General features: G+C 29.2%; 4 protein-coding genes across 4 annotated transcripts in view; all 4 read right to left on the bottom strand.

Moving 5' to 3' along the window:
* LOC124941460 (CTP synthase 2-like) overlaps window positions 1-1,804 on the bottom strand; it is a 4,123-nt gene extending 2,319 nt beyond the window's left edge. Inside the window, exons 1-9 of the mRNA XM_047481793.1 lie at window positions 1,681-1,804; window positions 1,236-1,460; window positions 1,078-1,157; window positions 899-985; window positions 752-802; window positions 538-655; window positions 385-441; window positions 230-294; window positions 57-140 (exon numbers count right to left, since the gene is read on the bottom strand). Coding sequence (XP_047337749.1) covers window positions 57-140; window positions 230-294; window positions 385-441; window positions 538-655; window positions 752-802; window positions 899-985; window positions 1,078-1,157; window positions 1,236-1,353 — 660 coding nt within the window. The 5' untranslated portion in view covers window positions 1,354-1,460; window positions 1,681-1,804. The remainder of the gene's footprint in view (window positions 1-56; window positions 141-229; window positions 295-384; window positions 442-537; window positions 656-751; window positions 803-898; window positions 986-1,077; window positions 1,158-1,235; window positions 1,461-1,680) is intronic.
* Window positions 1,805-20,948: 19,144 nt separating this feature from the next.
* On the bottom strand, window positions 20,949-25,039 carry LOC124941968. The gene is made up of 6 exons (XM_047482360.1): window positions 24,817-25,039; window positions 23,746-24,054; window positions 22,784-23,438; window positions 22,516-22,715; window positions 21,869-22,113; window positions 20,949-21,768 (listed from the first exon to the last, which is right to left on the bottom strand). The coding sequence occupies exons 2-6, from the start codon at window positions 24,027-24,029 to the stop codon at window positions 20,972-20,974; spliced, it is 2,181 nt and encodes a 726-aa protein (XP_047338316.1). The 5' UTR covers window positions 24,030-24,054; window positions 24,817-25,039; the 3' UTR covers window positions 20,949-20,971.
* A 5,872-nt stretch (window positions 25,040-30,911) lies between these two features.
* On the bottom strand, window positions 30,912-33,676 carry LOC124941444 (allantoate deiminase 2). Its single transcript, XM_047481774.1, has 12 exons — window positions 33,435-33,676; window positions 33,204-33,292; window positions 33,020-33,123; window positions 32,841-32,925; window positions 32,636-32,752; window positions 32,450-32,559; window positions 32,258-32,363; window positions 32,104-32,190; window positions 31,717-31,959; window positions 31,515-31,640; window positions 31,277-31,438; window positions 30,912-31,195 (listed from the first exon to the last, which is right to left on the bottom strand). Exons 1-12 carry the CDS (start codon window positions 33,589-33,591, stop codon window positions 31,073-31,075), a joined length of 1,509 nt encoding a protein of 502 aa, XP_047337730.1. The 5' UTR covers window positions 33,592-33,676; the 3' UTR covers window positions 30,912-31,072.
* A 23,676-nt stretch (window positions 33,677-57,352) lies between these two features.
* LOC124943167 lies at window positions 57,353-57,743 on the bottom strand. Its single transcript, XM_047483717.1, has 2 exons — window positions 57,575-57,743; window positions 57,353-57,498 (listed from the first exon to the last, which is right to left on the bottom strand). Exons 1-2 carry the CDS (start codon window positions 57,741-57,743, stop codon window positions 57,353-57,355), a joined length of 315 nt encoding a protein of 104 aa, XP_047339673.1.
* Between the last annotated feature and the right edge of the window lie 14,346 nt (window positions 57,744-72,089).

The raw sequence follows: 72,089 nt of genomic DNA, 5'->3' as shown, positions 1-72,089 counted from the left end.
GAATTCAAAACTAAGTGAGCAGATAAACACTTATGCATAAGGAGAGGAGAGGAGACCATTGTGCTGCGACAAGCTAATATGTTAGGCATCAACCCGAGGCTTCTAAGTCCTTTAACACAATGCTGAGTAGGTTTTGTTTTCTGAACATGGTAAAGAAAATGTATGTATGTCATTTCACTAATACTGAAATTTGTTAAATGACAATTATGATAATCATTTAGAATAGAACCTGTTCACCAACGACATTTAGAACAGGGACAAGGCTGACATGAATCAAGCAAAAGTTACCAGAACCTGCAGATTGTAAAAAAAATGAGTAATTAAAAGACATTCTAAATGAATTGATTGATTGATTTCTATGAAGAATAATGTAAACAATCTTACCAACACGATATGCAAATTGTCCTAAAGCCTCGATGAAAGGCATCGATTCTATGTCACCTGCAATGTGAGGAAATATTGTTTCAAAATTCAAGCAGTTCGATAAGGTGGAAAGAAATCCTCTAATGGAATATATAAGATTGAATTAGGTTTTACCTATTGTACCACCCAATTCAATGACACAAACATCGGCATGGCCTTCTTTTCCATCTACAGGAATCATCGCAGCACGTTCAATCCAATCTTGAATGGCGTCTGTTATGTGAGGAACAACCTGACCAAGTGAATATTATTATTATTAGTAATGGAATTAAGAAACTTAGAAGAATGAATGCTTTTTAAAGTTTTAACCTAAAGATGAAAAAATTACCTGAACAGTTTTTCCTAGATAGTCTCCCTTTCTTTCCCTATCAATCACAGACTATTATAAGAGAAACAAAAACAAGAAGACTATCAGTTATTCAGTTCAATCAATAAGTACAGTATCATACTATCTATCATGTTAGTTAGAACTTACCTGATAGATTTTTCCAGTTGTGATGTTGTTATCACGAGTCAATTTGATGTCTAAGAACCTCTCGTAGTTTCCAAGATCCAAATCCACCTACAAGTATACAATAAATCCTCTCATATAAACACACATGCCGAGATTGAAGAAATCTTCACATCAATGAGGCGGATACATAAACAATTTACCTCTCCTCCATCATCTAAAACAAACACCTCTCCGTGTTCAAAAGGCGACATAGTTCCAGCATCAGTGTTCAAATAGGGATCTGAAATCAAATTAACTCTGAGCAATGAATCACAACTACGAAGAAGAAGAAGAGTGATCAAAGAGAGAGATTACAGACCAATCTTAATCGAAGTAACTCGAAGACCGCATGCCTGTAGAAGAACGCCAACGCTACTAGCGGTTACTCCTTTTCCTAGACCACTCACTACTCCTCCAGTCACCAAAACATACTTCATTTTCCTCCGCGATAACAACTGAGATGCGCGAGAATGTTGAATGAAGATTCTCTCCCTCGCCGAAACAAACTCAAGATTAGCAGAACCAGCAGCAGAAGAAGAAGAATCTGCTTTATAAATCAAGCAAAATAAACAACTCTAATCATGAGCAATCGTTTACAATCGTTTACAATGCCGGATTCATATATATAAACTAGGTTTTATGCAGCGGTTACAATGATTCCATAACAAACCTCTATAAGATATCAAACATGCAACTAAGAACGGAAATGAAATCAATGCAAACAGTTATAGAACTCTAATTGAAGAATCGTCTTGAAATCTCACCGGCGTCAAACCTCGCCGCCGTTCTCAGTCGCCGGTGGAAGAAGATCGGAGAAGAAAGGTTAACTGATATTGTAGAGAGAGAGAAGTCTAAGAAGAGAGGAGAAGCAAGGGTGGTTTTTATACTGCAAAATCACAAAAAGCATGACGAAAAAGATGGATGCTATAATAAATATTTATATTTTAATAATAATAATAATAGTATAATATTCAATAATTCATTTTATATATATATATATATATTAGTAAATAAAATAATAATAATAATAATAAATAATTAAAATATTAAAATTCTAAAACCTTAGGTCCAAATCCAATGCCCCACGTGGCACGTTAAACCCTCGACTTCACCGCAAAGTGTCTACTAGATATTATTATTTATTCAATTTTAAATTATAATTATTTATTTTGATTTATATTCAATACTTTATTATTATTATAATATATTATTATTATAATATATTATAGTAGGTAAATTCAACTTTAACTTTATCATTTAATAAATTACTATAAATCTTTATTGTTTATTTTAATCTTATTTTATAATTTTTTAAATTATTTTAGATAAAGATTATTTTTTAGATAGGGATCTTTATATATAATCAATTATTATCTTTTAGAAGTCTTACTATAAAATAAAATTAGTTAGAAAAAAGTATTTTTAATTTTTCTAGCTTTTTCAAAATTCCAAATAATTTTTTACTTTTAGGCTTAAAAGTATATTTGAGTAATGAATTGAAGTATATTTGAGTAATGAATTGAGTAATGTGATTGATGAGGGGAATAAAATTAATGGTGTTCAATATTTGGTAATATCCGGTCAAAGTTGAATTCACTGAATTTGAATTTTATTTTCAGTTTTTTAATCAAATTTTAAACGAATTTGAATTCAAATTTGATTTTCGATTTTGTTTTCGAGTTGGGGTTTCAACTCGAAAATCGAATTCATTTTTTATTATTTATTTTAATTATATATTTTACTATATTTTATATAATTTATTATATATTAATTTAGGTCAGCCGCTAGTCCTCATAATCTCTAATATTCGAATCTCTCACTTCTTCCGTTCACTCTTACTCTTGATCTATCTCTCATTCTTGATAGTCAAAAATACTCACCACCATCACAAACACCTCTCTAACATCATATTTGGTCATCGTCAACACTATTTTAATTTTACTTTTATCGTTCGACTGCCGAACATTGACGGTCAATCACTAAGCATAGTTTGGGCGATTTATACTATTTTTTTATAATCTATATATATATATAATGATGCTTAATTTTTAAAGTGTCTGGATTGCCGGGTCGAGAGCTGTGGTTAATTTAGATATATATGTGAGAGTAAATGGATACTTGAGTCGGATTGTGGGTTGACCCGCCCAAAAACTTATAACAGCCCTTTAACCAACTAGGCTAATAACATTTTATATTTTAAATTCAACACCAAATTTGATAAACGTGTTGGTTCATCAATAGTTTTTAATAAGACATAATTCTCTTTTGAATATGCGCTATATATTTCACTATTATTAGTGAGCAATAATGGAAAATTTTCGTCATATTTATAGAGATATGGGTCATAATTCATATGGATATAGTAAATCTCGCGTGGGCTACTTTAATGGTAGTCTTTACATTTATCTTTTCACCCGTAATATGGGAAAGAAGTGGACTCTAGAGGTCAAACTAATTGAGTTGAGGAATCAAACTGTATCAATTGTTTTAAAGATCGTTCTGCAATGTGAGAATAAATTGATACTTAGGTCGGAATGTGGGTGGACCCGTCACTCGCCCATAAACTCAAAACGATTAAAAATAAAATTAAAAATGATATCACATTTTTACCGTAATATTATTTTCACGATTTTTTATATTATTACTCTTGCAAATGCACAGGATACATGCTAGTTTTAGTAGATAAGATTTATAATAACTTGTTTATTCTGATAACTCTCTTAAGAAAACTTCTTACCTCTTTATGGGGTTCATTATTTGATCTGAATTGAATATCTGACTGAATTCAAATTTATTCAAATTGGTTCGGTTTTCGAATTTGTTTAAAAAATAAAAAAATCGATGAACCCAAATCGAAAACTCGAATAACTCGAAAACTGAACCGATAAACACTCTTAAGTGAAATGATGTTCGAGTGGTTTGAGTTATTTAAATAACTCAAATAACTCAAACCGAGTAGCCTAAAAAAGTAATTAATAGAAAACTCAATAATATAGTTGTTTAAGAAGGTTAAACTCTGACCTTATAGAATTATATTAAAATTGAATTAATTTTTTATTGAGAAATTATATTTCATAAGTGAAATGTGGTAGGACTTGTTATTTATCAAAAGAATATTATAATAGAGTATAATAACAGTTAAAAGTTTAGTTAGTAAAATGTGTTTATTTCTTTTTATAAATGACTAGTATCATTTTTACTTTTTAGTTTAACTATGTGGATGTGGAGTTTTATCCATAGAAATAATAATTATTAAATTTAATAATTGATGATTAAGAATTTTTTAATAGATATGTAATTAACCATAAAATTTATAATAATTTAATAAAAAAATAGAGAGTAAATTCATAATTTTAATATAACTATAATATAGACTAAACTTTTGTATGAGAAATACATATTATATAATTAACTTTAATATTAAATTATAATAATATTTTGTCAATTGAATTTAATTATCATACTTTAATTTTAACAGAAGAATAACAAGCTTGACTGACTTAGAAATCAGAATAGAAGAAAGAATTAACTCGGCAAGAAAGTTCTTAATGTTTTTTAAATGTATTTTCAAGAGTAAATCTTAATGTATTTTTATTATTCTAAACAAAATTTCATTAGTACATTTTTAAATTTTCTATTTTTCACAACACCCTCAAATCTTTTGTTAATTATTAATTTTTCTATCACTAATATTTTTTCTCAAATAGGAATGTAACCACATATGCATAGAGAAAATTAAATTTGTACACATATATTAAAGACTCCTTTATCTAATTTAATTTGGGATAACTTAACTTTAGAATAATTTTTAATGTTATCTGCAACCCGGGAAATCTTTAATTCATAGCTTAACTCGTGTCGGATGACTCGTGGCAATACGAGATCTGTGGTAGCTCGAGTTTCGATAGTTTCAATATTGGTTTGCGTGTCAGATATCTTTTAAAATAAAACATTTATTTTTAAAGATTTTGACAGTACCTCACAGTTTTTTAAATAAATTATGTAAAAATAATTAATTTTATTTAAATTTTTAATAATTTAGAGATTTGTTATAAGCAAATGACAAGTTGATTTGAAATCCAGTTTAAATTAATCAAATATAATTAATTTAAGAAAATATTATTTGTTTGAAAATATAGTCGCCAAATGATCTTAGAAAAAATCAGTAAAATGTACGTGTATAAACGTACTTTATACCGGAGTTTTTATAAGGGTTTGTTATTTGCTTACGATCGGGAAAGAGTTTTCGCGCAATGTCCTCCGCGCCCGTTAAAAACGGTTTTATTTTTTAAAAGTCTGGCTATCAAAAGATTTATTTATAACATTTATTTCCTTTAAATAGTAGTCTCATGGTCCTAAACAAAGATAAGTTTAAATGACGTAAATAATTGTACAAAATTATTTAGAAGTGTGTACATGTTATTGCAGTTATGTAAGATTGAGTACATGACTTAAAAATATCAAAAAAGTATTAGAATTTAATAATAAATTCTAAACGGAGTCTTAGTCAAAATATTTGTTTGGAAAATATCCTAAAAATATTTTGAAATTATTTATGATCTCTCGCAATTATTTGAAAATAGATTAGGGTTCCAAAATTACAAAAATAATTTTGGGTTTTGAAAAGTGGAATCAAACAAGCCTTGGGACTGGAGTCCTAAGGGTTGGGTCAGGTTTATCGGTCTGGGACTAGAGAGACTCGGTCTAGATCGAGGAAACTTTTGATCGAGGTTCGGGATGCTCGATCGGAGGACCAGAGTCCCTAAGTTAGGGTGCCAAGGACTCCCGGTCCTTGGTTGAAATTACCGGTCTAAGTGTAATAATCTATAGATCCTGGACTAGCCTGGGGCTAGGTTCCTCAGTCGAGGATTTAGGAGACTCGTTCCTAAAGTTGGACTCCTCGGTCCTTGCTCAAGAACACCGGTCCTAGGGCTCGGTTATAGGTTAATTTTCTCAGTCCTTGGTCCTACAAGACTCGGTCCGAAAATTACAAATTTGTATCTTTTGATATAGATCATGAAAACATGATTTGTAAGTTGTTATCAACTCCATTGGATGTAGATATCATAACCCATAATCCTAAACCCGATCAATCGAACCTTAAGACGATTGATTTTTTCAAAATGATTTATAGGGCGAATTTTAGAAACTTTCGAATTAGGTCATTTAATGGTCTAATTCTTATTCCAACAGCTTCGAAATGATGTTTACAATCGAACACGACCAAAACAAGAACATTAAACAATCTATATAACAAACTTTCAAACTGAAATTTAAATTTTTGTTTTTAAAATTTTTAGTTCGAACAAACATGATCTGGATTTATATAATATCATTTGAAAATCATCCTAACATGTTTACAAACATGTTAGGCATCTATTTGAAATAAAATTCAAGCTCAAAAGTTTAAGAACACGAATTTCAAATTTTTTAGATTTTCAAATTAATTTTGGGGTTTTTATTGGGACTAAATTGATGAAATCTTTTTCAATAGAAAACTTGGACATCATCTATGGATTGATTTCAACTATAGAAAGCACGAAAATGAACCCTAAATAAGATCAACTCGATTGAACTTGAAATTTTTCAACTTTAAATTATAACTTGAATTACAGATAGTCTGGAAGCTTACTTGTGATTGGAGAACAGTCCTATGATCACAGGAAGCTTTCCAAAGCTCTGGATCGAAGCTTTATTTTACCAGAATGATTTCTTCAAAAACCAGTTGCCGGAGCTCCAATGGAAATCTTTAAGCAATACATGATCGGAAGAAGGAGACCTAAGGAGTATTTATACTCAAACTAGGTCGGTTTCAAAGTCGAATTCTTGCTCAATTTGGCTTATGAAACCTTATCCTTTGAATTATGTTTTGTCCTCGCAAGCCTAGTTCTATGGTAGGGTTTGAATTCTTATCATAGGGGAATTGAAAGCGATGGAGAGACGTGCACATGGACAAAATTTATAGGGATAAGGATGAGAAACGAAGAAGATCGGGTTTTTGGAAGATCTCTGACGTCCATCGTGTTTTTCCGGCATTCGTCTAGTCTTAGCGAAGAAGACGCTCAAAACGACGTCATTTCATTTAAATGAAACGCGTTGTTGCGTTCGGTTAGTGTCCTAGCTAACAGACAAATATTGATCTGTTGCGGCCCGAGTGCGCATTGTCTCTGTTATAACCGGCTACGCGGGCGTGTGTGGGTTGTTGGGATGAGTTTCCAATGTTCATCAGATGGCCCAATTTTCGGTTGTATCTTATTTTCCCGGTTTCGACTACACTAGATCATCTGTTTTTGTTTTTATTGAAAGGGTTATTTGAAATCGAATTTTTAATTCTTTCTTACATTTTTCTTCACCAAATTAATGCACAATTTTTTTTTAGAATAATAAAAATGATGTTCATTTATTTTATTTTTGGGTATTTTGAGATATTTATTTAATTATTTTAGGCTATAAATTACACATAACTTATGTCTAAAATTATAATTAAATTATTTTACCCTTTTTAAGTTTAATTTGGGTAAAATAAATATAATATTTTAATCTCAAATTATTTTTAGTTTTTATTTTAATTAATTTTTCTAATTAAAATTTAATTATCAAAATAATTAATTATAAATTATTTTTAACTTTTTATTTTTTTTTATTATTTTGAAAAAAAACAAAATATTATTTTAAAATTATAAATATTATCATAAATATAAATTGGATAATAAATTGAAGTACATCAAATTTTTCGTGCTTACCTCATCTATTTGATATGTTTTACATTTATGATACATGATTTTATATTTTATAATATTTGTCTGATCTATAATGTTTACAAAGTTATGATATTGTTTTGTTTGCAAAATATGATATTATGATATACTGGTTGTGTAATGTTTATTAATTGTTTGATAATTCAATCTTATGCAAGTTATAAACTATTGTTTAGATAAATTTCAGTTAAATAACAATTATTTTTAACTTAATTTCTTAATTTTAAGCAAAATATAACTAACTATCTAATATATAATCTCATAACCATTGAATAACCACGCACTTAATTGTTGATTAGGGACATCATTTTTTATATAGTTGAAAGGTTTGGTTGAAGATCTGACTAAATTATAACAATTAAATTAAAGAAGCACAAATACTAATAATTTGGTTGGAATTTTCGGATAAAAACCGCGAGTTCGGTTGGATTGAGTCGATAGTTGTGCGATTCAACGATTCAAGAAGAGATATGAATACTTTTATAGAGAGAATCTTGAGAGAAATGAAGAACACGAAATTGAGAGAAAATCCCGTAAAGGTATTTGTGATATTTTATTCCATATTAATAGTATCACAAGGTCCAATATAGATAAAAAAAACTCTCACTTATTCTAAATAAGTATCTCAACTAATTATAGGTACAAATTATACCTAAACTTTATAATTAATACTAATTAATACAAATATAGTTATAATTAAATAAATGGTTATAACAACTTATCTCGACTATCTAACACAATCATAACTAAGCTTTAACAAATTCATAACTAAATATTGAATTATTTTTACATTTCTTCTACAATAGTCCTTATTCCGATTATTTTCTTGTTGAACTATGTGGCTCGAAAAAAATCATAAGACGAATAGTGATCGTAATCGACCGATGTTTTACTACACAACACTATTATTATGACGATAAAATGTATTTTTTCTGAAATAGTACTGAACACATTAACTTTTTATTATGCTTGTTTGCTCGTTAGAGAACATTTTTTTTTCAGTTATTTTCCAAATAGTTAATATCGTATCAAATGTGTTAGTGAGAATGTGAACACTTATATATTTGTATTAATAATATTATTTGTGGATTTTGCACTAAAATACAATATTTTTTTATGTATAATATGTTTTAAAATATTAATGTTATTAAAAAAGAAAAAAATATTTTGTTAATTGTATTATTATATTAGTTTGTCTAATATATAAAAAAATTGTAATTAGTAGATAAAATAATTAATTATGGAAGAGGGTTGGGATTACTAGATAAGATTAGTATTAAAAGAAATATATTTAAACTAGTTTAGTGGAGATATAATAATGTAATGTGTTATGATTACAATTAATATAATACAGAAAACTATAATATAAATTATTCAAATCATATCAAATTCAATTGATATAATTCAAGTGTGGATAATAAATTGAATAAATTTATTTTATATTGAGATAAAAAGAATTAAATTTAACTTATAATTTTACTTTTAAATTAAATTAATAGTTTTTTATTGAATAAATATTAATATTTAAAGTTATATAATTTAATATAAAAAAATAAATAATAAGATAATATAAAATAAATATTTAAAATTTATTAAAATAATTATATATTAATTTTATTTGCTCTATATATATAAAATTTCTAAAGATAAAGTAATTATATTTTTTATTTTTTATTTTTTTCTCTATATAATTAGATTTGTATTTTTTTATATATATATATATAATATGAGGAGTGATAAGGGAGAGAATTTGAGAGAACGAATAATTGGAAAAATAAAAAAGTGGGAGGAAAGAGAGAAATTATTTGATTTTCAGCCAATTAAATTGCGTCACGTTATTCCCTCTCATATTCATTCACTCAAATTCCCTCCCCAATCATTTCTCATATAATAATATAAAAATAAATTATATATATTAAGAACATAATATTCTCACTAATATATTGATATAAGAAATTAATAATAATAAAAAATAATAATAATAAAAGATTATGTTTTGTTTTTAGTTAATAAAAATATTAACATTAGAGATATATATTTCATTATAGAACATATAAATATAAATATTAAAGTGAAATCAATAATATAACCATTAGACATGAATTATTTGTGGAATAAAATAGGAGACAAGAAAAAGATTATATTATTCTTTTTTAAGAGGGATTTATTTTAAATGGATTTTTTTTACCAGTCCACATTCATTGTGAGATGATTCTTCGATTAGTTTTTGAAATGACATTTGGTGTATTGTAAAAAGTCTAGCTACGACATATCATGAGTTTGTTTCCATTGTTATATATAGAAATGTCATAGTTAAAGACATGTTTAATCATCGGTCTAGTAACTTCGCTAGTCAAATTAGATATAGAAGGAGATTAAATATTATGAAAAGTTCATCCCATAATAGGACACAAGTGCGTTGGGAAGGCATTGCCAATTTTCATGTGAGACATTGTTATAAGTTGTTCGCTAAGATTAATTCATATAGTTTTTGTTGGGAATAACTTTGAGAGTTAAAGATTTTATCAAAGATCTCATTCTTTTGATGGAGTATTATTCATGGTGAATTTTTTACGGATGATATGTGCATGAAAAATATTGTATTATGGTTAACCATTATCGTATGTATCACGAGGATGTTGAATTAACAACTCACTTATTATTGCATTGTCGAGGGTGACTAGTATCTGAAGTTTTTTTGGAAGTATTACTGAGATTAATTAGGTAATGCCCGAGTATTTAAGTAGTTGTTGAGAAATTTGGATTGATACGACTAATATGACAGACTTACATATTTGAGTTATCATCCCAATTATTTTTTGGTGAACTATCTAAATAGAGATAAATCGTCGAACTTTCAATAATCGTAGTCGTCCGAATTATATCATTCAAAATGTTATTATTATAATGTTTTCTGAAATTCGATCTAGAAAGTCGATAAAATCTATCTATCTTAGAGTTAATCGTTCTTCTCGAGAGCACTTACGAGCTTGATAAACTATTGAGTAACATTTTTTAGTTATACTTAAATGAATTTCTTATCTATACTTATAAGAATTGTGAGAGGTCATATTTCTTTTAAATTTTTTAATGACATCAAATTATTTACACTTTTCTTTTTCTATATGGTCGACTTTACTGTGGTTTATTGAAAACTTATTTATTTTATTTTTTAAATAAGGAGAACTAACATGACATTTCACAGGTATGACCTCCGCTCCCATTTAAAGCAAAAGCACTTTTAGATGAAATTAAATACTTGATCTCTTGGTCTTTTAAGTCGGTTTTTACCACTAAACTACTTTTGTGGGGTTAAAAACTTATTAAATTTATTAATAATATAGTGTTTATAAGTCCTTCTTATTGTGGATAACTTTATTATTATGTTGAATTTTTGTTACTAAATAAATTAATATTTGTTTTTTTTATAATTTAAATATTAAATGAAAATAATTATATTAATAATTTAACTAAAATAGTATAATTTTCATCCAATTAAATTTTAAATTCATAATTCAAATTTTATTCAATTAATCAAAAATCAAACTAACTCAAATAGATTTAATTTTATTTATTTTACAAATGGATAATATTAAGATCTATTCTTAATTATAAATAAAATTATATAGAATATGCTATTAAGAAACTTGTACTTTTCAATATGCTTTGAAAACTTTTGCAAGAATAGTTAGTCTTACCGACAAGGGCCCCTTAATGTATTTTTTCTAATGAGTTATCCATATTATATATATAATTTATTATTAATATTTGAAAATTAAGAATGATAAGTTATTTATATTTAAAAAAAAAATACATTCTATATACAAGTAAACACAGTCATAAAAGTGACAATGACACTTATAAAATAAATAAAAATAAAAAATTATTTCACTAAAAAATCATCCAAATTGGTATTAAAATTTTTAATATTTTTAAATAAATTTCTTGTCAAATTCATTTATCTTATAACATAATCTTGTTAATAATTGAATTATCTATTGGATTATTCTTGTTAATGATTATATATATATTAACTAACATAGTAAGTATGAAATTGTAATTCAATTGTTTGTTCTATAATTTAGTTATTTAAAATTTAGTTGGTGTTTTCAATAACAATAATAGAGACGGTCTAAAGATAGAGATGGACTAACTTTGGTTTTAAAAAAAATTATGAAGTTGTATATTATTAAATGAATAACTATTCTTTTTATCAAATAAACTTCATCAATTAGGTCTGGTTACATGTAGTGGTTACATGTAGGATCATATGTTATAGAATCATGTTCACCTCACATGAAAGAACAAAACATTTAAATTTAAAAAAAAAAATTATCCCTCTTGTGAGAGGGAACATGAGATTCTATAAAAGACAATCCGACTAGTTTTATTGTGGGGTTATTCAAATAACAAGTTATTTATAAAATAATTATTGGTGATGATTTTGAGAATATAAAAATTAATAATTTTTATTTTTATTTTATAAAATAATTTAAAAGTATTGATATATAGTATTAAAATAAAAACATAATAATATAAAATAAATAATATTTTAAATAATGAATTAAGTGATATGATAAAAAAACAAATTGAATAATACAATATTTTTGGGTTAATACATATATTTAATAAATTACATATATTTGTTTACTTTTTGTTTTACATATATTTCATTGTTTAAAGTTCAATCAATTACTATCAGTTATGGCAGTTTAGCCACATCAGGGACACGTATAGTTTTCTGTTCATGTGGGTCCCATATTCCAGACAGTTGACCGTTTACTATGTACGGCGTGATTTGCTCCTCGACCCTACTTTGATATCCAATTCCAACTGCTGCCGACATATCTTATCCACAAAGACTTGTTTGTTTCAAATTTTATAAATAAAAAAGTAAAATTATTTTATTATCGTTTAAACTTTATTTAAACACATGCTCAAACTATTCTTTTATTAATCTTTAATTTAATTTATACTTTTAAACTCAAATTCACTTCTACAAATATTAAGAATTTTTATATTTATTCTCACTGTCCACATTTATAGACAACTTCATAAACAAGGTAAAATGTATGTTTGAAGTTATAAAGAAATTATAGACATTATTAACATCCCAAAACAACAAATCCAACAAAGACAAGACAAATACAACAACATACAAATATGGAAAACATTCAATAACATGTAAACATACAATATTAATAAATAACTTCATTTTATGATACTTCAACCACCATAGTTAATGCGAATTAATTGTGAAATTTTGTGAAGCTTGGGTGGTGATGGTTAAGAGGATTGTGATTGCGAGAATTTGATGCATTATCCTAACTTTCATTTTGCGGGTCATTAGTTTGAAGAGAATAAGATTTAGTTGAAAATAAGAATTGAACAATTAGATTGGTTAAAAGTTTTACTATTTAGTAATCAAGTATATTATTGGGGGTAATATTCCTTATAAGATGAGTATTGTTTGTCTATAATATGTGAATTTTAATATTAGGTCTAGATAAAGTTTGTGTACTTAATTACAATGATATATTTGGTGATAGATTCTTGTTCTTAGTTATTATCTTTTGCTTAAAACAAAATTATGCATAAATTAACTTTGTATTAAATAACTGGTAATGAGTAATACTTTGTGGGATTTTCATAGAATTATTAAGAGCTTCTTATGTATAGGTTTATTTTAAAAAAATAATAATTGCTGTTTATTTTGGGAAAGCTTATTTTTTTGATTAACTGATTTGAATTGTATTAATAATATAATGACTTTTTTTTAAAATATATAATTTTTTTTTTGATTAATAAATTAAATTATGTGATTGATGAAATAATGTTTAATTATATTAATTTTTTTATGAATAGTTGAATACCTAATTATTATAATTTGAAAACCATGTTATTTGAATAGTCATACTTTTGTTGATATCATTCAAGCTTCTTAAATTAAAAAAAATATATATATTTAAATAATAATGTATTTAGAGCTCGCTTGATGTGTATTTTTTCAAGAATTTTATTATTTGAAGTTAAAATTTATGACACGTCACATTTTAAATGATTTATTTTAAAATGCTTCATATATATTAAAAATGATAAAAATAAAAATTATTTCACCCGAATTGGAGAACTTAAGTGTATTGTGACTTATGAGAGTTATGATTTTGAGATTGTGTTAGCTTCTTAATTAAAAAAATATATATGTATTAATAATTTTCTATCATTAATTAATAAAAATTAACTAACATTGTTAGTTAAATATAATGGTTATTGGTTTATAGTTGAAATCCTATCAAGTTTTTTCAAAGTTTTTTTTAGGGTGTCTTTAGGCCTTGTTTGATGTATGGGTTATTTGGATAAATGTTTTTTCCAAATAACCTTGTGTGATAAAAATGATAAAAAATCAGGTTTTTTTAATTTTATTTCTATTATACCCCTCCCTCTCTCCCTCTCTCCCTCTCTCCCTCTCTCCCTCTCTCCCTCTCCCCCTCTCTCCCTCTATATATATAATAAAATAATATTATATTAAATAAAATTTTAAATATAATAAAATAAATATTAAAAAACTATATATATATTAATATTAACTTTTATTAATATATAAATAATTTTTTTTATAAATACTTATAAATAACTACTATTATAATTCAAATATTACATAAAATAATATAATAAATTAAATTTTATTTATATTGTGTATTTATTTTTATTTAATATAATTAATATAATTTTTTTACATAAAATTAATGTTATAAATATTTTTATTTAAATATGTCACTTTATTTTTTAACATAATTATTTATTTACACTATTTAAAATTTAAATGGTATATTAGATAATATAGAATGTTATAATTTTATTTATATTTTAAATTTATTTATATTTAATATAATTTTTTAAAATAAAATAATTTATTAATTTAATTTATATGAAAATAAATTTTATAATGTAATAAAATAATATAAGATATATATATATATATTTATAAATATAAAATAAAATATTTAAGTAAGGATAATTTAAGTATCTTAATTATAATTAATAAAAGTGTTGATTTGATTGATGATGAGATTGTTGGGTTTTGGGATAAAACCTGGGTTTTATCCCAAAAACCCAAAGATCAAACGAGGCCTAAGTAATGTTGACCATATGAGAGTTAATCACAAATTTTATTTTGTTTTTTTTTTCTTGAAAACACAACAACAAACAAGACCTAATTAATGATGAGTCACATTCTTTGAACGTTGTATTCTTAATTAATTAATTAATTAATTAATTGATTAATTAATTAAATTGATTTGCTTCGGCCATCCATCCCACTATTACCAAACTTCTTTATCCACCTTTGATGTAACGTGAGACCAATGGATAAGTTAGAGAGAGAATTAATCATGTTCAAATAATAATAAAATGTTTTATTTTTATTATTTAATTAAATCAATATTCCCATTTCTTTATTTTATAATTTCTATTATAATAGCACTTGCTTATATTTAACTCCACTCTTCAAATATAATAGCTAATTAAGAAAAAGTATTCACCAACCACAATGGCAGTGGTTGTAATTTCTTTTAATTCATAGAAGCTTGTACTCTAGTTTTATTTATTTATTTACAAGTTAATTTTTTTTTCTAAACAAATTATAATAATTAATAATAATTTTTTTTTGCTTTTAAAAATAAACCCATATCAAAATAGCAATTAGTTTTCGAGTCAAACAACCTCTAAGGTTGAAAAATCGGTAATTATTATCGGATGTTGTGAGTTGTGACCGACGAATAATATTTTGACGCGCTTATCAAGATTTGTCGGTAGATAATTAAGTGTTTTAATTGATGGGTTGGTGATTTGTGCTATGAAGTAAAAGATGTATATAGTTGGTTACAACATTGTTTTTGGTTGATTCAAAATAGGTATGATGATAACAATGATGTATCTAAGAAAGGCCATGTGAACGACGTTAATATTTCAATATTCATTATCATTGTTTGACTCATGAGTCATGCTATTATACACACACCCACACCCAAAAAAAAGAAAAAAAAAGGTTTGATTTTTTTATTTGGACTATATCTCAAACCGGATAAAAGAGAATAATCAAAAAAATAGGGATTTCATACATTTCTTAAACACAAAACTTTCATTATTGAATTTATTAATCTATACAGTAATATTATATATTATAAATCTTTTATATATATATATATATATATATATATATATATATATATATATATATATATATATATATATATATATATATATATATATATAATGATGCTTAATTTTGAAAGTATTCGGATTACTGAGACGAGAACTGTGCTTAATTTGAATATATATGTGAGAGTAAATAGATATTTGGGTCGGATTCTGGCTTGACCCGCCCATAAACTTAAAACGGTTAAAAATAAAATTAAAAATACTATAGATATATTTTGAACTCGCAACCTAACAAAACAATTACAACTCTTTAACCAACTAGGCTAATAACACATTATATTTTAAATTCAACACCAAATTTGATGAATGCGGGACATTTTTAACTCACTAATCTATATATATAATGATGTTTAATTTTGAAAGTGTCCGGATTGTTGGGTCGAGAGCGGTGGTTAATTTGGATATATATGTAAGAGTAAATGGATATTGGGTCGGATTCTGAATTAACTCACCCATAAACTTAAAACGGTTAAAAATAAAATAAAAAATACTATAAGTATGTTTTGAATTCCCAACCTAACAAAATAAGTATAACTCTTTAACCAACTAGGCTATTAACATTTTGTATTTTAAATTCAACACCAAATTTGATGAACGCGGGACGTTGTAACAATATTATTTTTATCCGTGTGCATCGCGCGGAGAACTTCATAGTTATAATATTATAATAATAATATTATTATATATATATATATATATCATTTAATACAAAATATTTTTTCTTTTGAAGTTTGATCATTATTGAAGAAACGTTACCATATATTAACTAACTATATAAAACAACCAAAATGGAAAGCAACATTATTAAAAGAAAGGGTGATCTCTAAGAATTTATTTTTAATTGTAACCTTATAAGTGTGCATTATCCTAATCAATGATTCTCTTCATTAGAATACGTTCATTTTAAACGATTATAGATCATATATGACCACATAAAGCATCCAAAAAGAATATGAGGACAAATTTAGGCCAAATCAAATAAATGATTATACTTTAGTTGAATCTTAAACTGATTATAATTCAAATTTCTTGGCTTTGAATTTTCTTTTGAATGTACTTCCAGTTTTCTTTTAATAGGTTAATTATAATTCTTTCAAGAGAAAAAAAAATACTTAGTAGGTGTTGAAATTCTTACTCTCAAAAAGTGGGAGAGGAAGTTAGCATGGCTCTCATCGTCGTGATATTCATTTTAATTTAATGTGTTTTAAGTGTGAATTGAATTTGTGATATTTTTATATTTTATTTTTTTGAAATAAGCATAAATAACATACACCCAACCGTGATGGTCTCCCGCTTTCATTCAAAGCACTTTTGTGATATTTTGATATCTTAGACCGACTATTTTCACTAGACCACCCTGGTAATTGAGTCGGCCTTAGTGTAAGCTCGACAAGCCCTCAGGTTAGGGCATGATACTTCCTAGAACAACCCATATATTAAATTAATAAAATATTCAGTTAAATTTATTGTTATAGTTTAGTGGTTTAAGATGAAAAATTAAAACTTTTATTTGGTTATGAATTTAAATTAAAAAAAAAAACGAATTTTTTTTTTTATCAATCTTTTTTTTCCTACCGGGAGTTAGGGCAGTCCAAAACTCGAGATCGACTTTAACCGGTAAAGTTCGGTCTTAACCCTAATTTTTCTCAAAATTGAAACTCAACCAAGTATTGGATCTTGATAATAGTTTCGAGACAAAGTTATATAATCGAGGTTCATTTCAAGTTAATTAAAAGTTCAATCATTTTTCCAATATTAGAGTACATATAATATATGAATATGAAACTTTGTACTTATTTTTCAAAAATATAATTCAGATCTTGAAATGTACAAATTTCTATTTTTTTAAATGGAGGTATCACGGGTGATTGGTCTTGAATCATGTGTGGACTAAATGACCTAGTTTTGGAAGGTTGACGATGCACCTTGTCAGCTCTGACTCAGCTCCAGTTAGGCACAAACCTTCTTCATTTCTTGATAATATCAAAAATATTGTTTTTCTTTATATCTTGATACTATCACATTTATCAAAACTTAATTTAAATAAGTCAATATTTTTCATTTATTATAATATCAAAACTCAACAACAATAATAAATATATTATACGGAGTTGATTTTAAATTTAATAATATTACTATCTGCCTCGTCAGCTGTGACTCAGCTCCTATTAGGCATAAGTACTCTTCTATATGGATAATAACTAACCTTTTGTTCTTATTTTTTATTTGCATTAATTAATTAAAAAAATATAATTTTGATTAGCAATCATGAAAAAAAAAAAGTTTGGTGATAATTTTGATTAGGTTCATTTTTACATGTATAAATACCTGAGCCACAGAACATATACATACGAAATACCGAGAATTTTTGCCTCTATAAAAAAGAGTCATCGTTTATAGAGAAAGGAGGAAAAGATGGCCCTTGGGAGACATGGCCCGTCTATGTTAGACGTGGTGTCGAGGGGTTAGTAAAGGGTTCTTTTTTTGAACACAGATCCAAAAGTGATGGAAGGAACGAGGTTTGTAAGAAGAGGAGTGATCTAGGAAGGAAGTGGGATGTGAGAGTTCAGGAATTCTAATATGAACTTGTAATGTTTAGTAATTTAGTTTAAAATATCTAACATTAACTTGACCAATTTATTTGCGATTTGACTCTGACCCGATTTACATAACTCAACTCGAACTCAACCTGATTTAGTCTGATGTAATTAATTGACATATTTTTATTTCAAATTAAAATGATATCAACACAAAATAAAATGTAGCTAAATCACAAATTCGTTTACAAAATCCTACAAAAGAAAATGAATAAGAAAAAAAACACAAAAACTCAACAAAAGAAAATTACAAATAGATTGACGGGTCTCATTTGAGTCATTTCAGGTCGTCCCGATTTTGACATAATTATTAATCAAGTTAAACAGGCTGACCTGATTTTAACCCGAACTAAAAAATACATGACTTTAACCTAGGGCTGAAAACGAGTCGAGTCGAGCTCGAGTAGAGGTCTACTCGAGCTCGAGCTCGGAAAAATTTCAACGGCTCGAACTCGAGCTCGATCGAGTATCAAAATTAAAGCTCGAGCTCGAACTCGAACTCAAAACAAGTACTCGAGCTCGACTCGAACTCGACTCGATTAGCTTGAATTTTACCGAGCTCAAGAGCTCGGCTCGGCTCGAGCTCGACTCGATTAGTTCGATTTATAGCTCGAACTCGACTCGAAACATACAAAATTAAAACATATCAACTAAATAGTTTCACACTTTCAATATATCAAAAGATCACAACAAAATGAATAAACATATAGAATTATTCATTTCACCTAAAACATAAACATTCCATCAAAATCAAATAGAACACACAACATTACACATTAAAACATTCAACTTAAAACATAACCATTCTAACTAAAAATATCTAAAATCCAAAGTCCAAACATACAATATATTAAATTAGTCAACTTAAAACATAGTCATTATATTTAATTAAAGTATTACAATTTTTTATATTATAAAAAGTAAATATAAAATATAAAATATAAAATATAAAATATAAATTAAAAAATATATATAAAATATAAAATATAAATTAAATATAAAATATATTAATATAAATTATATATATTCGAGTAGCTCGTCGAGTACTCGAGCCGAGTATATAACTACTCGAACTCGGCTCGATTATATAACGAGTCGAGCTCGAGCATGCTCAAGCTCGAGTTTGACCGAGCTCGAGTCGAGCTTTGACCGAGCTACTCGTGAGCAGCTCACGAGCAACTCGTCTCATTTTCAGCCCTACTTTAACCTAATTTTTTCGTGTTCAATTCTTATCGTATTTTCATGTATAGTCCAAAATTATCGACCACCATATAATAAACTATTTAAAAAAGAGAAAATTAATAATGTTCAATTTGGTAATGATAATTACTCCCACGTTTTTTCTTCAATCTCCATACAGTCCCACATGATATGGTTTGAATTCAATAGTTATTAAATTTTGTCCTTATTATAAAATTTAAATATTAAGAATAATCTCATATTTCTAAAAATTTAGATATTTAATTATTTTTTTCTTAAAAAAAATCATCACATTAAATTATAGTTAGAAATCTCACATGGGTTGGTCTGGTGAGGTGCGTGACTGACTGTGCTATATTAATATCATTTACTATTACATTATTTTATTTATTATTAGTATACATTACAATATTAATTTAAATAATAGCCTGCACGCTTATGTAATGATTCAGATTTCAACTTCCTACTTTTATTTTTAAATTATTTGATTTAAGTTTTTATTTGTTACACTTAATGACGTGTTGTTTTTTTAAATGTTTTTCTATAATGGTATTGTTGTTGAGTTAAAGCAAAGGGCAAAAAGAAGTTCAAAATTAATATTTTTATAGAACTTTTAGTGAGTGCAAAAACATAAACACTAATATAAAATTATACAAGTCACAATTATTCAATATTTGATTGGTCCTATTTGAAAACGATTCAAGTATTTGGTTTCGACAAATTTAATAAAATTTATTCGTTCAAACTCACTATTCAAATTTTGATATTTTCCAACAGATTTATTATAATTTATATGTTTTTAATAAAATAAAATAAAAAATAATAAAACAGAATAAGACCCACAGCCACAAGCTATTTGTTTCTTTAACACGTGGTGCAATCTTGGGGCAACCATTATTAAAACCATCATTAACAATCCCATGTTGGATGGTCTTACGTGGTAACAACAATCACATGACTGATTATTTGAAAAAATAAGTTAGATTTTTAAATTAAAATTCCTAAAAATAAAATGTTACACTGCTAAATAACTTGTTAGAAAATAATATGCAAATTAAACGTATCAATTCGATTGAACCTTTAAACGTTTATTATTAGCCTTAAATGTTCATTCTCAATGGATTTTAGTTCGTTTTCGGTGTTGGACACAAAACATAAATTCTAAACCCTAATCCGAAACAAACAAGTGAGCATCATTCTTACGATAACAACAAAAACTAACAAGTAAATTCCCTTTTTCTTTTTGTATACAAAGAAATACAAAAAACATGTAGTAGTCATCACAATTGCGACAATCTCTTTCTCTTGCGACACCTTTTTCGTACACCACCACCACCGTCGTTCTTATTACTACTCTCGCCCTTTGAGACTAAACTAGACCGTGGCTTCCCAATCGACGTTCTCCTTTTCTTATCAACCCATTTCAAAGGCAGCAACCTATTTACAACGCGGCTAATATCATTCGAATTATTCAGTTCAACAAGTGTCCTGATTTGATCAACCATCTGATGAGTCCAAGCGGTCGAAACATCCAACATGACCGAATCATCCTCAGGTTTCCGCATTAAATCAACTAATATCTTATTAAATGATTGATTCGACATGGCAGATTCGTACCCTTCTAGTTTCGCACATCTCATGTTTACCTTAATCACATGCTTACAGAGGTTTCCCTGCATTGACCAAGAACAATCGCAGAAAGCAAATTCCGATCCTGGATTCCACACCAGATGATGACTACTGTCCTTTTGACTTGCCACCTTAGCGAAAATATGATCTTTCTCGTCTAAGGTAATAGAGGAATCAGGGATCTGTAATGCTCGTTGCCATGAGGTGGATGCGAAATACTCTTCCTTAATGTTTTCGAATGAATCACTTTCATCTGCATATCGGTCCAGCCAGTAGCTTGAATGCAACTCCGTTGTTAGCTTGTGAACTAACCAATCTACTCTTTGGAGTGCGCCTAGATGAGAATCGTCGTATAGTTTCATTTTTAGCTTTATATGGTATGCTTCTATTGCACCCGAAGCCTCCTGGCTTGCTAGAGGTAGTGTTTTCATTGTCGTAAGCCACATCTCTGCATTCCCCCAACCAGAAAAATCCAAAAAAAATGTCAGTTTCATATCCCAGCATTCACTAAAAAATATAGAGATGCAAGAGAGAAAGAGATTCATCACCAAGTTTAGGTACCCAGAATTCCTTGAAGTATTGTATAAAGGAAGATTGATCTATAAAATCCTGAGTTAGTTCTTCAACTGCAACAAAGGGATCGAATCCATCCCAAATGCTGTACAGTATTTTACCGAGGCGTTTAAATATCTCCCTTTGAACACCAATGTGATTACATCTCTTGACAATGTTCCTTAGCCAAGATCGACGAATACGCCAAAGAGAAAATAGGATGGGGCAAGAAAACACATCCCTGAAAGATGATTTACAGAATGTGATATCAGCATTCTAGGTAAACATAAAATTACATCTGCTGCAGTTACTCAAACTCGTTTATCAATTGGTAGGTACTACGCAAAGAATGTGGCAATGATCCTTACAAAATGACTAGGAACTAATATGAGTTGAAGATGAAAAATGACAACTGTTAAATGTCTTACAAATGTAATTGTTTCCAATTCATGTGTATTGTTTGAAAGAAAGAAAAATAATTACACATTTGAATGCTTTTGTTGTAACTTTGATTTCCTTGATTCGAGGTATCTTAAAAAGTTAGATGCAACAAACAATGTTTGGAAACTTGGGAAATTTTTTAATAAAAAAGGTAACATTTTTGCAAAGAAGAATAAAAATTGGGAGCTAAAGAACAACACACCTTATGGGTTCTATCTCTGCTGCAGCATCATCGATTAAGAAACCATTTGGTTTCCATCCCGGTTCTGCTGCACGAACACGATCCACAAGTGCTTTCATCCATTTCGATACATCTAACTTGGCAACGCTCCGAGTGATGACCCATGCAACAGGAAGTGCATGCTGCCTCGAGTCAAACACAAGAACCGTGCTCAAAGGGTACTACATTAATTAAGAAAGACAATCAATTCATCTATTAGCCACTAAACATACAAATGATAAATAATTACCTTGAGTCTCTTTATCCCGAATGTAGAGTCAGACGCCAAAAGACTACGATGGCCAAACCGAACCATTTGTTGCAACTGCCAGTCTGTTTGAATTCCCAAGATAAAAGAATCTGTGTCGGAACCTTCTTGGTGAAAAAATATAGATTTTCTATTCCTCTCTATCCAAATTTGCGTGCTAGTTTTATCATCTAAATCCAACTCATGTGTAGATCGTTTAATGATCATCCCCATTTTATGAACATACTGAGAAGCAAGTCTACTTACTTTTGCATCTGATGAACCACAGTACCGTTGTAAACCCTCAATGTGCTTTTCCAATACATTTTCCTCCGGAATGCCAAGATAGATCAAGGACATAGTCTGCTGTTGAATCTCATTGCATATGTAAGGAATTTTCTTGGCACCAGGACCAATGGCATCTCCATCAAGAGGCCCATGACATACAAAACCTGCCTTGTTCACATGCCGCTTGTCGTTATATATTAATAATGCAAGTGATGGACGTGCATAAAGACGCTTCACTGCAAAATGGCACATACATCCTCTCATGGATTGAGGTCTGGCAGCTCGGTTTCGAGTATTCAATCGGTATCTCCTACTTGGTAATATTCCCCCACCTTCCCCGTAATTTTCAGGACCAAAGGAACACCAATAACTTCAAAGACAAAATAATTAAAGGAAATTTAGTATACAAATATTCCGAAGAAACTAGGATTACTACCTCATATTTTCTTGATTTTCTATGCACTATATTAACAATTGAAAATAGTGTTAGAAGCATGAATACAACTATTAGGAAAATCTGAAGTTGAAAGGGTGCGTATGAAAATCTGTGCAGGTCAGCAGTTCAAGCTTTAAAAACCCATCAATACACAGGAAGTAAGTTATTGGTGGTCACGATTTATGTTTCCTAATGAATAAAATGCACATTAAGATAGACGTAAAACTTGTTATTGACTCACAGTCTATACTCCAAATATTCATCACTCTTGAATTCCTTCAAGCTGCCCATGGACCGTTTCCTTCCCCTCTCAATATGAAAACGAGTTGGGGACTCTATATTTGAGCACTCTCCAATTATGAACGCATCCACCCTCGCATAAGGTATAAGAGCTACATCGTCGTAACGTTCAGGAGTACCAAATTTAATCCAATTCAAGTTGGCCGAATAGAATTCTTCTCCAGGTGGATCTTGAATAGGGAGCTCAGATAGAGATTCTACCATGGCCAGTTGGGTGTGCACCATTTTTTTCGTGCCACTTTGCACTCACCTATACAACACAATTAAACGAGTCAATCAAGAAACACATACCCAGGCTGAATCCGTGTAACAAAATCAGAAAATGCAGAATTGACATTGAACAAAATAAATGGATGCAATAAAAAATCACAACTGTGCAAGGCTTTTATAGTGAATTTTGAAGAGAATGATGTCCTCGAGATCGAACAGTTCTGCAGAATACTTGATTTGGTTTTGCAAAATTACAACTGTGATTTTCCTTCCTATATATTTGAAACTAACAACAAAGGAAAAAGAGCAGTCTATATAAGTATATGACCTATAAGACATTTTGTGTCTGATAAAAAACAAACCATATAATGTAACTAAGGAGCAGTTAGAGCAGATTCAATTGCTTAATTTAGCTGTAGAGATCCTTAAGTTGCAAGAAGATTACAAGTCTAAGCATTTCCCACTAATTAACCCAGATATGTATTGAAGAGAAAGTGCACATCTAAATGCTATTGGGAGCAAATAACGGAAATGATGATGAAGAACGCAGAAGCAATTCAAACAAGGAGTTCGTCGATGCCTTAATTTCTAATTCTTGCGAGCTTCAATGGAAGGTTTTCCTTCAAAAGGATAACAACTAGAATTACGAAACATGCTTAGTGAGCTTAAAGGAGTTACAATTCTTAAGTAACAAAATTTCAAGGACATACGAAAGATGAAAGATTTGCGCCAAATATTACAAGACCCAAGTATCGAAATCATAGAAAAACAACAGTAGAGCTATCGGAATGAAGATACGAACCAGAGTAGACGACAACAAGAGGCGGAGGCGAAACAAACTTGAAGCATCAGTAGTATGGAAGGTGATTCCACGGTGGAGATGAAATAGGAGGAATAAGATTGAGGCGAGGAGTGAGTGAGAACTGGTCGGAGAGAGCTATTGGAAGGGATGATGATGATGATGTTGGCGGCGAGACTAGCAGTAGAAAGGTCTCTCGTGGCGGTTATCAGGGCGAAGGGAACGCATATTTTAGTCGGCGGCTGAGGATTTTAAAACCTTTCATTATCTTCTTAAAACTAAAATAAATGACACTGTTTTTTTAATTAACATATTAGAACAAAAATAAAAAAATAAAAAAAATAAAGATACTCAAATTTTAGAAAATAAACATTTTACCTTCAGTGTTTACAAAATATTCAAAAGAGTATATATATATGTTTACATATTATTCGAAAAAGAATATTGTAATTTTGGAGACGAGCGTAAAGAGTGAGTTGGAGATGAATGTCAAACACAAGTGCTAAACACGCAAAATTATTTTCTTCGATTACCAGAAAAAATTCAGATGGTTAAGGAGAATGAGTGATTTAAGCAGTTCTTCACCGAATATGAAGATCCGACTCCATGAGTCCGTCTGTTATTTTTTAAATTATAGAGAATGTGGTGAAAAACTATTACCTTAAAAATGAAAAATGAATAATAGCAACGGTAATGGAATGCATAACAATATCGTAAAAGTATGAAAGAACGAAATAACGATATAATAATTTTATCCAGGTTCGGACCAACAATGTTATACGTCTGCTTTCGGAGAATCGATTCAATAAAGTTATAATAGAGATTACAAACTCTAATTCTCTCTGTTTGTTCTAGATTTTAGTCTCACCCCTCTTCTCGTTTACACTATATATATAATCTTTTAGAATTCATAATTAGGGTAAAGATCATGACATCTCCACCATGATATAATCTCTTGGCGATTTAGTTGACATTTCCATAATAATATGATTTGATTGACATTTTCACCATTTTATGATTTCATAATTTTTTTAATTCAACAAATAATCGCACATATTTTTCTTCCCTTTTTGTACTTAACATTTGAGGCACACCAAATTGGGCCTCAAAATCCTAGGCCAAATTTCACAAATTCTCCACCTTACCTCTATGTCTATTGTAAACGAATGAGCCTCATCACCAAGAACACCCTAAGCCGATCCTCCCACTTCTCTGATTACGTTCCAACCTTTGTGACGTGAGTCAAATTGTAACATTTCCGAAACTTAATTCCCGTCACCACTTTCGTAGCTATATTTGCGGGATTCTCATCTGTGTGAACATTCTCTACAACTACCGCTTCACTCGCTATGACATCTTGAATGTAGTGAAGTCGAATATCGATGTACTTTGTGCGCTCGTAAAACATCGAGTTCTTGGACAAGTGTATGGCGCTTTGGTTATCGCAAAACAACTCCACTTTATCGTGTTTCACCCCAAATTCACCCATGAGTCCCTTTAACTAAAGTGCCTCCTTGATGCCCTCTATCACAGCGATATACTCGGCCTCTGTTGTTGAAAGAACAACTACAGATTGTAATTGTGTCTTCCAATTTACCGAGCATCCAAATAAGATAGACACATATCCCGTTAAGATCTTCTCTTGTTCAAGTCACCTGTAAAATCAACATCAACATATCCTCTCAACTTATCATCACTTATACTCACCGTTTAAAACAAAGACCGGCATATAAGGATCCTCTAATGTAACAAAGAACCCACTTTGTCGCCTCCCAATGTTCTTTCCCCGGGTTCGCCATAAAGCGACTAACCGCGTGAGCGAGACCGGGTTGCGTACATACCATGACATACATAAGGCTCCCGACGACACTCACATATGGAATGTTTTTCATTCTCACATTTTTATCTTTGAGGAGAGCTTGAAATGAGTAACTAATGGCGTTTGAACCGCTTTAGTGTCAGACATCCCAAACTTGGCGACCACTTTTCGGAGGTAGTCGTTTTGAGACACGAGCAAGGAGCCTTTCTCCCGATCCCACTCAATCACCATCCCCAATTTTTTTCCGGTCCCATATCTTTCATTTCGAACTCACTCCCTAGCAAATTCTTGACCTTGCGAACATCTTCCTTGTTTTCCAATGCGATCAACATATCATCCACTTACAAGAATAGGAAGACACCGCCACCATCAACCCACTTGACATATAACTATCGAAATTAGTTCTCACGAAATTATTACGAACCATGAACTCATCAAAGCATAAATATCATTGTCTTGGGGATTGTTTTAAACCATAAAGTGAGTGTTTAAGAAGACATACATTCCCTTCATCACCGGGTTTGACGAACCTCTCGGGTTGCGTCATGAAGATCTTCTCCTCCAAGTTCCCATGAAGAAATGGTGTCTTCATGTCCATTTGCTCGAGCTCAAAGTCAAACTGATTCACTAGAGCGAGAAACACACGAATGGACGTGTGTTTCACTAACGGGGAGTAGGTCTCATTAAAGTCGACCCTTTTACGTTGTGTGAAGCCCTTAGCTACCAATCTTGCCTTAAACCTTGGCTTGTTACTACCCCCTCCACCTTCTTTGCACTTGAACACACTTTGAATCAACCACCCGCTGATTCTTGAGTTTGTCCACCAATTCCCACGTTTCGTTTTTGTCAAGCAATGTCATATTCTCCATTATAGCACGCTTCCATTCGGTTCTCTCCTTACTCTCCATTGATTTTTAAACGCAACTTTGAATCTTGTACCTCATCTGTCACAAAGAATGCAAAAATAGCTATCAAAGTAGCCAAATCTCTCCGAAGCTCGGGTCATCATATAGTTTCTATCTCGCGCTAATTGGTAGGAGTTAAGGTTTTCTTCCGGATCCATACCTTCTTCCTCTACATGACCATTTGTTTCATTATCTTCACTAACCTCCCTCTATGTCTCAATTTTTTAAGAATCCCTCCTAGGAACTCCACCTCAAATTCAGTCATCTCTCTAATGACTTTGCCAACTTCGAAATAATTGAACGAATCAAGAAAAAAAACTCGCCAAAAAAATCAAATTGTGACCACCTTAGCCCAACTTCGCTTTGATACTAGTTTGTGGTGAAAACTATCACCCTAAGAATGAAAACAAAATAATAGCAACCGTAGTGGAATGTAGAACAATAGCGTAAAAGTAAGAAAGAGCGAAATAATGACACAAGAATCTTACTTAGGTTCGGACCAACAATATTATACATCCTATTTTCGGATAATCGATCCAATAGAGTTATAATAGGGATTACAGACTCTAACTCTTTCTGTTTGTTCTAGATTTTAGTCTCACGCATTCTTCTCATTTACAATATATATATATATAGACTTTTAGAATTAATAATTAAGGTAAAAATCATGTCATATTTTTGACATCTCCACCATGATATTATCTCGTGACGATTTAATTGACATTTCTATAATAATATGATTTGATTGACATCTTCGTCATTATATGATTTCATGCTTTTTTTTAATCTAACAATTAATAGTGCATATTTTTTTTCTTTTTTGTACATAAACATTGAGGCACACCAAATTTGACCTCAAAACCCTAAGCCTAATTTCACATAGAAAAAGTCATTATTATATAGTAAAGAAACATATAAGAAACCAACTTATTAAAAATCTAGTGACAAAAAACTACTCATAAAAATAAAGAAGCTACATTTATAGTTTGTCAAAGGTCTATGTATAAACTTCATATTTGATCGTATATATAGTTCCAATTGTAATAAATTTTAGATGATATAAACTATACATGGTGAAAGAAAAATTGAAATTGTCAGATCATTATCAATGAAAACATTCAAAAATATCTGTAACATCTCCGACTGAAATTTTAAAAAAATCATCAAAATTCTCGGGGCTAGGGTTTATAGACTCACATGGATCACTATTGATTTAAAGTTGCCACATTATGTTATCAAGTCAGCGTTGGTCACCGAAATTTTGACCGAAGGTAAATACATTAATTTTTTTAAATATTTTTTAAACACATAATAAAATATATATTTTTTAAAATACAGAGTACTCAATTCTATATAGTCCGGTGATATAAAGTCGTATATAATAATGTCAATGGTATTCGAAAATATGAAACTTGCGGACTGGGAAAGTGTAATCCATATCGGATTCGGGTAAAAAGTAAAGAATAAAAATAAAATACTGTCAGGTTCGAGTTCTAGGATGAGTAGTGATTAATAACGGTCCGAAACTCATATCTGATTTATACATAAAATAGCTCATATATATTAAATTATTCTATACAATATTTATAACTTTTCTACCTCCTACATTTCATATCTCTAATCCTAAGTTTATCATTTACTCGTCTTCTTTTAAGTTCTTATTTCAAATTAAAAAAATATTATATTATCGGATATTTGATACCCGCTAGGAATCAGAGATGTAAAATGAATATGAGGTACTGTCAAAGACATGGTCAAAGATATGTAACTATATTGAAATCGGATATGAGGTTCGGTATAATACTATTTGACTAGTAGTGTATTCATTGTCCTCCGTAATCATATAATTAATGTACTAGGAATAATCCCGTGTAATGTACACGGATAAAAATATATTGTTATATATAACGTCTCGTGTTTATTAAATTTAGTGTTGAATTAAAAATAAAAAGTGTTATTAGCTTAGTTGGTTAAAAAGTTGTACTTATTTTGTTAGATTGCGATTTCAAAACATATCTATAGTTATTTTATTTTTAACTTTTTTTAGTTTATGGGCGGGTCAACCCAGAATCCGACTCAAGTATCCATTTACTCTCACATATATATCCAAATTAACCACAACTCTCGACCCGACAATCGAACATTTTCAAAATTAAGCATCATTATATATATATAAATTAGTTAGTTAAAAAGTTGAACTTATATTGTTATAACGTCCCGCGTTCATCAAATTTGGTGTTGAATTAAAGATATAAAATGTTATTAGCCTAGTTGGTTAAAAAGTTGTAATTGTTTTGTTAGGTTGCTAGTTCAAAACATACATATAACATTTTTTATTTTATTTTTAACCGTTTTAAGTTTATGGGCAGGTCAACTAAGAATCCAGCGCCCAAGTATTCATTTACTCTCACATATATATCCAAATTAATCACAGCTCTCGACCTGGCAATTCGAACACTTTCAAAATTAAACATCATTTAAATAGCTGAATAATTTTATCCGTATTCGTAAAATATTAATTAATGTCATGATTAACGAAAAATCCAACTTTAATTTTTACGTTTTTATTTAATAATTATTTTTGAAATTGTTCTTATATTGATGTTTTTGTATTTGATTTTGTTTAATCAACTGTTAAATTTATTTTTAAAATGTTAATATGAATTATTTGATATATTATATAGAATATTTATACAATTGTAAAACTAAGATAGTTAGTTAAATTTATTAAATTTTTATATATAATTTATTATAGTATAGTGGTTCAAGATCATAAACCTAGTAAGTTATGATCTTAAATCTCACTAAAAACAATTCAGGGTCGACTCCCATTATATAGATTTTTTTTGATAGACTCACCTAATATGAGCATTTACCATCTCGATTTGGTTTCGAAGAATCACCGGCACTGTTTATAACATATTTTAAATAAAAAATTATGAAAAAATTATATTTTTTTATAAAATATGTTAAAACTTTACCTTATTATAAACGAATAATCTTAATTTTTTTTATAAAATATAATAAATAAATAAATACAATGGTGAGCGGAATCAACATGGAACACGAATAACATCCTCACCCATTTCCTGTCCATTCGTATATAAATATGACTGAATTTAAATTTATTTAAAGAAGGAATGGTTAATGATTAAACAAAAAAATTCATTTAGTTAAAATATAAACTTATGTAAACACTTTATGATAAATTCTCATATAAATATTAAAATAAATAAATTTAATTTAATTTAAACATGGCTCTAAAGTTATCACATTAATTTATCATTTATAAAATATGGTGACCGACTGCAATTTCCAATATAAATTGCTAGAATTATAAATATATTAAATTATTTATACTATATAAACAAATATTTAAGATAATAGAGATCAACCTGAACAAAATAAAAATACCCATTGTTTAGAACCACATATATTACCATCCCTAGTTAGAATTGGGAACACATATTTAAATTTTATTTCATTTGAGAATAAAAAAAAACAGAGACTATGTAATCAACATTATTTACATAATTCACATTTTATTTTGCAGAAATGCAAGAACAGCAAGGCCAGCCGCCCATACATCGTCATCGGAAACATGCTCAGCCGGCGAATGACTGATTCCTCCGCGACATCGTACAAACAGCATTCCTACCTATATTTCAACCTTCTTTTTAGATTTATTATCGGGAGAAAATGGGCAAACATTTGTTTCAAATATGAAAAACATACAAACCTTGGTCAAATGAGCGATTGCCATTGCATCATGTCCCGCTCCACTCATGAGAACAGGAACTTCATCGATAATGTCTCCTGCTATTTTCTTCATTGCAGCATTGGCTGCAACCTTTAGCTCCGCACTTAGCCCATCATCGCAAGCAATTGCATTAGCATCATGCTGTGTGCGACATATTAACCAAATTAATTTTTCATTCAATGTTAACCCTTATCAATTAAAAGCAAATCAATCTCACCTTCCTATCGATATTACAAGAAACAGACCGCTTATCACATATTTCATGCATCCTATTCGAGAATTCAAATATAATCGCCTCACGACCCATGTCATCCATTGCTCTTACATCTATAGTGAAGGCCACCTACAATTATAACAGTTCATTTTCTAAACAAGACTTCTTTCCACTTGAATTATTTGAAAATTTTAGTAAGACTTGCCTCGCCTGGGATGACATTGCTGGCGCTTGGCCAAGTTGATATCTCTCCAACGGTACAAACAAGAGAGCTGGCAAACGATTCCATAGAGAAACCTTTGCATTCTTCATCGTAAGAAAGAAACTTCTCTGGTTGCTTACAGAGACTCTCCAGCAGCACAATTAGTTCGGCCGAAGCAGCCATGGGATCTCGTCTCATCCACATTGGAACTGTTCCTGCATGTCCTTGTGAACCTTTGATTGTCACCTGCAATGAAGAAATGACAGACAAAGCCATTTAGAAACACCGAAGCTTTACCCATCCACAATCAAACTGTCTGATTTCCATGAAATTTGGACAGTTTGTAACCTTGAAGAGCCCCATTTTAATGTTACTATAATAATGAAATACCTTTAAACGAGATTGTCCAGCAATTCCTTTCACCGCGCCAAGAGGAAGCCCAACCGATTCCAACACAGGACCCTGTTCAATATGAACCTGGAAAACAGAACATTAAAATAAAAAGTCCCATGTTTTAAGATTGAAAAAAGAGAAGAAGTTATACCTCAACATAACCCCAAACAGTATCAGGATCATACTTCATTCCAGATAAGCTTTCCTCCGAAATTCCTATGGAGTTCGCATTCAAAACATCTTGCACTGTTACACCACTGAATAATGCTTACCCAATAAATTTGATTGATTAAATAAACAAAAGGAACAATGTCTGTAAATGATCTCCTGTCGATATATATACCTCTTATCACTTGTCTGCAGAGCTGAAACAGGTAAAACCCCAGCAATTGCTGCACTACCTAAGAAAGTAGATTGAAACCTCACTCCTTCTTCATCACTAAACGCGATGACCTGAAAATTCCATTCTCTTCATCAAAATTGCAATTTCATTTGAATTCTGATACTAAATTAGAGGCAATTGGGTTACCTCAACTGGGTGTTTAAGTGATTCTAATTGGCCGCTAATCTTAAGAACCTTAAGTGCAGATAAAGCAGAAACAATGCCAAGAGCACCATCAAATTTACCAGCATCAATAACAGTGTCCTGTTACAAAACTTAACCAAATCAATCAGTTTGAACAATGAGATAATTTCCTTTTAGATCTTCCAAACCAATTGGATTTCAAGTTTACCAAATGAGAACCAATTAGTAGAGCTTTCGAAGTTGCATTCATTCCTTCCACTCGCCCGTGCACGTTTCCCATTAGATCCACCCACCTAAGTTTATCAGCAAACACACTAGCTAAATTTGCAGGAATTTCTCAAACAAAACAAAACTAAACAGAAGAAGAAGAAGATATAGAACTCTCACGTTTTTAAACCCGAATCTTCCATCCATTGACGGATAAGAATGGCTGCTCTAAGAGAAGCCGAGCTTAAGAAGGTTCTCTCAAGATACCCATCAGCATCACTCACCTAATTCATCATATTATCAAATGATATTGAAAGATTCTTGTTTTATCTATCTATCTATCTATCAATAGTAAATACTATACCTTTCCAAGCTCATTAAGTCTCATGACAGCCTCATCTCTTAAAACATATTGACATTGATCAATTTCTGCAACATTTGCATCTTCTATACCTATAAAAAAACGAGGAATTTCCATTTTCCACACATCAATCAATAAAACATCCCTTTCTCAAACTAAAACCAAAACAAGAGCAGGGCAATTCTCCAATTACAATTAACAATTGAAACCCATATGAAAAAGATGAGGGATTACCAGTTTGAAGAAGAAGATTTGCAGAAACATCGGCGAATAGAAGAGAAAGAAGGATACATGCATGAATAAGAGAAATAAGCATATGGGTTGTAGAGGTTTTGTGGGGAAGAATCAAGAATGAAGAAAGATTTGAAGAGAAAGAACAAGTAGGCGCCATGTTTGCCCGCTAGCTTGGAAACAAGCAAAGCAAAGCAAACCACGGAACCTTTCTCTCTCTCTCTCTCTCGGCCCTTTGCTGTTATCTTGAATATTCACGTCACCTTTATCAAAGGAACGAGAAATTTGTATGGAATGTGACTCATGACCCGATTTTCTGACCCGATAACCCGATTTCTTATTTGTCTACTTTCATTTTCAGCCATGTTTAATTTATTGAACTATTTAACTAATAAAATCATTTCTTAAATATTTAAAATTTTCAAATTATATTAAATAATGATCCATAAAATTATTTGAAACATAGATAATTTATTTTAAAATATTAAGAAATAATCATTTTAAATAATCTAAAAAAACTTTCAATTCTCGTAATCGTTTCGGAAAACTGATAGAATCGGTCAAGAATTAATCGGTTTTCTCGAAAATACGAACTCGATAACATATTGAGTAACGTGGTTGTATTTTTTTTACATGTCATGTTTTTGTCGTTAACCTTAAATAATTTTATCATTTTTAATATATGTATAAATAAATAAAAATTAATTTAAAAAAAATGTATAATTTTTTTTTACTTAATATTAATTTTCTAAATTAATATCTAAATAAAAAAAATTAAGATATTTTTTAATAATTTCTTATATAGATTCAGCCTAACTTCAGTTACAAAAAGATGAATTCAATTAGTTCAATGTATTAAAATGAAATAGATGTTTATCAATCAAACAAATAATTGAATCAAAAGTAAATTAAAAATTTATATTCTTATATATGATGGACGCGATAGTACATGTCATGTCATCAAAATAGTAGCAAATGCCAATTTAGAACCATACAGAATAAGGCATGGGTTTGAAAAATATATTATTTTATTTAATTTAATATTAATTTATATAAAATAATTTTTCAAAATATATTTTAAATAGATATATAACAAATTTAATAACATTTTTTTTATAGGAAGTGTTTTAAAAAAGGCAAGTAATATCTTTCTTTTACACAGATATATTTAATCATAAATATATAACTATTAAATAATATAAGTATCTAAATATTGAAATTGATTATAATAATGAAATATTTTATTGATAAATTGTTCTATTATTATTCTAGAAATATAGATGAATTTAGTTATTCTAAAAGCAGCTAATAAGATATGTGTACATACACATTATACAAGAAAATTAAACTTACTTAAAAAAATATATATATGATAGATAGTAATTTTAAGGAGATAAGTGTTTTTTATAAAATAATTTAAAAATTATGAATATATAATAATAAAATAAATTTCTTTAAAGAAAAAAAAAAATTATTTTAATATTTTAATTCATGAATTTAATGTTATAATTAATAAAATAATGATATGAAAACAAACAATCCCTTGCCAAATAAGTGAACCAAATATACAGAGACGGTGGAGGGAGTGATTGTCATCTTGGCAGCTTTCTATCTCTCATTATTAATAATATTATTATTTACATGTGCAAACCAGGTCATTAAGCATTACAAATTAAAATAACAAATTTCAAATAACTTTCACAAAATTTAAATTAGGTGGGATTAACATTAAACAACTTAACCAAACACCTACTTTTGTCCTATTTCATGCAACTTATTATATTTTAAATATAAAAATATGTTTTTTTTTATAATTAGTAATTAGTTTTTTAATTAATACATTTTAAAATATTTAATAAATTCATTATAATAATTTAAGTGGTAAAAGTTTTACTTAAAAGATAAGAGGTTTCGGTTCGATTCATAGAATGTTAAGTTAAAATTGTGTTAAGATCGTGCTAATTTTTAAAAATTATGTATTGTGTTTACTAGAGGTTAAAATAAAAATTATAATAATGTTTTAGATGTTATATACATTTATTATTGTTGATTAATAAATCAAATGTTACCAACCAAATTGATTCACACTTAAAACTTATTAAATTAAAACGAAGTTGTAAGAATGGAATTGTACTTTAAAATAAAAATAATGAAAAAAATATATATATATATTTATTATTGTTGATTATCATTATATTGAGTTTTACATTATAAAATATCAATTATATTATATGTATATAGTCTAGATTTATCATTGAAACTAGAGTTTTACCTTGAAAGATGTGCAATTGACTATGTATAAATATATTAATAAACACTATATTATTATAATTTTTTTGTTGGTAGCTAAAAATGAGTTTTGCTACAGTGTTTTATTGTGTTTTTATTTAAGAAAACGGGTCAAATATTTACACGGTCATTGTACAGGCCTTCAGATTTTAAAGCTCATTTATTTATCTTTAGGAGAGTTAACTTGATTTCTGTAAATAATGTTAATTTTTATGTTGTTCATTCAATTGCTGTCTATATATGTACATATATGAAATCAATTTATGGTATGAAAAGGTACAACTAGAAAATTGGAATAGGTTCATGATGTTTATAATAAAGATTCTTTTATTTGTTGTTGAACTAAATTAAATTTCAAATTTTATTTTATTTTAACAATAAAACCTATTAAATATAATAATAAAGATTCTCTTTCACATTGCTTATTCTTTTGTTTATAGAGGATTTTTACAAAAATAAAATCTTTAGTTTTATATGAATTAATAAAAATGTGATTATCCTTATTTATATATATCTAATAATATTTAATTAAATATTTTGAAAGTGTATTAAACCTCCATCTACAATTTATTTGATTTCTTTCTCTATACAATTATTATATTTATCTCTCCTAATTAATTTATTATTTCTTATTATTACATATATTCTCTTCCTAAAATAATATTTTATTTTATTTTATTATAAATATAAAATTTATTATTATTAATTTTATATGAATATTTTATCTTTTACTATTAATTTTATATAAATATTTTATTCTGTAATTATATATATATAAACCATAAATCAAAACATATTTAAAACAATATAAAATTATAATTCTAAATTTATTTAAAATAATTTATATATATATATATATATATATATATATATATATATATATATATATATATATATATCTTTAATCAAATATTTTGGAGTTACACTCTACATTTATAATTCATTTAATTTCTCTCTACTTATAATTATTATATTTCTCTCCTAATTAATTTATTATTTTATCTCTTATCATATCATATATATTTTCTTCATTTTATATTTTATTTTCTCTATCATATAAATATATTATATTTCACTTTAAATGCACCTTATATATATTGTATTATTTTTTTATCATTAATTTATATTAATACATTTTTTTTTATCTTTTATTATAAATTTTTTTTTTATCACATTTTATATATATATATATATATATATATATATATATATATATATATATATTCTCTTGAGTATGAATAATTTGTTTTATTTTATTTTATTTTATTTTCTCATCAATATAAGTATATTATTTATTATTATTTATTATATATACATATTTTATTTTCTAATTATATATATATATATAAATTATTGTTTATTTAAATTAAAATAAATTTAAAACAAAATAAAATTAATAATTCCAAATTAAAACAAAATATATATATATATATATATATATATATATATATATATATATATATATATATATATATATATAAATAAATGCTTAATCAAATATTTTGGATGTGTACCCATATCTCCAATTCATTTGACTTTTCTCCTTACAATTATTATGTTCTTAATTAATTTATTATTTTATTTTTTATCATCATATATATTTATATATATTCTCTTAATAAAATAATTTTTTATTTTAATTTTTAATCATATAACTATATTATCTTTTATTATTAATTTTAAATAAATATTTTATTTTTTATTATTAATTTTAAATAAATATTTTATCTTTTATTATTAATTTTATATAAATATTTTAATATATATATATAAACCAATGTTTATTTAAATTAAAATATATTTAAAACAAAATAAAATTAATAATTCTAAATGTATTTAAAAGTATATATATATATATATATACTATATATATATATATATATAATAATAATAATGTTTAAACAAATATTTTGAATATGTACTATACACTCTATTTACCATTTATTTGTTTATCTACTTACAATTATTATGTATATCTCTCCTCATTAATTTATTATTTTATCTTTTATTATCGTATATATTTATATATTATATATATTCAATTCATAAAATAAATTTTCATTTAACTTTTTTATCATATAAATATATTATTTTTTAATTATAAATGTACCTCATATATATTATATTATTTTTTATTATTAATTTTATATAAATATATTATTATATTTTATTATACATTTTTTATCTCATCATATATATATATATAAAATATTTTTTGAGTATGAATAATTTGTTTTTTATTTTATTTTCTTATCAATATATATTATTTTATTTTTATTTATTTTATATAAATATTTTATTTTCTAATTATATATATATAAATCAATATTTATTTAAATTAAAATATATTTAGAACAAAATAAAAATTAATAATTCCAAATTTATTTAAACAATATATATATATATATATTATATATCTAAAAATGCTTAATCAAATATTTTGGAGGTGTAATATTACACACTTCATCTACAATCCATTTGTTTTATTTTCTTACAATTATTATGTTTCTCTCTTTTAATTGTATTTTTCGCAGACGAAATTGAAAAAAAGGTATAAATGCAATTTTCGCAGGCGACAAATGCAATTTTTGCAGGCGATAAATGCAATTTTTGTATGCGACAAATGCAATTTTGCAGGCGCAAATGTATTTTTTTGACTGCGAAAAAAAAAATTCGCCTTCGAAAATTGCATTTGTCGCCTACGAAAATTGCATTTGTCGCCTACGAAAATTGCATTTGTCGCCTACGAAAATTGCATTTGTCGCCTACGAAAATTGCATTTGTCGTCTACGAAAAATGCAATTTCGCCTGCGAAAAATGCATTTGAACCCTCCACCTATGGAGACGTTTGATAACAACAGAGCAAGTATGGTGGAGGGTGCGAGTTATGGGGAGAAAGATGTGGCGACAAGTGCTGTTTTCTCGCAACTAGTAAATTCTCGTGGAAGATAAAGGTTTTTGCTCGTGAGAATTGAGTGCATTTATACTTAAAATCTGTTCTTTCATTTTATCCTTTGGTGATAATAATATCTTAGTTGATCACTGAAAATCATATATATGTATATATATATGTGTATATTGGATCTTTTGTCTCTTCTACATTACTTAGAGAAATCTTGTCAGTTGAACTAGCACTATAAAGGTTCACAATTCACCTAATACGCCATAAGTTCAGTTATTCTACAATTTCTGCATTATGTGTTGACTCACTTCTCCTTTGAAATCAGATAAATCTGGATTTTAATCTATGATGGAAACTAGCTTGACAATAGCTGAGTCGAGTCTTTGTGATAGTAAATTACTTAGTAAAACAGGACAAACACCTTTTGTGCCTACATTGGGATATTGTAAAAGGTATTAAACAAACTCGCCAAAGATGTTTAAAAGGAAAATATTATTGAAACAATATGACACGAGTAAAACACAGTAGAAGAATCTGGATGCATCTTTTTTCTTTTGGATTTATGATTATCTTTCTTTTGTCTTCTAATGAAGAGTACTTTAGGGGTCCATAAAGCGAGATGAAGCTACTTGTCTTTCTTCTTCTCCTTGATTGACGATGAAGATGATACAGCACCAATCCTGTAGGGGTCAACACTGTAAGCGTACTGCTGAATAATGGCGAAAAAAATCATCTCCAGACACACCAACATATTCTGATACGCCCCTTCAATTTGCTCCACCTCAATCCAAATATGATGGGATTTTATTACCCACATCATGTGGGCCACATGACAGCTAGAATCTCAAGCACAATCCCTTGTTTTGTTTGTACACAATAGAATCACAACAAATTGCCATGTTCACTACTTTAAAAGCTTTAGCGATTGGTGATTCAACCGAACTGAATGGGGCTGCAATCAGTATAAAAAGAACCACATTTTTGAAACAGAGGAAACAAAATCCTCAAAAACTACACCTAAAAAAACAAGTTTTACCCACCTAAAAGAGAGTCATTGGAAACGAGTGGTGAATTTCTCTTCCTTTTACCCCATCTGAAACTATGTTCTTGCTCAAGGATATGTTCCAAGTAGCTATACATCAACACCATAAACTTAGCAATCACCTGCATTTATAACAACAACAGAATAATCTCCCATTGGAATTACAAAACCCTTAAAAATGTTTGGTACTATACTTACCAAAGCTTCATAGCATTCCTTGATTTATTCAAGAAAAGTAAAATAAGAACCGCTCAATGTAAAATGTACAAACCAGTGTAAGATACAACAACATATAAAGGAGCCATGAGAATGATAACCAATATAGCCTTCTGTTCCTTTGGTTCCCTCCAACATAATATATATGTTAAGACTAATTTAGTAGAAACCAACAGTGTAATCACCAAGCAACAAGTTGTTGTAATATAAGTCATTTGTGTTGGATGCATCTTTCCTTTATAACTGAGAATCTACATTACAAATTTGAAACTTCAACACTTAATAACTAGATTTGTTGTATTATTCACGCGGTAAATTTCAGAAAATTTCAAGAGATTCTAAATCTAGAAGTTAGAAAGAAAGGTGTATGATCAAAATAACTAGGATTCCGAGTAGAATCGCGCAAGCAACAAAGGTTGTGAACTCCGACAGGCGAAAAATGTATTTTTCGCAGGCGACAGATGCATTTTTCGCAGGCGACATATGCATTTTTTGCATGCGACAAATGCATTTTCCGCCTGCGACAGATGCATATTCGCCTGCGACGCCTGCGACAGATAAATATTAAACCTTAAACCATTCATCCACCCCCCAAACGCTAAAACCCTAAATCATTCTTCCATTTCAGCATGCATGCAAGAAAAACGACAGAAAAATTGGCATAACTCACCTGAAATGATGAAGGCATTCCGGTATTGCCTCGGGGAGTTGATCGATCGACTACCTTCGTTTCGTTGCTTCGCTTCGGGGAAAGGGAAACCAAAGGTCGATCCGGGGGAGAAACGGAAAGAGAATGAGGGGAGAGAGAGGAAAAGAAACAGAAATAACAAAATTTTTTAATTAAGGGTAGAATTGTCTTTTACCCTGGCAAAAGGTTACTTTTACAAAATTTATCATGCATATACTAAATTTGGAAATAATTCTAAGATTATTTCCCCTTCACACTTATTATGTTTCTCGCTCCTAATTAATTTATTATTTTATCTTTTATCATATTTTATTAACATGTAATATTTCAAATTATATATTAATCCTATAACTTTGTAGCTCAATACAAATTGATTCACACTCCTAACTTTTTAATAATTTATTTATTTTTCTCCCTGAATTAATTTATTATTTTATCTCTTATCATCCTATCATATGTATTTATAAAATATATATAATCTCTTCATAATTTTTATTATTATTTTATTTTCTCATCATATAAATATATTATCTTTTATTATTAATTTAATATAAATATTTTATTCTCTAAATATATATTTTACTATCTGATACTGGTATTAGTAACGATTATTACGAAAACAGTTACTAATACGTCTTGAAAAAAATATAAAGTGAAGGCACATCACTAATGATTTTAGTTATAATCGTTACTATACCTCTTGTGAAGCCAAAATGTCTGATGGCATATTAATAATAGTTTTATGAAAAATCGTTACCAATATTGGTATCAGTAACGATTTCCGAAAAAACCTTTATTGATACGTCTTGAGAAAAATATAAAATGAAGGCACATCATTAACGGTTTTAATAATAATTGTTACTGATACCTCTTGTGAAGACAAAACATCTGATGGAATATTAGTAACGATTTTAAGGAAAATCATTATCAATATTGTTATTGGTAACGGTTTCAGGGAAAATCGTTACTGATACGTTTTGAGAAAAATATAAAGTGAAGGTATATTAATAACGGTTTTAATAATAACCGTTACTAATACCCTTACATTGAAAAAAAACTTAAAAATACAAGTATATGTAACGGTTCTTCTTAATGTCCGTTACTGAAGATTTATATTAGTAACGGTTTTATAATAACAGTAATATCTTAATAACTTCGTTACCGAAACTCTTTTTTCCACTAATTATATATATATATATATAAAAATAAATCAATATTTATTTAAATTAAAAATAAATTAATAATTCCAAATTTATATATATATATATAATGTTTTATCAAATATTTTGAAATCGTACTAAATGCACCTTCCACAATTCATTTGATTTTCTTTCCTTATAATTATTATTATTATTATGTTTCTCTCTCATAATTAATTTATCATTTGATTTCTTATTAATATATATATTTATATTTTATATATATTTTCTTTATAAAATAATTTTTATTTTATTTTTTCTTCATATAAATATATTATCTTTTATTATTAATTATATATAAATATATTATCTTTTATTATTAATTTTATAATTTTTTTATTATATATATATATTAATATTTATTTAAATAAAAATATATTTAAAACAAAACAAAATTAATAATTCTAAATTTACTTAAAACAATATATATTTATATATCTTTAATCAAATATATTGGAGGTATATTATACGTTCCATCTTCAATATTTTCATTTTATGTCTTCATAATTATTACGTTTTTCTCCTAATTAATTTATTGTTATATCTTATTATAATATAATATTTTATATATTAAATATATATTCTCTTTATAGAATAATTTTTTATTTTATTTTCTCTATCCTATACCTTAAATATATTATATTATTTTGTTTATCATTAATGTTGTATAAATATTTTTTATCTTTTATTATACATTTTTTATCCCATTATATATATATATATATATATATATATATATATATATATATATATATATATATATAATATTCTCTTGAGTATGAATAATTTATTTTTTTATTTTATTTTCTCATCATCAATATAAATATATTATTTTTTATTATTTATTTTATATAAATATTTTATTCTCTAATTTTATATATATAATAATAATGCTTAATCAAATATATTTATTTATTTATTTTAATATGTACTATATAATCTATCTACAATCCATTTGATTTCTCTCCTTACAATTATTATAATTCTCTCTTAATTAATTTATTATTTTATCTTTTATCATCATATATATTATATATATTCTCTATATAAAACAATTTTTTATTTTATTTTCTAATCATATAAATCTATTATCTTTTATTATTAATTTTATATAAATATTTTATTATGTAATTATATATATATATATATATATATATATATATATATATATATATATATATATAAACCAATGTTTATTTAAATTAAAATATATTCAAAACAAAATAAAATTAATAATTCCAAATTTATTTAAAATAATATATATATATATATATATATATATATTATCTATTTATATCTAATGTACTATACGATCCATCTATAATTCATTTGATTTATTTCTCCTTATAATTATTAAGTTTTTTCTCCTAATTAATTTATTATTTTATCTTTTATTATCATTTGATTAACGTGTAATATATCAAATTACATATTAATCTTATAATTTGTAGTTTTTTTGGAAACAACTTATTGCAATTTCATTAAAAACCTAAAAGAGAAAAAAAAATACAAAAATTTAAGATTAGATCTAGACAATTTCTAGATTTGACAATAAAATAAGAATTGAATTACAGACAACAACAACAATCAATTATCGCTTATATATTTTTACTTTGATTCTATTTGTGACTTTCTCAAACGAAATATCCCATATCTAGTAGAGTTTTCTATTCTCTTTATTTATTTTAATTCATCTTCAGAATTGAATAAGTGCATTTCTATCTGAAGTTATATCTTCTCAAATATCTTCAACTTCCACTATGAGTTCTTGAATTTCTTTCTTTCTAGATATTGTAGATTACTGCTCCAAAGTAGCTTTTTAGCATACTTACTTAGAAGGATCTTCCTTTTGTTTTATTCTTTATCAACTCTTGGATTTCTTTCCATATTCCTAGAAAGTTTATGATGTTCATGTTTGCATCATACTTCCTCTAGATTTGTATTACAAAAGAGTATACCCCAAATAAATGGTTTATGCTTTCCTCAACTCCCGAACATAGGACACAATTGATATCAGGAATGTTTATGTATTTTCGAATTCTGTCTTTTGTTGTCAACCTTTTCCTGTATACTAGCTAGAGAATAAATTGGCGACAGAGAATAATCTTTGGAGACCATACCACATTATGTCAATCTACCTTATGTCCTATTATTTTAACCTTTTCCCATGCCTTTCCTGTAATGAACATCTTGTTGCTTTCTGTTTTCTAGTATATTTCATTATTTCTTTCATTGAGTTGGTTTTGCCTCATTAGGTTTATGATTCTATCACATTCTGAAATACGCCTTAGAAGTGAATCACATTTACCTTCATATACGTCTCTAAATGAGTACTTTATGCATTCTTTTCTAACTCTGCATCCTTGCATTTCTTCTTTGAATATAATGAGAATTTTATCCAGCCAAGTATCATGCCATAATATTACCCCTCTTCCATTTTTAATTGTGATTTGCACCATTTGAAATACATATTTTCTTGTTTTTAAGATCTTCTTCAATGACCATGACATTCTTTCATTGATGCTTTGTGTCTAGATACTCTGTTCTTCTTTCATAAGTCTTGTATGCACCCATTTGACCCACAGAGAGTTCGCTTTCTGCTCCAACTCCCATAAGATCCTGATGATGAGAGCTTTGTTTCATTCAATACGACTTTTTATTCCTAGTCCGCCTTCTTCTATGAGAGTGCAAACATCCTCCCATTTGACTTTTTTGCCTCCTTTGCCTTGTGTTCCTCAGATGTAATCTCGCATGATTCTATCGAGTTTAGTCATTACTTTCTTTGGGATGACTATCTATTGTGCCCAGTAGCCAATAATTCTAAAAATGACTCTTTTAACGAGCTCGATTCTACATGCATAAGATAGTTTTTTCGTAGCCCAACCCAAGACAAAATTTCTAACATTTTCTGCCAATTGTCTGAAGTAATTATAACAGAGTTGTTTTGATGATAGGGGTATTCCAAGGTATTTCACTATTAGTTCACCTTCCTTGATTCCCATAATATTGAATATGTTTTCATTCATTTCTTCATTAAACCCTCCATAGAAAGTCTGACTTTTGTCCTAATTGATGTATAAACCTGTAATACTCGAAAAAATTGTTAAAGCTTCTTTCATTATACTAACAGATTCAACATCCGCATAAACCACAAAAAATAGATCATCTGCAAAACATATATGTGTTATTGCTTATTCTTTGTAGTACATGTGAAATTTGAAATGATGACTTCTCAGAAGCATTTTAAAAATGTAGTCAAGAATTTCCATTATTAAGACGAATAGGTAAGGTGATATAGGGTCTCATTGCCTTACTCCCGTTTCACCCTTGAAAAAGCTTCCATGAATATCATTCACGCTTACAACAAAGTGAGGAGTGAAAATAAATTGTATAATCCAATCAATGAAAATGATTGAAAAACCTACAGCATGGAGGAATTCGTGAATTGATCCATATCTGATCGAGTCAAAAGTTTTTCTAATGTCAATTTTAAAAGTCACACGTGGCGATATGTTTTTCTTGCTATATTCATTCAATAAGCTCTGCATGAGTAGGATGTTATGGGAAATAAATCGTTTAGGAATAAATGTTGATTGTCCTAATTCTATAAGCTTATCAATAATTGTTTTCAAATGTCGCGGAAGAATTTTGTAAATAACATTGCAGCATGAAATAGGACGAAAGTCCTGAATTTTTTCCGGAATTAAATTCTTAGGAATCAAATTCAACACTATGACATTCCATTGCTTCAACATTTTTCTGTTTTGGAAGAATTCTAAAATCCCTTCGCTTACATCTTTACCCATTATTTCCTAGTTTTCTTTGAAGAAGTTTGCGTTGAAACCATATGGCCTTGGGTTTTTATCCCCTTTCATCAAAAACACTACTTTTATAACTTTTTCCATACCGACTCTTGTAATTAATTGGTTACCACTTTCTTTACTAATTTTTCTTTGCACAATCTGTTGAAGCAATCTTCGGTTGTCCTCTATTATTGTGCTCGTTTCTATTCCAATCAGCTCTTTGTAGAAATTTATTGCTTCTTCATGAACTGCCTTTTGTCCCTATAAATCATCTTCATTTGAGTATGTGAGCCTTAAGACCTGATTTCTGAAATTCCTTGATGAACATTTTTTTATAGAAGAAAGAAGTATTCTTGTCTCCTAATGAAAGCCAATTTTCTCTAGATTTTTGATTAGTAAATCTTTCCTCTTAAGAATAGAGGTCTCTGAATCGCGTAATAACCTCCTTTTCCTCTTCCCTATTATAAGGTAGATTCGGGGCTCTTTGTGCCTTGCTTTGTATTTTCTACAGTTTCGTTCTGGCTTCCTCTACTCTTTTAGAAATCCAACTATATTTTTTTCGGTCTAACTTATTCAAATTCCCTTTCAATCTTAGTTTCTCACAAACTCTGAACATCTTTGTTCCATTAATTTTGATATTCCAAGTTTCATTAAGTATTTCATTAAATCCTTCATATTTCATCCATAAGTTGAAAAACTTAAATGGTCTTTTCTATTTTTTTCTCTTTCCTAAAAGAATTTCAAAGGGCAGTGGTTAGAGATACCTGGTTGCAAAACCTAAATTTGGCTTCTTGGGTAAAACTCCACCCATTTTTCATTCACTAGGCCTATATCAATTCTTCTCATTCTCATGTTGTCGGCCCCTCTTGAAGTTGACCATGAAAATAGATTACCTGAGAAAGACAGTTCAATGTAGTTTATGTCTCGAATGTATTCATTGAAATCTTGCATGTCTTGTGTTATGTCTGTCTCAGACTCTCTTTCATTCCTGAATCTTGTAATGTTAAAATCTCCCATAATAACCCACAGTTCTTCGTCCATAATGTTTCTTCTCAAATCATTTCAATGTGTCTTCCTTTCTGTCTTAGAGTTACTTGCATGGACTACCGCAAAGAAGATTTTTACCTTTGTCACTAGATTGATAACCTCTGTCAAAATAACTTGTTTGCTTTCAAAATTTTTTTGACTTCAACTTTTTTTTATTCCATCCTACCCATATTCTGTTTTTAACCCCATTAGAGTTATGAATAAATTCTCATTCTTCTTTGAAACAACCCTAGACAACGTTCTCTATTTGACTTTGCATGACTTTTGTTTCAATAATTTCAAATACTGTGATTTCATTTCTTTCTGCTATTCTTCTAACCACTATTCTCTTTATAAGGTCATTTAACCCTCTAATATTCCATGTCATTAAGTTCATTAATGAAAAAAAGATATTCCAGCTTTACTTCCCATTCCTTCCTTTACCCTTTCTTCCTTTAATTTTTCCCATATAACAGGGCTTTAAGGAATTGTATTTTCCTTAATTTTGCTTACCTTGCTGTTTTGAGATTTTTGTGTTTCTCTAGTCAACCTTCTTCTGAATTGGAGATTGCACAATTTCACTCGATTCAACTACCTCTACTTTATCTTTCTCATTTCCTTCACCCACTTCCCTTTTCTTGCTTTCTCCCACGCTTTCTTTTTCTACTGCCTCTTTAGTATTGATTCTTCCTTCCAGGTCAAGCTTCTTTGTTACCTCTTCATTCTCAGCATTTGATTCTGAATTTCTTACCACTCTATCATCCTTCCCCTGTTCTTCAAAACTCTGTTCTAAATTTCCTTCTTTATCTCGATCCTTCTGCTTACTCAATACTGATTCTTTAGTAACCTCTTTCTTCATTTCATTCTTAGCCTTTTCCTTTTCCAACCTTTCATGTTCTTCTTTCTGTTTCTTTTCTATCTCTTGCTCGATCTTCTTCTTCCTTTCTTCTTCAATCATTTTCGGGCACTTGTAACAGACATGTTTGAATGTGTTATAGTCAAAGTGTCTACTCGGCCTCCACTCATATGAGATTCTTATAATTGTGGGTTCACCTTTTCTGTCTGTTACCGTCATTTGGTATGAAATTTGATCTCGGGTGTATTTCAATGCACATCCTAGCATAAGTCATATGCTCACATTTTTTTTGTAATTGGGTCCATGTAGAGTGAACTCCCCAATAGGCTCACAAAGTGACTTAATATTTCAGGGTTATACATGTAGGGAGGGATAATGCGCAATTGGAACCAGATTTGCGTAGTTTCTTTGGGCTTGCTTAAGAGCTTCATACCTTTTGCCAAATTTTCGAGTTTCATGTAGTTCTTCCCAACAAATGTGTACCCGTTGATCAGAATACTTTCAAAATCTGATCCTTCTTTGAATTTGAGAAAGTACAAGTCATTAATGTTTTATGTTACCTTTTCTAGACCATTTTCTCCCCATTGTTCCATTATGATTTTTTTGGTTACTAGAAATGACACATTCTTTCTTCCGATGAAGTTTCCCACTATGACATTATTCCATGACTTTACACAATTTTCCTCAACTTTTTGGGGTAGTTTGAATTCAAACGGAGAACCGGTAATTTCAACCTTTTGCTCAAATGTTTCAAGGAAAATCTTTCCCCTTTCTTGAACTAGGTTGTCAAATTTTTTCCCCTTTGTTCTTCTGCCCTGCATTCTATTCATGTTGTTCATTCTGCTCGTTACTCGGGTTTTTCCATGTTTTCTAATCTGTACTATACTTTTGCTCTATTTTCTAATCCTTCCCTTAAATTTTGTTCTATTCTTCAGCTTTCTTCCAGACCTGATCTACATTCCAATTAGAATTGTTCTTTATGAAGTAGACTCTGATTTTTGGGCATTTAGAGAGTTCTCTCAAAATTTCAACAAACCAGCTCACAATAGTATCGTAATTCTCTTTTTTTAGGTGATTCCAGTCTTGCAGGTAATGCATGTTGAGCTACTCTGTGTACTGTTGGCTTTTCTCTTTGCTTAAAACGATTTGGCCTTTTCTTGCCCAGTATCAATAATTTCGTTATCTGATTTCTAAGCCCTTTCAAGTTGGCCCTTACATTAAAACTGACCCTCCATTTCCTCGGGTCTGTTTTATTACCCAATACTTTTTCTACCATTCCCTACGCTTTTCCTGTTTCACCCAGATTTTCTACATTAATTCTTTCTATTTTCAATTCTTTCTGGATTACTTTCCCCGCTTCTTTGTCTGAGTCAGGTATCTCAATAGTCTCAAGTTGAATTTGATTCCCATTGGAATCCGAGTTAATAACTTGTGCATTTTTATTTCTTAGACTATCTTCCTGAACTACTCTATCTTTTCCTAGAGCATGTTCTAGACTATCACAATCTAGGCTATCAACATGTATTCCACTAACAGTTCTATTATCATTTGCATTCATCTCATGAGTGTTATTGGGATTGGTAGAAAACATACATGGCGTGCTGACTACAAAATCCTTATTATTACTCTTGCTCACGTCAGTCTAATCTCCACTCTTTTGCTCTTGGCTTTGGAGATCCATAATTTTCAAGGAGGATATTCGTGAGATTCTCTCCTAAGCCTTTGTGGAGGTTAGTTACATTTGAATTCTCTGTCTTAAGATCAAGGGAGCAGGTGTTGGATTCACCCATTGCCTGATTAAGAGAGTTAGTCGGGCTTGTACCAACTATTGATAAAGAGGGAATTGCCCGTACTGCTGAAGCTACGATGTTTGTAGTGATATTTAAAGTGGTCGACACGGACGGATTCATGTGAGTGAAGCTTTTAACAATTTTACAATACACATAGGTTTGAAATTTGTAAAATTTCAAGGAAATTGATTTCATGATGTACTCTAGTCTTGACCGAGAATGGTATCAATTGTCAATTGAGAGAGATCGACAAAGAGATTTACTATATTTCTACGAAAAGACGACCCTTTCGACCGAGAGATGAACGCACGACACACGGATCACACAGATGGCATAGTTCGCACGACAACGAACGGTGTGTGATTTCTTTGCGAATGCGACGGATGGTTTCTTCAACGAAAATTACGACCGCGACAATATTGTCGACATATTGCAGCGCACACGGCACATTGATCGTACAGTTCACAATTCACTTAGGGTTTTGTCGTATCTTCCATAAACCATATAACTTTGTAGCTTAATACAAATTGATTCACACTCTTAACTTCTTAACTATTTAACATTCTAATATCCCCTCATAATATGTAAGCCTCTCAAATTCATCTTGTCTCGAAGCGAACAAAACATACTTAAATTCAACGCCTTAGTGAAAATATCTGCATACTACACTCTAGAGTACACGTGTTGAGGAAGAATGAAGCCTTGTTTGAAATGATCACGTACAATGTGACAATTAATGTCCAAAATTTTTATACATTTACGGAAGAAAATATTTTAAGTGATATGTATCGCTACTTGATTGTCACATCTCAATGGAATTGCCGATGTGAATTTCACACTTAAATCATGTAGTAAATAACTAAGTAATCCATTTGACTTCACAAAACGTCCTAGCCATACTTCTGTACTCTGCTTAAGTAAAAGATCTAGATAATGTACTTTGTATAAGAGCATCCCCATACTTGACACAAAATCATGTAATAGACCGACTATTGTCATTGCAAATGGCTCAATTTGCATCTAAAATACTCTCAAGAAGATCATTATAACCCAAAAAAACCTTTTATCAGTTTCCACGGAAAGCTTGAGGTTCGAGAATTTCAAACTCGATTTACGTGTCAGAAATATTTTTAAAAATAAAACATTATTTTAAAAGATTTTGATAATTCCTGATAGCTTTTTAAATTAATTATTTTCAAATTTGAATAATCTAAGGATTTAGATTTAATCAAATAACAATTTGATTTCTTTTATAAATCCCTTGTTTAAATTAATTTAAAATAATTAATTTAAAGAAGATTACTTATTTGAAAATAGAGTCGCCAATTAATTTTTGAAAATCAATAAAAATGGCATACGTGTACAAGCGTATTGGCTATAGTGTTTTTAGTTTGTAGTTTGGTGACACTCGAGAAAAAACTTTTGCGCTTCATCCTCCGTACCCATTTTGAAAAAGGTATCTACTTTATAAATTTAGACTTTGAAAATCAATTGTATAACGTTTTATTTTTATCAATTATTCTTCTGATCCTAAGCATTCATAAATTTTAGCGTTATTTAAAATATTGTAACAACAATATTGAAGTGCTAATACTTGTTGCTGATGACGACTAAAGAGGAAAATACTTAAAAAATATCAATCATCTAAGGGCATTAATGTTTAAACATAAATCCCAAACAAGCCTTATCAAAATATTTAATTTGAGAAATATCCCAAAAATATTTTGAAATCATTTTTTAATTTTTTGGGATTTTTAGAAAATGGTTTGATCTTCAAAAATTACAAAAATAATTTTAGATTTTGGAAATGAGAACCAAACAAGCCTTAGGACCAGTGTCCTAGATCCTGGGTTCGTTTAATCGGTCGAGGGCTAAGAGCCCTCGGTCCTAGGTCAGGAGCATATCAGTCGAGGCTCAAGATCCTCAGCCGGACATCTCGGTCCTAGCTAAAAAGTCTTAGTTTGGGTGCTAAGGACTCCCGGCCGAGTGCCAAAATTCTCGGTCGGACCTTTTGGTCCTCGATAAAGAACATCGGTCGTACCTCTCGATCTTAGCTAACAAGCCTCGGTTGGACCTGTCGGTCCTATGTTAAGTTTCTCGGTCAGACCTCTTGGTCAGGACCAAAGATCCACGGTCCTGACTAATAAGCCTCGATCCTCAAGAACACCAAAATTGTAGGTTTTGCAATTTTGATGGGGGCTTGGATTCTGGGCCCGGGTAGCTTCACAAAGCTCCTAGGAATATTTAGAACATCATCATAATGTATCAACCGACTTGGGTGATGATCAATTTGTTCAAAACAGTTTGTAGCCAAAAATTGGGTTTTTGGTTTTAAAGTTGTTTTAAAGTGTAAGGAGCTAGCCAATAGCTTCCTTATACCTCATATACTTGATTGGTACCAAAACAAGAACACTGTCTGTTCATTTGGACTAATTCAAGAACTCAAAAATTTCAATTATTTTAAAAATTTTGATTTTAATCAAACATGATCCAAACAGTTGTCCAACATCATTATAAACATGTTAGAATGATTTATGGGTAATTGTTATCGAGGATTAACCCAAGAACAACAAACCCATTTTTGAATTATTAAAATTAAAATTTAAAAAATATATCTCAAAATTAATAAATAAAATATTAAATATATATATATATATATATATATATTTATATATATATATATATATATATATATATATTTATATATATATATATATATATATATTTATATATATATATAAATATATATATATATATATATATATATATAAATATATACTGTTAAATGTTCTTTCTCTTCTTATTATTACTTTATTTTTTTTCCAACCAATAATATATTTATACTTCATTCTCTCCCAAATTCCCTCTACTTTCACTACTATTTTAGAAAATTATATAACTATAACTTCTTCTAACAAAAAAAAATATTAAAAATATAATATTTTTGTCTGTAAAATGAAACTGGATGAAAGGTATTGAAAACCTTGTGATTATAATATTGCTAGCAAAGCCAACTATTATTTATGTGATTATAATAATGCTAGCAAAGCCAACTACATAGATAGTTGATCAAATGATCTTTCAACACGTGCCTTAATTGGAGGATATCATGAATTATTGCATTTTGTGAATGTTTATGTCGGTTAATTTCAATTATAAGTTATATTACTATAAATAGTTATGAAAAGTTATTTTCAATTGCTTCTCATTCCAGTTAATAAATTTCCTTTTTTTAGTAAAAAATAATCCTACTAAACTTCTCATCTGACCCAAATTGGACCTTTTGGACACAAACACGGAATGTCTCGAATTATTTATTTGTGTCGTTTTTATTATTTTTCGCTAAAAAAGACTTTCCAAATAAATATTTTACGTCTTTTTATTGATTTTGTAATAAGCAATGTCATGCCTTAACCCATTTTTTTTATACCAATATATATATATATATATATATATGGACTGGATCAGTTAGTTTGAGTTTTATTTTCTGCCCAATTTGTATAAAAAAAATAAATGTTTTAAATTGGGCTAAGCCCATCAGAAGCCTATTATAATCCTGATTTACACACACAAAAAAAAAATCTAATAATAAATTGGACTCAAAGCCCACTGCTATTTATGTGATTATTTTTTAGGTGAATCAGAAAAAAATATATAAAAAGAAAAAATGAAATAAATAAATAAATGGATAAATAATTGATCTTGATTATGAATTAGAATCTTATTCACACCATTAGAAGATGCATAAATAAAACTTGACGCACTCATTTAAATTATAAGTTTATTTTTAGAATTGGTCTCTTTAATTGTTTATTTCATTATACAATTAATAATTTCTTTTTGCTTATTAATTTATCAATATATATTTATAATTCATTAATTCCATTTTATTTTAATATAAAGAAATACATTTCATGATGAGAATCAAATGAAGTTATTAATTTAGACAGGTCAATTTTAATTTAGGATCGAAATTATTCTATCCTGGATAGGCCATCATTTATTAGATAGACGATTACTTGTTCAAGATGCAATTAAGCCCTAGATGCAAATAAAAAATATTATGGCCCACAAATTAGAAAAAATATGATACCAAATGAAAGTGCAGCAAAAATTAAATATTAAAGTTTTTCATTTTTTTTTTGTTACTAGTTGAGACATTACAATATATCAACATTTTTAATTTATCTTAAAACAATTTTAATATGTTATTGTATAATTTGTCTTAATTAGTTATAATTAGAATTGTGAAAATGAAAGAAATGAAATCCAATTTTTATTAGTTTCAATCTCTATTCTCAACGAATGTTTTATTTGATTTATTTATTATATTTTTATTACTCTAAAAATATAAAACATATTTTAAAACATATATTTTTATTATTTGATTAATTCATCAATTTCTCTATTATTTATTGAATATTTATTTATTTAATACCTTATTTGAAATAAAAAAAAATCAGATTAAATGTATATATTTTATTATTTGATTAATTCATCAATTTCTCTATTATTTATTGAATATTTATTTATCTAATACCTTATTTATTAAAGATTTATATGCATAGATTTTAATTACAACTTGTTATCGGTTCTAGACTATTATTTATTGAATATTTATTTATTTAATACTTTATTTGAAATAAAAAATCAGATTAAACATAAATATTTCATTATTTGATTAATTCATCAAATTTTCTATTATTTATTGAATATTTATTTATTTAATACCTTATTTATTAAAATTTTATACATCAGATTTTAAGTACAACTTGTTATAAATTTTTAGACTTTATAACAATATTAAATATACTTTTTTTAAAAATCAATGCTTAATGCAGAATATTAAAGATGCAGAAACAATTGCAATTTGAAGAAAACTCAACAATCTATTCTTTTAGATTGGAATTGAGACCAAAATTTCTCTTTGTTAAATAAATGCATGTTAGCAAATGAGTGTAATTCCAGTAAGAATTCTTGTTTTTAGAATTCCAAATATACTATTGTCCGTAATGATAACATTGATATTAATCAATGTAAAACTGTAATTCCTATTAATTTTTCAACCAAATTGGATGTTGGTTTGTTACATGCTAGAATCGGTCATGTGAAACAGTATTGAAAACAATAGTTGGGAATAAACAGATAAGTTTATCCCATTGTGAAACTTGTGAAATGACAAAAATGCAGAGATTATCATTTCCAGATAGTACAAACAGGGCAAAGAACAATTTTAATTAATTCACATTTACCTTTGGAAACCTTACAAAAAAAAGGCATTATAAACACATGATCTTACATGTTAACTATAGTGGATTATCATACAAGATCAACATAGACGTATATGTTAATCGATAAGATAATAGTCCCTGAACAAATAAAAAATTTCCTAAAATTTGTGGAAACACAGTTCAAAGGAAATGTCAAAATAACCAGATCTGATAATAGGTCTGAGTTTGTTAACAAAACATGTTCGAATATGTTCCATATGTTAAATATATTTATTCTTATCTTGTTTTAGTCTGGATTATCTAATAATTTTCTTTAGTTATGATCTATAATCTTCAACATTATATTAGTGTTTAACTAGACAAAACAAGATTAATGATTCTCTATGTTAATAAGTCGATATAATAAGTTAAGCGGAAGCGTACCTGATGTCATTGCCCAAAGCTTTTGAGTTACCACAGGTTGGATCTTCCAATTCTATAGACCGTCTCTCTTGCTTCTCTCTAACGATGGAGGTTATGAGAAAATGAAACTGACATCTATGAATCGGGGACCACAACCCTATTTATATTGTCATTTATTTATTATTTAATCCATCATAAATATTAAATAAATATCCGGTTTCTACACATAATAAACTGTACCATACTAATAACCAAACATGACTTAGCCCAATAACCAAAATACTTTAGTGGATCACTTTATCAATTGGGTTCTGAATAAACAATAGCCCAAACACATTATTTATATATATTAGTCCAATAAATCTAACAATCTCCCACTTGGACAATATATGTAATTAAATGTGTTCATCTTTATGCGCAAATAATGTAGCTATCATACTTTAAAGTCACTCTAAATCAATCTCGTCCATTAATTATATAAACATTGGACCAAAGAGGTTTTAATTACATTAGTTTGTAATTTAACCCATCAATGATCACGAATATCAGTATAACTAAATGACATAGATCATAGTATGGATGTGTAACATATAAATGACATCTAATGTGATCATGAATCATGTCAACTTCTAACTGGTCCCTAATGAGATCAAAGTTTTCAAAAAACAGAGTGTAACAAAAATTCTTTATTATCCATAAACTACAGTAATCAATAAGTCTGTGTTACATATATATAAAAGCAAACTCCCACTAAAACTGAATATTTTTAAATGACATAACACCCATTCGAGCAGTATGCTCCACAAAGACCTTAGGTGGTAGTCCCTTAGTTAACGGATCCGCAATCATAGAGTTTGTACCAATATGTTATATATATAAATGACCACTCTGAACTCTTTCTTTAACAACTAAGAATTTGATGTCAATGTGTTTTGACTTGGTTGAACTCCTATTGTTGTTTGAATACATGACTGCTGATTTATTGTCACAAAATAGCTTTAATGGTCTTTCAATTCCTTCCACAATTTTCAGTCTAGTGACAAAATTCCGCAACCACATTCCATGATTAGATGCCTCATGACATGCTATAAATTCAGCGGCCATAGTAGAGGAAGCTATGAGTGTTTGTTTAACACTCTTTCATGAGATTGCTCCTCCAGCAAGCATGAAGATATAACCTGAAGTGGATCTCCGACTGTCTTGGCATCTAGTAAAATCCGAGTCTGAATATCCAACGATCTCCAGTTGGTCCGATTTCTTATATGTGAGCATGAAGTCTTCAGTTCTTTTTAAATACCGCATTGCCCGCTTGACTGCTATCCAATGATCCATACCAGGGTTACTCAGATATCTGCCCAACATTCCGACAATGTATGCCAAATCTGGTCGAGTACAAACTTGTGCATACATCAAACTCCCTACTGCAGATGCATAAGGGATTTTCTGCATTTCTTTAACTTTAAGATCATTCTTAGGGCATTATTGAAGACAAAATTTGTCTCCTTTAACAACGAGGGTAATTCCTGATTTACATTCTTGCATGCCATATCTCTTTAGTACATTCTCAATGTAGCTCTTTTGTGACAATCCAAGTATACCTCGAGAACGGTCTCGATGTATCTGAATTCCTAATACAAAAGAGGCATCACCAAGATCTTTCATTTCAAACTTAGTTGAAAGTAATCTTTTAGTTTCATGCAGTAAGCCTGTATCATTGCTAGCGAGCAATATATCATCAACATATAAAATCAGAAAAATATGTCTACTCCCACAGAACTTGTGGTATACACAGTCATCAATTACATTACTCTCAAAACCAAATAAGAACCAGTTCTTAATAATAATCTAAAGTTCCCAATAGCCTCAACTTCAACTGATTTGTCATCGCCCACAAATATGAATCTTTCATCATTACTTGGCTTTCGGCAGCTCAGACAACCCTGCATAGAAACACTAATGTGAGTAGTAGCACCAGAATCTACCCACCAAGTGTTACTCGGTACTGAAGTTAAATTAACCTCAGAGCAAACTAAAGTAAGAATGTCACCTTTCTTTGCACGCCACGCGTGATATTTGGTGCAGTCCCTCTTCATGTGTGTGGATTGCCGACAAAAGAAACAACTAAATTCCTCTTTTTCTTTAGTTTGTTGTTTCTTTTGTGCGGGACCACCAGCAGCTTCTTTAGGGTTCTTCCTTTTATTTCTTTGATCCCTGAAGTTATTTTTCAAAGCCAGATGAGCACTTTCAGTCCGATCTTGCTTCAATCTCTCTTCCTCTTGCACACAATATGAAATGAGCTCATTAAGAGTCCATTTCTCCTTCTGACAGTTATAACTTACCTTAAATTGGTTAAATTGTGCAGGAAGAGAGATCAAAACTAAATGCACGAGCAATTCATCAGAAAACTCTAACTTTAGTGCTTTTAGTTTTGAAGCAATGTGAGACATTTCCATAATGTACTCCCTTATATTTCCTTTTCATTTATATTTCATTGAGGTTAAGCTCGCTAGAAGCGTGCTAGTTTCAGCCTTATCGGTTTTTGCAAAACGTTTCTCAATTTCCTCAATGAATTCCTTAGCATCAGTAACTTCAGAGATATCACCCCGAAATGTTTTTGGAATTCCTAGCTTGATAATCATTAAACACATGCGATTTGATCTATCCCACTTTTCAAGGTCCCGTTTTTTCATCATGTGTACCCTCATCTATAATAGTGGGACGATCAATCCGAAGCGCAAGGTCTAGATCCATACAACCGAGGATAATCAGAATATTTTCTTTCCAGTACTTAAAGTTATTTCCATTCAGTATAGGAATCGAATTAACATTGGCAGATATAGAAGAAGCGGAAGCATTAACTGAAATCATAAACACATATTTTATCCAAATATAATTAATATTTATATTAAGATTTGTCCATCAAAAAAATAAATAAATTATCTGGCACAACATTAAAAGTTAGTCTTTTGACGTAAATCTTAACTTGTAAATGATAATTTAGTGTTATGATCAAATATTGACAAAAAATCATGTCAAACAATAAATCTATCTTTGGACCGAATTATTGTTCACAAAAATATCATAATTGTCACATATTTATCATTACATGTATATATTTAATCCGGCACGACAATATTGATCTTCCTTTGGGCCGATATAATATCCGCATGAATTAAAAGTATACTATCATTTAAAATTCTTAACAAATTAATCTTCACAAGAGAGGATGCTTTGGTAACATGTTGTTTCAATCAATTGCTAATAATAATAACTCTTTCAATCTTAATATAATCTTAATTCTTTAATTTCTAATAACCTTTTGGTGTGGTTTAACTTTATATCATCAAAATAATTAAAATTTCTTTAATGATATGTTATATTTTTTAATAACCGATATAAAATATATGAGTAAAAAAAAATTAACTGTCACTTACATATTTAATGTAAATATAAAATATATACTTAATATTATATATATAACGGTTCTAAAAATAAATTTAAAGTTGTTTATCAATTCGATGACTTTTCAGATTATATATATATATATATATATACATATATATATATTTAAACAATAAATATATAATAATTTTAATCTTTATTTGTTTACTTTATTTATTATAATAAAATAAATAATAAATAAAAGTTTGAACCTTTTTAAATTCCATATATATATATATATTTAAATAATAAATATATAAATAACATAATAATAATAATAATACTTAGTCTTATTTATTTTATTAATAGCAAATGAAGTAAACTAGGAACTCAAAAGTCAGTGTAAAGAAATCGTGATTTCTTCATAATCTTAATATTAAAAGATTAATCATTTCTTCATAACAGAATCTTAAGATCAACAAATCAACAATTTCTTCCTAACATAATCTTAAGATCAACGGATCAACGATTTCTTCATATCACAATCTTAGTATTAACAGATCAAAAATGTATTCATATCATAATCTTAACATCAACAGATCAACATAGAGATTTGCTCTGATACCAATTGTTAATTATATTTATTCTTATCTTGTTTTAGTCTGGATTATCTAATAGTTTTCTTTAGTCATGATCTATAATCTTCAACATTATATTAGTGTTTAACTAGACAAAACAAGATTAATGATTCTCTATGTTAATAAGTCGATATGATAAGTTAAGCGGAAGCGTACCTGATGTCATTGCCCAAAGCTTTTGAGTTACCATAGGTTGGATCTTCCAATTCTATAGACCGTTTCTCTTACTTCTCTCTAACGATGGAGGTTATGAGAAAATGAAACGAATCGGGAACCACAACCCTATTTATATTGTCATTTATTTATTATTTAATCCATCATAAATATTAAATAAATATCCGGTTTCTACACATAATAAACTGTACCATACTAATAACCAAACATGACTTAGCCCAATAACCAAAATACTTTAGTGGATCACTTTATCAATTGGGTTCTGAATAAACAATAGCCCAAAAACATTATTTATATATATTAGTCCAATAAATCTAACACCATAATCTTCGAATCATACACCAAAGAACATGTAACTACACACCACAATTGACGTAGTCGAAAGAAAACACAAACATCTTGTTAAAACATGAAGAGCTTTGATGTTTTATTCAAATACACCTAGAAAATTTTGGTCATTCTCTTTACTAATAGCAACTTATTTGATAAATAGAATGCCTACAAGAATTCTAAATTGGAATTCTCCATTTGAAATGTTGTATAAAACAAAACCTAATTATATAGAGTTAAAAACATTTAGTACTCTATGTTATGCCTCAAACTTGTCTCCACATAAAACCAAGTTTGATCCAAGAGTAAGAAAATGTGTTCTTATGGGATATCCACAAAATAGAAAAGGATACATATTGATAGAACTTGAAACTCAAGAAATTTTCACATCAAGAGGTGTCAAGTTCTATGAACATATATTTCCTTTTAAAAGGACATAACAGAAAACTCAAAGGATAACATTAATCCTCAAATCCTCTATGAAGATGTAGAAATACAAACTCAAAATGATAATGAAAATAATGAAGAAGAAAATATACTTAACCCTGAAACAATAGAACAGGAAACCCAACCTAATTCTGGACTTAAAACAAACATAAACAACGAAGATGATTTAATTCCAACTAGAAAAAGTAGCAGAAACAAAAAAAAAATACCAAGATGGATGAATGACTATGTTGCAAATAATATATCCAATATAAAAGAAAAAGACAACACCAAACACTTTTCCATTTGAAACTAAAACTAATGACAATGAATACATAAATTTTTTTGTCAAATTTAAATGATCACAAAGAACCAAACAATTTTAAAGAAGCATGTTGTCATCCTAAATGGAATGAAGCAATGAATAAAGAAATTAAAGCTTTAAAACTAAACAACACATGGGAGTTAACAAAACTACCAAAAGGAAAAAGACATTAGGCTGTAAATAGGTGTATAAAATAAAGATACACCTGAATGGTTCAATAGAAAAGTATAAAGCCTGACTAGTAGCAAAGGGACATCACTAAATAGAAGGGTTGACATTAATAAATTTTTTGCATCAGTAGCTAAAACAGTATTTATATGGATACTAATAACTTTAGCTAGTTACAAAGATGGAAATTAGACCACATAGACATAAACAATGCTTTTCTACATGGAAAGTTAGAAGATGATGTATATATGATGCTTCCACCAGGTTACAAAAACACCAAAACAAAACAAGTATGCAAAATAAACAGAAGCATATATGGATTAAAACAATCTGGTAGACATTGGAACATAGAGATTTCAAATTGTCTTATAAAAGAAAAATATAAAGTTAATGATCATTGCTTGTTTATAAAACAAATGGAAATAAAATTACACCAGTATTAGTATATGTGGATGATATAATAATTACTGGAAATGATGAAATAGAAATAAAAAAACTAAGGAGGTATTAAACCAAAAATTCTCCATAAAAGATCTCGGAAATGCAAAATATTTCTTAGGAATAGAAATAACAAGAAACTCTAAAGGTATATATCTAAACTAAAGGAAATATGTACTTGACATTATCAATAACTTAGGATTAATGGGATGTAAATCATCAAATACACCTATGCAAAAAGGTTTTAAATCAGAACCGAAAAAAGAAGATGAACTAACTAATCCCGAACCTTTTAGAAGACTAATTGAAAAACATCTCGAACCTTTTAGAAGACTAATTGAAAAACTTATATACCTTAACTTAACTAGACCAGACATAACTTTCTGTGTACAACAACTCTCACAATACATGTTAAAACCAACAAAAAATCAAATGGATGCTGCAATACAAATCGTGAAATACCTAAAAGAAAATCCTTCGCTAGATATATTTTACGAAGCAAATCAAGAAACAGAGATTAAAGCATACTCAGATGTAGACTGAACAACTTGTACAATAAGCCGGAGATCAATAACTGATTTTTGTGTTTTTTAGGAAATTCACCTATTTCCTGGAAAACAAATAAACAAGGAACAATTTCTAGATCATCTGCTGAAGCAGAATATAGAAGTTTAGCAAACACCGTATGTAAGCTACAATGGATAACATACATATTCAAAGATTTTGACATAAAAATTAACCTATCAATTCAACTTTGGTGCGATAACCAAAGTGCAATTCACATAACAAAGAACCCTATATTTCATGAAAGAACTAAACATTTTGATATTGATTGTCATGTAGTTAGAAATCAATATAAAAATAATTTAATAAACTTGAATCACATTTCAACAAAACAATAAATTGCGGACATCTTCACCAAAGCAGTCGAAGGAAGCCACTTAGCAAAGCTAAAGACGGGATTAAATTTGCAAGACTTTCATCTCGGGATATGAGAATATCGAATTAATTTAATTTGATTTAAGCTGATTTATTTAATTGTAATTTGTTTTAGATTATTATGTAAATATTCTAATAGTTTAAGGACTCATGTGACATTGTACCTAAACTAGTTATATAATAAAATCAAACAGAACAAAATAAAAGCATTATATTCTTTCCCTAATTCAAACCTAACATCTTCTTTCTCGCTCTCCAATTCTAGATTATTCGAAGAAATTATTTAATTATTTGTTAGTTTCAACTAATCATATGCGACTAAAAAGCCAATAGTACGAATTGAATTGACTTTGTTTGGTTCTTTTTTGCTCGAGGAGCTTTCATTTTATTATTTTAGTAGCAAATCAGTAGACACTAGTAGAAAAAGGGGTATTAGTAAGGACGAAAATCGTTACGGAAAGTCTCAAAAGTCGTCACTGATAATATTCTGTAACGACGAATAAAGCCGTTATCATTCGTTACAGAAACGAGCGTTACTGATACTCTTCTAGTATTAGTAACGGTTGTCGAAAGCTGTTACTGACACTCGTCAACAACAGTAACAGTTTTAGCTAAGATTAAACCGTTACTGATATAGCATAAGTAACGGTTTTCTTATTTGTAAAACTATCACTGATATAGCATTAGTAACGGTTTTCCTATTTACAAAACCGTTACTGATATAACATTAGTAACGATTTTCTCATTTGTAAAACTTTTACTGATATAGAATTAGTAACGGTTTTCTTATTTGTAAAACCGTTACTGATATATTACTAGTAACGGTTTTCTTATATATAAAAATGTTACTAAAAACATAATCGTTTTTTTAATATTTCATATTGGTACTTATATAAACAATAATAATTATTCATTTTGCAAAACCGTTAATATATTACAAAAACCACAATCATCAATCCAAAAACTACAATCATAATCCAAAAATCACAATCATCCACAAACCATAATCATAAATCCACAATTCATCAATCCACATAAACCATAAACTAACCAGACTTCAAAAACATAAATCATAAACTAACTAGAATTCAAAAACCATAAACTAACCAGAATTCAAGTGGGAGGGGCATCATCTCTAGTGGGAAAGGCAGGGGGACGTGGAGGGCGAGAGTTAACGGGAATCAAGGATAATATGAAGGTCATCTTCTCCCTCATCTCGATCATCTCATTCCGCATTTGATCACGCTCTTGTATAGATTGTTGTCTCTCCCTTTGTGCTTCTTCACGCTCCATTAATGTTTCTTCACGCTCTCTCCGTGACTAAAGTCTCTCAGCTTCACGCTCCTCTCGTATTCTCTGCATCTCCTCAAGTAAAACTCGGTTTTCCTCACGGATCTGTTGTGTGTCACTGTGTGGAGTGCTAGAAGAACCCCCACGAGCATCTGCTTTAAAATATGTAGGTGTGACACCTGAGCCCATACCCACGACTCGCCCATGTTCTTGAGACCCGAACGCGTACTCAGCCAACTGCAGGTCATTCTTACTCGGGTCTTCTTCTATAGCAGTTTGCAAAGCAGTCTACAAACACAAATTACATTTAGACATGGGTATTCTAAACCGTTATAGATGTTTAATGAGTATTAGTAACGGTTATCCCAAAAACCGTTACTAATACTTAATGTGAAGACGAGATGACAAGAGGCATATCAGTAACAGTTTTAGGCTAAAACGTTACCAATACTTGTATTAGTAACGATTTTCCTTCAAAACCGTTACAAATATGTATTGTGTAAAATTAAAGGTGAAGGTATATCAGTAACGATTTTAGACATAATCGTTGCTGATACTCTTAATTCGAAAAAGATATAAAAAACAGTTCATATCAGTAACGATTGTTCTTTATGCCCGTTATTGAATATTCATATCAGTAACGGTTGTATATAGCCGTTACTGATATATCCATAACAATAACAATTTCATATAATCGTTACGGATAAAATTTATCAGTAAGGGCGCTATAGCGCCGTTACTAATTTTCGTTACCAAAGCGTCTTTTTTACTAGTGAGACATATAATTATTTTTAGGTAATTGAACTTGTGATAAATCGTGTCACAAATTTATTTATAATGATTTTGTTTAACCCGATTTTGTGATTATGAAGTGTAGTTAGCTAGTGTAATAAAATAAATAAAACAATATGTAAAGGATTACCCCAAGACATCAATAAGTTAAGAATGTAATTATTTTGATTTTATATTCATATATTTTAATTTATTTATAAAATTTAAAATTAAATTAATATAAAGATGAAATTTTACAACAAAGAAAACGTCCCCTATAGATTTACGGGCTCACAATTAAAACCTTAGCGGCGTAATATATGTGTCGACAAATATTCTTACAGCATATATTTTTACCTTTTACCAACACAAATTTATCTGATGGTAATATTCTACTGATGTCGCCACATTGCGGCACTAAGTCATGCGTTGGTAAAACAATTTTTAAGCGTTAGAAACAGTGATTTTTAGTAGTAAGAATTTTAACTGGTGCGGACAACAAAACACGTTCATGTCATAGAGGTTTTACAAACCAATGGTCCTAAACTCTTATAGATAAGAACTCCATTATGTCAAAAGAAAATAAATAAATAAACATACTATAATATATATATATATATATATATATATATATATTAGTGCAATTTACGTACAATAATATTTTTAGGAGACTAAATGTCCCGAGTTTAATTCTTATTTAAAACACTTTAAATGAAAGTTGAAGTTGTGAATTAAGGGTCATGTCTTCAAATGAGGGTTTAATTATTCGATCAAGCATGCCAAATAATAATAATATATATATATATAATTAATTATAAACCTGCAGCAAGCAAAATAATAAAATTTAAATGTTATAAAATAAATATATTCTTATTTGTTATAATTTTTTATGAGTCATGTAGAATTGGGCCTAAGGTTTATAAGGCCCAATTTGGTGTGCCTCAATGTTAAGTAAAAACGTGAAGGTATATATATACGATTATTTGTTGGATTCAAAAACCACTGGTAAAAAAAGGACCTTTACCGACGGTTTTTACCGAAGGTTTTGTAAACCTCTCCTAAATACTCCCGAGAGGAACAAATCCTTCGGGATTAAAAATAGATTCCGAGTGGGGTGTAAAACCTTCGGGTTTATTAACTATTACCGAAAGTTCTACAAAGAACTTTCGGTTCTTACCTTCCCAAAAACCAAAAAAAATTCTAAGTGTTGGATGTTGGTTATTTACGAAGGTTTTTGTAAAAACCTTCGGTTTTGAAATCCCTGGATTTTTAATTGCTAGGGTTATTCAAAGAACCTTCGGATTTGCCTTTTTTGAAATTCTCATTTCCGAAAGTTTTACAAATAACCTTCGGTTTTGCTCAATTAAAAAAATTCTAAATTTAGTAATGGTTATTTCCGAAGGGTCTTTAATAAACTTTCGGTTTTGACTAATATCAAAACCGAAAGTTTTATGAAAACCTTCGGCATCAACCTCTATAAATACAAACCCTAACCCTTCTCTTTTTCATTCCACTATTCTCTCCTTTCTCTCTCTTCCGCGCCGCCGCCGCCTGCCTCCTCCACGCCGGTTCTTCTCCTCTCTCGTTCAGGTAATTTGTTTCATTTCTTTTTTTTTTTATTATGAGATTTAGATTTCTTAAGATTATATATATATTATAGATCTAGATTTATGCTAGTTTACGTTATTTTGTTTGATTAATATATATATACATATATCTGAAATGCATTTAGGATATGGGTGATTCGACATGGAAGAGACTTCGGCGTACACCAGAGAAACTGCATCCGTGTTACCAGAATCTGATAGCACAATCAGAAATTGCGGCACGTGAGGAAGAGGTAAGACAGATGACACTGGAAATGGAACAAATCCGATTAAGGGATGCGGAAAGAGGTCGTTTGCTCAGTGAAATTAAAGCGGACCGGGCCGAAATGTCCCAGAGATTAGAGAATCTCGAACAGGAACTTGTATTGTTGAGGAGTCGAGTGAATCAACCACCCCCTCCTTCCACCCCATCTAATAATTAATTTCTAGATTTATTATGGGTTTATTAGTTTTTCCGTACGAACGATCATGATAATTAATATTTTTATGTGTTATGTTTTAATATTTATGAATTATTATTATTATGTTTGGTTTGGTGTGGTTTAATATATATGTTGTTAAATAATTATGTTTTGTTTACTTTTCACCTTTTTAAAAAAAAAACGCATGCCAAAACCGAAGTTTTATTTGAAAACCTTCGTTTTTGACCCATATTTTAAAAAATCTTAGGGTAAAAACCGAAGGTTTTCAAATAAACCTTCGGTTTTTACACACGATTAAAAAATCTGAAAATTTTCTAAGTATGGGGGAAGGGTAAAAACCGAAAGTTTCCAAATAAACCTTCGGTTTTACCCCATGTTTAAAAAAATCAAAATAATTTCTAAGTATGGGGAAGGGTAAAAACCAAATGTTTTCAAATAAACCTTCGGTTTTGCCCTATGTTTAAAAAATCTAAAAAAATTTTAAGTGTGGGGAAGGGTAAAAACCGAAGGTTTTCAAATAAACCTTTGGTTTTGCCCCATGTTTAAAAAAATCTAAAAAATTTCTAAGTGTGGGGAAGGGTAAAAACCGAAGGTTTTCAAATAAACCTTCGGTTTTGCCCCATGTTTAAAAAAATCTAAAAAATTTCTAAGTGTGGGGAAGGGTAAAAACCGAAGGTTTTCAAATAAACCTTCGGTTTTGACCCCCTGTTTAAAAAAATCTAAAAAATTTCTAAGTATGGGGAAGGGTAAAAACCGAAGGTTTATTCAAAACCTTCGCAAATACCAATAAAAACCGAAAGTTATACTATTAACTTTCGGTTTTACCACTACCTAATTTGTTAATTTATTTTGTTTTAAACCTACTAATCTAGACTCCTAACTAATATAATCAAGTGTGTGTTATATTTTAAAAATGAAGATTGTGTTTGATGTTAAAATCTTTATGATTGTGTTTGATTATATAAAGAAGTGTATATGTATGTTTGTGTTTGATGATCATATGAATGTGTACAAAATTTGATCATATAGATTGTGTAATGTTTTAAGGATATCAAATAAGTTAAAATAATGATGTTCAAAGTCATTAGAAGGTTAAAAACCAATTAATTTAGCAATTTGTGAAATTGTAATTCCGAAAGTTAATTGTATAACTTTCGGAAATAATCATCAAAACCGAAAGTTATACAATTAACTTTCGTTTTTATCTAATTAAATTAAATTGTACACCTTTCAAAACCGAGAGATTTAGACATATCTCTCGGAATGTAATTGATCAAAACCGAGAGGTTTATTCAAAACCTTCACAAATACCAATAAAAACCGAAAGTTATACTATTAACTTTCGGTTTTACCACTACATAATTTGTTAATTTATTTTGTTTTAAACCTACTAATCTAGAGTCCTAACTAATATAATCAATTGTGTGTTGTATTTTAAAAATTAATATTTTGTTTAATGTTAAAATGTTTATGATTGTGTTTGATTATATAAAGAAGTGTATATGTATGTTTGTGTTTGATGATCCTATGTATTTGTGTAATGTTTGATTATATGGATTGGGGAATGTTTTAAGGATATCCAATGTGTTAAATTAATGTTGTTCTAGGTTATTAGAAAGTGATAAACCAATTAATTTTAAAATTTGTGAAGTTGTAAACTCGAAAGTTTATTATATAACTTTCGGAAATAATTATCAAAACCGAGAATTTAAATATAACTTTCGGTTTTTATATTGAGAAAAACCGAAGGTTATATTAAAACTCTCGTTTTTTATCAATGTGAAAACCGAAGGTTATATTAAAACTCTCGGTTTTATCAATGAAAAACCGAAAGTTTTAGTAAAACTCTCGGTTTTCACATTGATAAAAAACGAGAGTTTTAATATAACCTTCGGGTTTTATCAATATAAAAACCGAAAGTTTTAGGAAAACTTTCGGTAATTAAGTTAATTAAAAAAAACAGCCCTCTTTTTCCCTTTTCTTCTTCCCCGTTTTCTTCTTCCCCGTTTTCTTCTCACCGCTCTCCTCCGCGCCGCCTTGAATCCAAGATCGACGCCGCCGACAGATCGACGCTACTACTCTTCTCCAACTGCTGCCCTGCCGCCAGACGCCGATTGAAGAAAGCCGCGACGCCTCCCTGCTGCTGCCCTGCCGCCAGTCGCCGCCTCCTGCCGCTTGAAGATAAGGTAAATTCATTTTTTTCCATATTATTGTTAGATTCTTCTTTGATTAAGTGTTAGATTAGGTTAGATTAGGTTTTGAAATTAGTTTTGGATAAGATTTTGGATTAGGTTTTAGGATTATGTTTTTGTGTTAGGTTTTTGGAATTGATTGTTGGATTTTGTTTTTTGATTAATAATGTTGGATTAATGTTAGATTAGGTTGATAATATTGTTAGATTATGTATTGGATTGTTTTGGATTGGTTTTGTGTTAGGTTTTTGGGAATTGGTTGTTGAATTTTGTTTTTTGATTAATAATGTTGGATTATTGTTAGATTAGGTTGATATTATTGTTAGATTATGTATTGGATTGTTTTGGATTGGTTTTGTGTTAGGTTTTTTGGAATTGGTTGTTGGATTTTGTTTTTTGATTAATAATGTTGGATTATTGTTAGATTAGGTTGATATTATTGTTAGATTATGTATTGGATTGGTTTTGTGTTAGGTTTTTTGGAATTGGTTGTTAGATTTCGGTTTGATTTTGGTTGGTTTGATTTATTGTTATTAGGTTTGAATTACGAATTTCAGTCGCCCACTGTCGGCCCGTCGATCTACATCCGCTGCTCTTATTCGTCGCTCTTTTTGTGCAAGGTTAGTTCATGTTGGTTTATTATATAGTTAGGTTAGTTTAATGTTAGATTTATGTTAGATTTTCATGTTAGTTTTTCATGTTAGATTGAAGTTTGATTTATGTTAGGTTTGATTTATGTTAGATTAGGTATTAGGTTTGGTTTATGTTAGATTATGTTAGATTAGGTTTGAAATGGGTATTAATGAAATAATGTTGAATTAGATTGGGTTTGAATTATATATGATGGTTAGAATTGTTATATCGAATGATTTGTGTATGAATAAAATTATGTTGGATTAGAATTGATTGTTTTGAAATGTGTATGAATGAAATAATGTTAGATTATGCTAGATTTAAGTTACATTCATGTTAGGTTTTATTATTGTTTGTTTATGTTGAATATTGGTTGGACAATGTTAGATTAATTTGAATTTTGGTTGGATAATGTTAGATTAAATTGAACTTTGGTTGGATAATGATAGAATAGGTAGAAATTATGTTAGCATTATGTAATCCTAATTAATTTAGACAAATTTAAGTAAGTAATAATCACGGTTGTTTTCCATTTTATTAGAAATATGAAAGTACCCGATAAAAGCTGAATGACCTTACGTCGAGATCATCCAGATTACGAGGAAGGTGTTGACAAATTCCTCGAGTATGCTGTTAGGAATACATCCTGACAAACCGTGAAATGTCCCTGCGTGAAATGCTTGAACACGCCGTTTATGGAAATAGACGAAGTGAAGACTCACCTCATCATTTATGGAATAAATGTTCATTATGAGTATTGGTATTTTCATGGAGAAAAAAGACGTACTACTCAAGTTGTTAATGACGATGTCGATGAAGATGCCGATGACTTAGATGATGATGATGATGACGATGATCAGTCGAAGGATGCCGTGCCAGAATTCAACGATGCGAGACCGGAGATGAATAATACAGTTAATGAAGAGGTCAACGAAGAACGTTATATGCACGAATTTATAAACGATATGTTCCCCAACGTTAATAACGTCCCGAGCAACGATGAACCAGTCGAAGATGCGCATAAATTTTATAAATTGCTTGATGATTGCAAACGGCCATTGTATGAAGGTGCTCGAATAACGAAATCATCGGCACTACTGAAACTACTTCACATAAAAAATGTATGTCAGTGGACGAATTCTTCGTTCGATATGTTGCTGCGTCTGCTTAAAGACTACATATTACCGATTGACGCTGAATTGCCAAACTCATACTACGAAAGTAAAAAATTCATTACTAATATCGGGCTTAAATATGACAGGATAGACGCATGTAAGAACAACTGTATGCTATTTTGGAAGGACGGCATAAATGAAGATTCTTGCAGAGTTTGCGGTCTTTCAAGATGGAAAGTCGACCAAACAAGTGGGAAAGTTCGGGAGAAGAAAAACGGGAAATTCATTCCAAAAAAGGTGTTGAGATATTTCCCTTTAATACCAAGACTGCAAAGACTATACATGTCCTCAAAAACGGCTCCAATGATGAGATGGCATAAAGAAGGAAGAGTTGATAGTGATACGTTTAGACATCCCGCTGATTCCTTAACTTGGAAGACGTTTGATGAAAATTATACAGATTTTGCTTCAGAATCTCGAAACGTAAGACTGGGTTTATCAAGCGATGGGTTTCAGCCATTTGCAAATGGGAAAAAATCATACAGTGTTTGGCCGGTTATTCTCGTTCCTTATAATGTGTCACCCACGACTTGCATGGATTCTAGCAATTTCATCTTATCTATGTTAATTCCAAGTCCAAAGAGTCCGGGAGATGCAATTGACATATTTCTCCAGCCATTGATCAAAGAGTTGCATGAACTGTGGCAAACAGGTGTGAAAACGTTTGATGCACACACCTCGCAATACTTTAACATGCGAGCGGCGTTGTTGTGGACCATTAACGACTTTCCCGCATACGCGAATTTATCATGCTGGAGTACGAAAGGTAAATTCGCTTGTCCTTGTTGTAACAACGACACGGTATCCCTTCGATTGGTTCATGGTTCCAAACAATGTTACTTGGGTCATAGACGTTTCCTCCACCGAAGCACAAATACAGAAGGGATAAAGAGTCGTTTGATGGTCAAACTGATTATAGAGATCCCCCTAGATTGTTAACGGGGCAAGAATGTTACGAGCAAGCACGAGACCTAGAAGACATAATTCTTAGTGCGGATCTGAGCAAGAGAACCAAGATATATCATGAAACGCGGGGAGACAATTGGAACAAACTTAGCATTTTCTTCCGTCTGCCTTATTGGAAATCGCTATTATTGAGACATAATTTGGATGTGATGCATATTGAGAAAAATATATGTGATAGCGTGTTGGGAACAATAATGAATGTGAAAGAGAAGACTAAGGATGGTCCTAAAGCCCGTAAAGACTTAGAACTCTTAGGCATAAAATCATGGTTACATCCTATAAATGATGAAGGAGTTGTTCATTATCCAGAAGCGCCTTTCACTTTGACATCCGAAAATAAAAAACGGCTTTGTAACTTCTTGAAAGATCTCAAGTTGCCTGATGGGTTTTGCTCAAATATCGGCGGTTGTGTAAATTTGGAAGAGAAAAAGATTTCTGGATTAAAGAGTCATGATTGTCACATTTTATTGGAATATCTTATTCCTTTAGCAACTCGTGGATTACTTTCAGATAATGTGTATGATGCGTTAGTAAATATGTCTCGTTTCTTTTGGTTGCTGTGCTTCAAAGAGTTGATTCAAGAGGACCTCGAACAATTGTACATGGATATTACATTGACACTTTGCAAATTCGAAATGATTTTTCCGCCGTCAATCTTCGACATCATGATGCATCTCCCGGTTCACTTGTCCTTTGAGGCTTTGCTTGGAGGACATGTTCAGTATCGATGGATGTATCCGTTCGAAAATTACATGGGTACAATGAAAAGATATTTGAGGAATAATAACCACCCCGAAGCCTCTATAAGCGAGATCTATCTTGTTAATGAGAGTATTAGTTTATGTGTCAGGTATATGGAGGAACAAGAGCAAGAAAATGCACAACCTGAAATCTCGGGCATTTCAATATTTGCATCGTTGGAAGACCTATCTAACGGAAAAGTATACAACTTGGATTATATCGATCGAGTGACAGCTCACTCTTACATTTTGAAAAATTGTCCCGAAGCAGAACCTTTTTACATGTAAGATTCGATGTTGCTGTTACTAATTAGCATTAAAGAGTATGCTATTTAATATTCGATCTATTTGCAGAGATTATAACAACGAGTCCAGTGGAGAAACGTTTGCCGCATATTTCAAGCATCGAGTGAGTAAATTACAAACCATATATCCTAACTCTTTTTATTCATATTAACAACTTCATTTCGGATACATATATAGGTCGCCCATTTAGCAGAAATTAACGACATATCAAGAGACCTCAAGATCTTAGGAGAAGGTCCAAGTATGTACTCGTCTATGTATGTTTGGTATAAAGTAAACGGATTCAAATTCTG

Source organism: Impatiens glandulifera, chromosome 6 (genome assembly GCF_907164915.1).
Source record: "Impatiens glandulifera chromosome 6, dImpGla2.1, whole genome shotgun sequence".
Taxonomy (NCBI): domain Eukaryota; kingdom Viridiplantae; phylum Streptophyta; class Magnoliopsida; order Ericales; family Balsaminaceae; genus Impatiens; species Impatiens glandulifera.
The sequence above is the reverse complement of the archived record's forward strand: the minus strand, read 5'-3'. Positions and strand labels throughout refer to the sequence as shown.

Excerpts from the sequence above, each read along its gene's own strand:
- LOC124941968 (XM_047482360.1), bottom strand. The coding sequence starts at position 24,029 with ATGGTGCACACCCAACTGGCCATGGTAGAATCTCTATCTGAGCTCCCT. Across the intron at positions 23,439-23,745 it reads GAATATTTGGAGTATAGACT|TTATTGGTGTTCCTTTGGTC; the intron begins GTGAGTCAATAA and ends TTGTCTTTGAAG. Across the intron at positions 21,769-21,868 it reads ATTCTGGGTACCTAAACTTG|AGATGTGGCTTACGACAATG; the intron begins GTGATGAATCTC and ends GGGGGAATGCAG.
- LOC124941444 (XM_047481774.1), bottom strand. The coding sequence starts at position 33,591 with ATGGCGCCTACTTGTTCTTTCTCTTCAAATCTTTCTTCATTCTTGATT. Across the intron at positions 32,191-32,257 it reads CTGTTTGGGGTTATGTTGAG|GTTCATATTGAACAGGGTCC; the intron begins GTATAACTTCTT and ends TCTGTTTTCCAG. Across the intron at positions 31,439-31,514 it reads CTTGTAATATCGATAGGAAG|CATGATGCTAATGCAATTGC; the intron begins GTGAGATTGATT and ends TGTCGCACACAG.
- LOC124943167 (XM_047483717.1), bottom strand. The coding sequence starts at position 57,743 with ATGATTTCAGTTAATGCTTCCGCTTCTTCTATATCTGCCAATGTTAAT. Across the intron at positions 57,499-57,574 it reads TCCCACTATTATAGATGAGG|GAATTCCAAAAACATTTCGG; the intron begins GTACACATGATG and ends TTATCAAGCTAG.